At 48.7% G+C, this 53,137-nt stretch overlaps 3 protein-coding genes across 4 annotated transcripts; 2 read left to right on the top strand and 1 right to left on the bottom strand.

The window, feature by feature from the left end:
- Positions 1-1,467: 1,467 nt before the first annotated feature.
- Positions 1,468-8,507, bottom strand: MLF2 (myeloid leukemia factor 2). The gene is made up of 9 exons (XM_082052713.1): positions 8,349-8,507; positions 8,043-8,116; positions 6,030-6,156; positions 5,584-5,619; positions 3,911-3,964; positions 3,428-3,553; positions 2,916-3,075; positions 2,587-2,827; positions 1,468-2,056 (listed from the first exon to the last, which is right to left on the bottom strand). The coding sequence occupies exons 2-8, from the start codon at positions 8,090-8,092 to the stop codon at positions 2,649-2,651; spliced, it is 732 nt and encodes a 243-aa protein (XP_081908839.1). The 5' UTR covers positions 8,093-8,116; positions 8,349-8,507; the 3' UTR covers positions 1,468-2,056; positions 2,587-2,648.
- Positions 8,508-16,784: 8,277 nt separating this feature from the next.
- Positions 16,785-19,868, top strand: PTMS (parathymosin). 2 transcript variants are annotated; one of them, XM_082052727.1, is made up of 5 exons: positions 16,785-17,235; positions 17,899-17,970; positions 18,709-18,793; positions 18,953-19,017; positions 19,630-19,868. In XM_082052727.1, the coding sequence occupies exons 1-5, from the start codon at positions 17,188-17,190 to the stop codon at positions 19,678-19,680; spliced, it is 321 nt and encodes a 106-aa protein (XP_081908853.1). In that variant the 5' UTR covers positions 16,785-17,187; the 3' UTR covers positions 19,681-19,868. The 2 variants fall into 2 exon arrangements, with proteins under 2 accessions (XP_081908853.1, XP_081908854.1); XM_082052728.1 differs by lacking the exon at positions 16,785-17,235 and adding an exon at positions 17,536-17,661.
- Positions 19,869-39,371: 19,503 nt separating this feature from the next.
- LAG3 (lymphocyte activating 3) lies at positions 39,372-44,709 on the top strand (the record flags this gene model as incomplete). Its single annotated transcript, XM_082066582.1, has 8 exons — positions 39,372-39,426; positions 39,602-39,773; positions 39,935-40,161; positions 40,412-40,669; positions 40,850-41,143; positions 41,477-41,767; positions 42,038-42,153; positions 44,602-44,709. 8 exons carry the CDS (start codon positions 39,372-39,374, stop codon positions 44,707-44,709), a joined length of 1,521 nt encoding a protein of 506 aa, XP_081922708.1.
- Between the last annotated feature and the right edge of the window lie 8,428 nt (positions 44,710-53,137).

Below are 53,137 nucleotides of genomic sequence, written 5' to 3'. Positions count from 1 at the left end.
CAGAAATGTAAGAGACTCATCCCAGACCTTCCCTTTGCCCTGATACAGCAGGTGGACTGCTTCCCATAGGAAACAATTTTCACTTGAAACAGTAACTAATGGAAAAAAAACTATCCCCATGTATGTGTGGTCTAAATGCTGAAGTTGGGGTTGTATAACAGAGATGGGCTTTCTGATGGCGTGGGTGCTCCTGTTTTCAGGCAGTTCCAGGCACCTGCTTACAACAATGTGGAGCCTCTCACAGCTTGTCTAAAGAAGGTGGAAAAGGAGAACATCATAGGTTGCACACACACACACACCTTCTCGTTGCCTCTGTGCAATTCTCCACGTGCTCTTCCTTTGGATTAATAACCTACATCAGTGATCAGTAAGGGAATTTTCATCAACCAGGGTATCGGCAAAAGGGAGAGCCCCCAAAAGCCCCCACTGGGGTGCAGATCTGCCTTTTTTTCTCCTTGCCTTCACATTCCTTCAAGCCGCTGCCCAAAAGGCACTGCTGGGTCCAAATTGATGCCAGCCTGGAGCAGCTGAGGCGGCTTCTCCAGCAGAACCCTGAGCAGCAGGTGAACCAGAGGAGTCAAGGAAGGTTTACCATCCCCCATCTTTGGAGAAAAAAACCAACCTTCCTGCTCTCTGAAGTCAGAGATTAACATACAATGTCAGCCTCGGGACTAGCAAAGGGGAGACCCTCCCAATACACTTCCTGTACTTACGTTTTGGTTTGGGATCTCTGCTCCCCTTGAAGGGTGGAACATGCACAGTCTCTGCCCTAAGCTTTCAGGGGTTCCATCCTGCATCTTCTTTTCTGGGCAAGATATCAGTTCCCAGTGAGTTGTCTGTCCCTCTGTTAGTGCCCAGATGTGCAACATGGGGATACACGGTGAGATCCCAGCACACGACTTCCAAGGGCAAGTCACACATCAACTTCCCGCCTTCTGTTCCAAATGAGTTGATGAGGTTTACTAAGGGTGCTGGAGCAGAAAAATGGCCCAAGAGCCCAGGAGATCTTCCCTAGTCCCGTATTCCCAATACCTCTCAAGTTTCGCCTGATACTGAAGAAGTTAAGAAAAGGTCATCCATAGCAGCGCCAGCCTCAATTGTAGAGAAATAATAAGAAAATAATGGAAATATTCCCTGGCCATGCAGGCATCCCACAGGCCCAATTCTGGTCTGCACAGATGACCGGGCAGCAAGAAAGACCAACCAACCTCGAGTGCACAGCACAACTGCAGCTATTAAAGGGTATTTTTGCCAGTGGTGGGTTCTTGGGTCATCTTTCATAATTTCCACGTGGAGCATCATCTCACTTCGTAACTATATGAGAAGGCTATCAGGCTATTTTCTATCAGAAAATAAAGCCTGAAACACCAAGTTTCTCCTCAGCAATTTCCGAACGACATGAAAGAGGTTATTTAACTCCACAACAGGCACAATTAGGTCAGATGAAGGTAAAGACTGGTCCAACAATTCTTTACAGTTTTTTTTTCTTTATTCAGTAAACATCTAGTTACAAGTTTCACAAATTAAAAAAGTGGGGGAGCTGACTGAAGAGGGGTCGGGGGGCCCACAGGCTGATCCAGCTTTTGTTCTGCTCCTCCCTTCTCTCACACGCACATCCTTCTGCTTCTCCACGGCTGCACCGAGGAGCAGGAGGGGAATCAAAGCCTCTGTCCCAGTGAGGGGACTGACACGGGGTTCTAGCAGAATTCCCTCATATTTCTTTCACAGGGGACTAAACACAAATTTCAGAACCAGCGCAACCCAGCACAGAGAGAGTGGAAATGATGGAAAAGGCGAGGTGGCAGCTCCTCATGCCCACCACTACTGGCAGAAAGAACAGAACCAAGGGAGAGCAGAAAGGGAATGGGTAATTAATGCATTTCTTGCACATCAGTGAGATTCCCCATGCCCCACTGCACCACCCAAATGGGGCAAAAAAGAGCAATGCAGAAGATTAGTTGCTTTGTTTTAATTCTTAAGTGGGAGGGAGGTTAATACTAAATTTGAGGAGGGTCCAAGTGGTGCTTTGACGGGGCTTCAGAGTTTCAGTATGTACCTGGGAGGAGGGAAACAGAGAGCATAAAAAAAGTGTGACTAGAAAACAGCACAGAATACAGCTAAAGACATGTTTAAACCTGATGTCTGGACATTTAAAAAAAAGGAAAAAAGTCCCTTCTCAAGCACTACATCACACCCTAGTGAACTCTATTCAAAACACAGGAGAGCAGACACCACCACACACTTGTATTTCAAACTGGATTGACAGCAAATGGTCACTAAGTTCTATGCAATGACAGTATAAGCACTCTACAGATTTTGATCCTACATCATTTTATACCATTTCAACCACCAGTTAAGGCTGACACGACACTTATTTGCTGATGACAAAGCTAACTTAAACAGTTTCCACCTTCCCATTCAGAACAGTTTTTCTCAAAATTCACATTTTCCCCTGCTCTCAAGTGGGAAAACCCATTTCCAACCAACGCTTCAAAATAATATAAGACTGAGGCAATGAAAAAAAAAATCATATGGCTAAGAGGCAACTGCAGAGTGGAAGACGAGAAAAAACTTGTTAAGACTTACAAGAGCGTGTAGGTAGATTTGGGGGTGACCACGCTGCACCCCCCACAATGTCTGCTCCGGGTTCACCAGTCGTATCGACGGGACTGTCTGGAGGGAGAATCCTCAGGGCCCTGGATTGCAAGACGAGTCCCTTCAGCCCGGCGGCCACTGCTGCCTTCGTGACGTCGGTAATCCAGCCCCCGCTGCGGTCGAAAACGCGATGTCTCTCGCCTCCACTCATCATCAAAGGCGGCTGCATCACCTGCGTGAGGGAAGTACGAGGTCAGACAGGGTGGAGGTGGGAAAGCAGCACCTGGGCTTGCTGTGGGGAGGACAAGGGCAGTACTCACTTTCATCCATGTTGATGTAGTCCTGCCTCTCCTCCTGGTCACCTGTGCGATGGTTCCGGGACCGCTGCATGATGTGGGCCCGCTCCCTAATGTGGTGTCCGATTGACATCTGTTCCAAGCCACTGTCTGAGTCCCTTACGGTCCGCCTAGTCTCACGGATCTGAGGGCAGATTCTCATGTAGGATCAACATTGTAATGGATTCCCTCAGCCCTATAAGGCACTCTGATTCTTGCCTGCAGTATTTCAGTCACGTTGCACTGCCACCACTCCCAGGATGTCAGACACAACATAATGAAGAGGGGAAAACGGATTCCCCCTGCCAGCACTTCCCATGCCCTCCCAGTGGCCCTCAGCATGGTTCAGTGAGTCACAACGGGCTCCTCAAACTGTAGCTGACTGACAAGCAGAAGTGCTGTGGGTGGCCAGCGCTGAGCCACCAAATGAAGTCTATCCGCCCACAGTAAAACCAACAGCCTCGTGCTGGGAAGGTGCACTGCAGCCTCCTCCTTACCCCACCAGGTGCTGAACGCATTTCTGAGGTCTCCTGATAGACTTTGGGCCCATCACCCAGGTTGGAATAGGAGATGACAGTTGAGGAGGTAAACGTCTGGCAGTTAGCACCACTTGTCATATGCTCCTGCAAGAGGAAATGGGGAATGGTATAAAGAAGGAATGGGAGGGAAAAGAGACAGCAGTTAATTATCTCTCTATACAACTAAGTAGGAAGAGATTACAACGAAAAGAATATAACCCCCATGGGCCCATCTTTCTGGAGAACACATCTTCCTGTTAAATTAATTCTTGTGTCTTATCAAACAAGTCTACCCCCAGACTTCTTCCTCACCCATCTCTCCTCCCTGCACTCAAGAACAGCTCTCTGTCACTGAATCCTGGTCATGAAGCAAGGCTCACAGCCTGTACTAAAGCAGCACAATAAGATGGGAGGCACTAGTACTTCCCCCTCCCTACAGACTGGCTTATGGAGGGCTCTTACCATGTTTCCAATCATGTCGTTCATCATCCCAAACATATCTATAAAGCCACCTGCCTGATAAAAAAGGAAAAGAGAACACAAGAATAGTCAGTTTTGAAAGATACAGGAGGAGAGAACAACAAACTATCTGCGAGGGACAAAAGACAGCTGCCAAGAAGAAAAACCTTGTTCTTTTCCCTTTCTTTCAGTAGTGCAGGGGAAAACAAAAACAGAACAAGCCCCAAACAACAACAACAACAAAACAAACAAACAAAAACAAAACCAAACCACAAAAAACCCACCAACCCTCCCCACCCCTCAAAACAAAAAATACAGACAACAGGATTTGGGGTTGTTGTTATCTCCATTCTCTCAGGTTGCATTGCCCAAGTGTTCTGACTCTCAAGAACTCTAGATACAGTAAAGTTTGTTCTTTTACTTTGGGTGTGACCCCCAATCCACTGGGGTTTGTGAGTCCGGACACTCAGCAAAGCCAGGAGAAGAAATCTCAGGATGTGCACCAACAGTGATCTTAACCATAAGTCATCCTCAATGATGTTTTCATCACATCACTGTCAACTCTGAATTTAAGCCACAAGGAAGTTTCCATTGATCATATTCTTTCTAACATAATAACATGTTTTCTTATTTTCCCTACAAACACTTGACTTTTTAATCTTGTAAACCTAAGGGCTACAGTAATATACTGGGCCAGCAGGTCTCACAGCTTAATTGTGCAATATGTACACAAAATTACTATGTCAGTTTAAACTTGCTGATTTTTTTGTTTCCTCGAGTAGCCTCTTGTTCTCATTTCCAGCAGAGCAGTATTCGCATGCAATGTTATTATCCTTTGAAGTCTATCTGTTTGTATTCTGATTAAACCTTTTCTAAGCTACAACAATTCCAGGACGCTTAGTCTCTTTCACTGAGGCAATCCTGCAGAGCAAGGCAGCTAAAGTTGCTGGATCTGGAATAACCTATTTCTACTGTATTTTAGTAGAGGGAGATCAGTATGCTCCCACCAGTGTTCTCACATACACACAGCCATTCTCATGCCAGTCCTGTTCACCTGAACTATTCTGTTGGCTTTTCCATCTGCTACCACTGGCAAAGGAGGTTCAATAATCACCTCTGCCTACTGTTGGGCCAGTCTTTTCCTCACCTCATCACAGTTCCTCCATTACCTCCAAACAGATCCGCAGTTTCTTTTCAGACTTATGAGGTTATTAAGAGACTATCTGCTCTTCCTGGATATTAACTGTCCCAATTCCTATGAAATATTGTGCTATAACAGCTTTAGGGCTCTTTTCTGGTCAAGGTGCAAATACAACCTCCTCATATAAACTGAGTTAGAATCTCGCCTCTAAAACAGCTCACAGACTAGATTAAAACATTAGAGGGGAAATAAGGGGAAGGCCTGAAGCCATATAGTAACTCAATGAGACAGGTCCAAGAGAAAGCAGCTGCCTCCACTTTCAGTTCAATATCCTTTTCCATATTCCAGTTACTATAAATCTAGAGCTCATTCTGGTCTCTTCACACCTTCCTACCCTCACTACTCTTTAGGATAGATGATCTTGCTCACAGATGGTGACATTTTAGCACCGGTTGCACTCAGCACTGATGAATCTCAGTAGGGAGCCACTACTTGGAAAGCCTGTCAATTTGACCCAGAAAAACAGAGAACTTACCATGCCGAGCATCCCAAAGGGTGAAACAGCTCCTGCCTGCCAGGACAACAGAAAAACAGAACAGAGAATGACCTTGCAACAGCTGAACACTAGATCCTCATCAGAACACCTTCATCCTTCTCAGAAACAGAACTGGGAACACTCAGGCCTAACAAACAGGTTCAAACCATATCACCCCTAACAAACCACACAGAAGGTGATGCTCCTAAATTTCACCCAGTTACATTGACTTACGCCCTTGAGAAGTAACACTTATTTCTTCCTTTTCTCCCATTCAACCTCAAATGCAGTTGCATTCAATGCACGTGGAGTGACCACCACTAAGATTAATCCTGCGCCCAACATCCATGTGAAGGCAAGGGGCATGGCCAAACCAATAATAGCAGAAGACAGGAGGTAACAAGGCAGTTTAAGAAATCCTATCTAGTACTCAGCCCCTCTTTTACCTGCATCCTACGGCCAGCCTGGCGAGCCCCAGCTGTGGTCCCATCAGTGATGCCAAGGAGTGGGCCAAATCCAAAACTTCCAGAAAGCATACGGTTCATGTGCTGCCGGTGGATGGCAAAAGGGTCCCTTTCAGAAAGGTTGAGAGAACAGTGGTGAGGAAGGGATGACAGAATAATCCACCCATTCTGACTTTGAGTTTCTCTTATGTAACTGTACATTCCTTTCCAAGCTGAAAATCCAGAACCCAAATAACTCAGTGTTGCTTATGGTGATCCTTGGGGCTGGAAGGGACCTCTGGATCCCATCTTATTTCTTGCAATAGAAGGTATAACACCACAGAATCCCTCTCAGGCCCTGATGCCTGTTCACAAGTAGTTTGATGTTCTGCTCCCAATAATGCTTTAGGGTCAGGCACAGCCAAGGCCATTCCAGAACCTCACTGCTCTAACAGATGAAAGCCACTTCTCAGATCTGCAGTCCATGTACCACCATCATTTCATGTTCATTTCAAAACCCTGTATGTTAACAGCTCTGTAAAACAATCAAACCCTTCTAGAAGGGCAGTTCTTCATTTTGCAGCGAGGTGCACAAAGATTCTCCTGGCTGCAAAGAGAGGAGTATACTTAATGGGACCAGAGAGCATATGATCCTAGATATCGTCCTCTGATCCCTGCACACACACACGCACACTCAAACATGAAACTGGACCCTCCAGAATGGACTGTATGGCCTGATACCCTATGACAGCCTTCTGCCCCACATGATCTTCATCCGCTTCTTCCTTACAATGTTATCTGTACACCTGTCAAGAGGTTGAGACCACATACAGCTTTTGCAGATTTGAGAGGGAAAAATAACAGGGTTCCTAACTGGTTTTCCTTCTTTTCCTTCTTTTGCAGCCTCCACTTTGACAGCTGTATGCATTCACACATGCTGGAGGAACCAGGAGAGAAAAAGAAGGACAAACGGCCACAGTAAAATAAGTCTGGGAAATATCATAGCACTTCTCTGCACATCTTAAGCATGAATAACCCCAACAGCATAGAACATTCCTGAGATGACAAAAGCACCTACTACAAACCAATACTTTCCTGTCTCTACTGGAACTGCTTCCCATAATAAAAGCTAGACTCATACCTGCCACATCAATGAGAAGACAGTCATTCTGTGACTAACTAGGACATCAAGGTCTCCTCTCCTGCTACTTTGTTTACAGTTGATAAAATTGTTGCTTATTACCAATTTTAAAAACAAAGCCCAGAATTTACTCTTCTGTATAAATTAATGCCACCCAACTTCTAGTAGTGCTATGCTTAACACAATCAAATTCTCACTGTAGTACAGTCTATTCCTTATCCACTTTGGCAAGGACTACCCACTTAGTTTCACTGCCAAAATTTATCAATAGCATCCACTTTCTGGACTATGGACAGAAACAAAAACATTCAGCAAAAGGAATCCTAGGAAGAGTTCTTCAGATCTTTGTTAGATTTCAAGACTGATGTTTGAAAAGTACTTGTTATCGTCTCTTTACTTAGTTCCTTACAACTTGACAACTGCATTATTAGTCTTCTCCAGTTCCATTAATGATTTCCTGTGCAACAAACACTGGACAAACAGTAGAACTTATCCATCTGAACCGAAATCCTACTTTTCATACGAAAAAAGAAAAAATCCTTATGCAAAGAAAAACATAAGGTATTCCAGTTCTCTCTTCCTCAGACATCTGCAAAGCTTTTTGGCCTACTTTACTTAATTATGCTTTCCTCCAAGACCGTGCTCTGCTATTACAGAAACCAGACCAATGCGAACCAGGTTATTCCCTGCGCTGCCCCTTCACAGCACGTCTGTACTTTTCCCCCGGCAGCTGCTGCGCTGCAGTGCTGCCCGCGGCCCAGGAGGCCCCTCTGCCCGCCTGTTCGGAACGAGGGCAGGACACACCTGGCCCCCCAGGCCCCGGGTATGACCTGTGCCGCCCCAGCCTCCTCGAAGGGGATGCCGGTGTGACTCACATGGCAAAGATGGGGTCCTCCGGCTCGCCATCCCTCATCAGCCGGAACATGCTCTCCTCGGTCGGGGGCGGCCTCTGCGAAGGGGAGACGGAGGTTGAGCGCAGCCGAGGGTGCGAAGGGGACGAGCAGCGGCACCGGCCGCAGCGGCGCCGGTCTCCTCGCCCCCTCGCCTCCCGCCTCGCCGCCACCCGGGCAGCTGCTGGCAGCGCTCCCCCGCGGCGCCCTAGGCCGCGACCCCCCGCCGCGGTCCTCCCCGCACCGGGCCCGGGCGCAGGCCCGAGCCCAGGCCCCTTTCCCTTCCCCTGCCTGCCGGCGCGCCGGTGGGTGCCGAGCGGCGGGCGCAGTCCTTCCCCCTCCGCGACAGCCGGACGCCTTCGGGGCCGCTCACGCCTCCGCTCCCATCGCGGCCTGGGACCGCGCTCCCCCCGCCGCCCCGCCCGCGCCAGCCGGCTCCACACGCGCATGCGCGCCCGCCCCGACCCGGGCGGTGCCGCTATCACCGGGGGAACGCGAGGGCGGAAAGGAGACCCCGCCCCTCGCCTCGCGCGCGCCCCGGAGCTCGGGCAGGCCAGCAGGGCTGCTCGGCAGAGCGCCCCCTGGCGCCCCCGGCGGTCAGGCCGGGTTTGGGGGTCGCCAGCTCGGAGCACGCACCCCCAGGGCGGCCTGTGCGCTGCGGGGTCAGCCCCGCAACCTCGCACAACTGCCAGACGGGCGCCCCGGGTGCGGGTCTGCAGGCCCAGCCAGACGAGGATGCCCCAGGCCTGAGGCGTCGTAGGCCCAACGCCAGTGTGATGGCTCTATCAGCCTGCCTTACCATCCGTAGGGCCTGAGTGCGGCAGCGGCGGGCACCGGGTGCTGCTAACGCCACCCAGCTTAGCGCACGGCAGTGCCTGGTGGGTCCGGGAGCCAGCTGCAGCTGGCAGCAAGTAAAAACATGCCCAGGCACAAGGGGCTATTGTTCTTGGGCAGAGGTGGTGGTGGGCAGGCACTGGGGTGTTGCCAACGTCCTGCCTCGGCAGAGGGGCAGCTGACGGGCAAGGCGAGCGCTCGAAGGGTCAGAACGAGAGGGAGCACGGTCACAGGTGCCTCTGCCATGCTCACTGGCTGGGGATACCACAGAGGAGATGGAGATTGCCACCTGGCAGTTCACAATAACGCCAGTGGCTAGTTACCAGTTGTTTCATTGCCAGAGTCTGCAGCCACATCCAGGCAGATGCAGGGTCAGCACCTGGCCCAGGTGTTCTGCACAGCGTGGGCACGCAAGGGCAACTGAAACATCTGCCTGCCTGCGCTGAGAGCATGAGCACCACATACCCCCCGCCCAGTGCTCTGCCAGGTGGAAACAGGAAGGATATTTCTGACCCAGCAGGTCGAGGGAGGTGATTCTGCCCTGGTGATGCTCTGCTCTGGTGAGACCCAACCTGGAGTCCTGTGTCCAGCTCGGGAGCCCTCAGTACAGGAAAGACATGGACCTGTTAGAGAGGGGCCAAAGGAGGCCACCAAGATGATCAGAGGGCTGGAACAGCTCTGCTGTGAGGACAGGCTGACAGAGCTGGGGTTGATCAGCCTGGAGAAGGCTCCAGGGAGACCTTATTGCGGCCTTTCAGTACCTAAGGGGCCTATAAGAAAGATGGGGACAGGCTTTTTATCAGGGCCTGTTGTGACAGGACAAGGGGTAATGATTTTAAACTAAAGGAGGGAAGATTCAGACCAGACATGAGAGAGAAATTTTTTACAGTGAGGGTGGTGAAACACTGGCACAGGTTGCCCAGAGAGGTGGTAGATGCCCCATCCCTGGAGACGTCCAAGGCCAGGTTGGACAAGGCTCTGAGCAACCTGATCTAGTTGAAGATGTCCCTGCTCATTGCAGGGGGTTGGACTAGATGAGCTTTGAAGGTCCCTTCCAACCCAAACTATTCTATGATTGTGTGATTCTAAGACAGTTGTGGGTCATCACAGCCCTTGGGCTGCCACCAGGAACCACAGACAAAACAGAGGTACTTGGTTTGCACACCTACAGACAGCAGTGATGGGGAACCTTCACAAATGGGTGGGGTGACAGTCACTGTCACCATCCCTGGGGAATGCTGGTTGCCTTCAGCTACCACCAGTTCCACAGGATTAGAAGGAAGAGAGCAGACTGACTCATTCCAGCTCAATACTGGGGCGCGCTTCCTTAGTGGTGTTTTTATTGATTGTTGCTTCCTGCCTACTATGTGCAGGAGCCAGACTAAATCTGTGCCAGAAGACTGGAAATAGCAGGTTGCAAATTGTGGTTCAGAAGTTGAACTCTTTGTGTTGTGGCAGGAGCCAAGTCCTTTGATTTCGGAGTCTGACAGTGGAAAATGACCCAGTAGCATGCTTTATGTGGTGGGATGCATAGGGGACTTGGCAATATGTCTTGCAACAGCAGATCTCAAAACTGCTTGGTATCCAGAAAGAAGACCTCTCACTGGAGGCCTGCGCATATGTAGAAGACTCTTCAGATGTTCCCCATTGTATCTAGTAAGTGCGATCTTCAGAGGCTGCAACTAGTGTCCGCAACATTCAAGCTGTGGACAGCACAGTGGTGCAGGATGGTGAGATGGAGAAAGATCCTATGGGCAGGGCATGGGCTAAGCAGCAATGAACTTCTGGCGCAGTGGTCCTTGGGGAGGCTGCTCATAGCTGAGCTGCTGAAACACTCTCTTGTCGTCAGCCCAGAGCTGAACTGAGAGCACCGGAGTTCATATAGTGCCTCTGCTAATGCTGCCTCAGCCTCTGCTGCTTCTTTTGCAACCCTGAATCGTCCTTCAGAGACCTACAGCCTGGAAAGCCTTTCCTGTTTAGTGTGTTTTCATTTTGCTCTGAGGGTCTCCTGGTGCTTGCCTAGAATGTGTGGAGTTGACCTTGAGTGACAGGATCCAAAGGCAGGTAAAGAGCATCTTGGGCAAGAATGGAAGTATTTCTTTTTTTTTTTTTTTTTCTCCTCAGATGTGGGATAAAATGGCTTGCTGTCCCCCAGATACCAGTGAGTCTCCCACTCCCGCAAAGTCCTGAAGATGTTTTTTTCCAAATTCTAAGTCAGGTATTGCTACCTTCCAAATGCAGAGGAACAGAACAGAGTTTGGAAGAAATATTGCTTTGCAGATCCTTTTTCTTTTCCTGATGATGCTCCTCTGCAAGTGGCCTGCAACCCAAAGGGCTGAGTTTACAAGACTGGGGGCTGAGGCTGTGAGTATTACTGGATGTTTCTGTAGCCTTACAGGCAGCCCCTACACTTGATGAACCTCTTTTACCAAGGACTCTACGTTACCAGTGGTATTACCAGTTCAGCAAATCTTGGGGCAATCTAGCTTGCAAAGAGTCATGCTGGTGGCAAACGCTGGGTGAAACCCTGGAAGGAAGAATTGGAAGTGCAACCTTGTTCTGGAACATGGGCAAGCCCACAGTTCTGAGGAATGCAGAAGCTGTGTTATGGCACTCTTAGTAGGAGAGATTTCTGTGTAGTAGTCACCACATTATGCCTAACTTGCACCAAGGGAATGGCCATTCGCAGGATTAGAATAACAAAGCACGTGGGGCTGTGAATGAGAAGCAAGACTCCCATCTTGTTTCTGCCACATTCGCTATTTATGCTCCTTCTGTTTTCCTCATGAATCAGAGCCATTAACTACGTCTCTCCATTTCCTTTTTTAATTTTTTTTAAGCTACCCAGGTTTTGCTGTAGGTGGTGGAGGATGGGGAAAAGAGGAGGAAGAATGAGCTCAGCTGGCAGCCAGGAGGAGCTGAGTGAAGGGCAAAATGGAAGAGGGGTGAATGGCGACGCTGCTCTCAGCTCCACCTTCTCCCGCCTACTGGCAGCTGCTGCCCCGCAGCCTCCCCTGCCAGCCCCATCACCCTCAGCGGCAGGTCAGCCAAGGGGGCAGCCACTGTGGAAGCATTTAAAAAGCAAACTGAGTATCACGTGGTGAAGGTAAATAAACAGGACACTGAAAAATCATACCTTGTTACCTGCTGCTTCCAGGGACCAATCATTTTGGCCAGGAACACACAAACAGCTTCTTAATATGTCCAAATGTTCCAGGGCCCCTGTGGACGCCTGTAACGCAAAGAAATCGTTGTTATCAGAAGCCAGACACACAGCCATTTTCTCATTGGTTCCCTTCATCTGTGCCTCTTACGTAATCCTCACCCAACAACTAAATGACCTCAGATGAAGGACGCCCTGAGTGAAGGACAGCTCTGATTTGATCCTCAAACGTGACAATTCATATTTGGGATGCTACAGCCAGCTTGTGGTGGCTGCAGCTTGTGTTGCATGGCTGCGATTACTTTCAGAATATTTTTCTCGTGTTAAGAATGTGTCTGTCACACTGTGGGTGAGAACCACGACCTCCATCTGTGCTGTGTTAGCAAAGAGAGGTTCACAAAAATCACAACTGAAAACCTCCCTCCCCTTTCCAATCTTCTGACAGGCTGTGTCACCCCTCGTCACTCCCTTCTATTCCTCTTGCTTCCTCTCGTCAGGCTAACTACCCTGCTTACCAGCCCTCCGCAGTGCTTATTTAAATGTGTTACCATGTGCCAATGCAAAGTTGGCTGGTGGCTGAATTCTTTGGTATTTCCTCTTGACTTCAGGAAATCATGAAAGAAAAAAGTGATTATTTGCCTGGATTTTTAATGGACACAGAACAGAAAGATGAATGGTGTGGCTTAAATATGTAAATTTATTCAAACACATTCCCTCTGCTAGTTTCACTTTTAAGTGAAACGACAGCTACTCTGTATCTGAATTTATGTAAATCTAAGATAAGCTAATGCAAATACACAACCTTCTGCTCTTTTGTTGTTCAGCAAACAGTTTGGAAGAGTTTTGGAACCACTTATGAGTTAGCTTGAAAAATAAAATTATTGAAATGCCCAGTATTTTGTTTTGCTCTTGCTCAGAAAATGGCTCAGAGTTAGTTCAGCTTTCAACACAAACAACAAAGTCCATGCCCTCCCAACAATACAGTGACAAGACTAGCAAGGTATCAAAACAAAAGGCATAAATACTTCCTGCTAGGTGCATGCACCCTGCATATGCTACAAGCAGAAAAATACATACCATGCATGAAAGCCCAGACACATATGCAAGCACGTGCTGATGTATGAAGACACACACGTAGGCTTAACACATGCCTCAGTACAAAAGTACCATACTTTCTATACTCACAATAGTAAATGCATGTAACACAGAGAAAATATCACCCCTATACACAAATGGGTATGTACCACATCTAAGCACATGCACACACCTGCATAAACACAAAACACAAAGAGTGTACAGCACAAAACTTGTAACTTATCGTCCAGAGAAAATTACATTCATATTGTTCTCTGGGCTGCAAATGGAAATGCATATTACCAATGTTCCCAAACAATGATATATCATGTAACTTCTGCACCTCTCTCATTTTGTCTAAGAACATAAGGCTCCAAAAAGGATGGAATATATTCTGCTGAGATGGTAAAGAAACTTGAGGCCAGGATTACAGCACATGCTGTAAAGGGACTCACATCTGCAGACCACACAATGAGCATACTCGCTTTTGCAATTAAGGGGAAAACACAGATGAGAGAGGGGAGCAGAGAAAATCTGCAAATCAATCCAGCAGATGAAACACAGATGGACAAATCTGGTGGAGAAGCAGAAGACACAGGGAAGAGTTAGGTGAGACGGTTAAGGCGTTCCCTCAGGGCTTGAGCGAAGGCAGCTGCACGCGAGAAGCCAAGGGAATGTCACTGTCAGGATCTGAAGGGCAAGAAGAGTTGGGATGCAGAAGCGGGCATGTCACAACACACGAAGAGTCCTACATCGGATTTAAGGGAAAAAACATACTTGATGCAGGGCAAAATGGGACATGGGGAAAACGAAGGGGAGGACGCAACGTTAATTTTGTACATGAGATAAAGAATGTGGCAAAGGGAAGCCAGGGAGAGGGCCACGGGAGGAATGCTGCCAAGAATACAGGTACAAGGCAAAAGTTGAGAAGCAACAGATGAGGTTAAAATTGCAAAGAGGATATATATATATGGTGGGGAGCGTGTAAGGGAAAACATGAGGCTGCGTGCTCTAAGTGCTGGAGGGAGAGGTCACAGGTGGTACACCAGGTTATAGAGCTGACCAAGCAGCCCCATCCTACAGGCAGTTGGAAATGGGCTTCCCATACACAAACAGGTGTTTGTCTGTTTGCATCTGCACTGTTTGTGTCTACAGCATGCTTTGGGCACAGCAACATCACTGAATATAATCCTTGTTTTCTCTCCTCTAGGATGTTGTGTCAAGGCCTGTTTGTGCATTAATATGAAAATGTCTCTGCCAAGGGATGAGTGTTGATGCAGTTTTGCATTTTCAGTAACTGATTGTGTAAAGGAAATGATGAAAACCCGGACTGGTGAAGAGAACAGCAGAGCCATGTGCCACATTTCTCCTGACAAGCAGCAGAGATGAACATCATCTGTCTGATTTATAGATTTTTTTCAGCTCCTGTTTTTTGTGTGTAGCTCCAGAAATTAAGGTTTTCCTCTTGCAGAAGAGAGGGATGAAAGAAGGGTAGTTGAACCAAAGCAGGGCTTGAATGCTGATAGCAGGTAGACCTGACAAGTTGGCCAGAAGGGCTGTATGGAACAGAAGGAAAAAAAAATTAATGCATTTATTTTAATGATCTGTTATTTTGGTGCTAGTCTAGATCTGTGTGTCTAGGTTACATGACAATTTATTTGGGGCAGACACTATGCAGTGTGTGTAGCTAGAAAGAACACAGATTAGTCAGATCATCCGAGAGGAGCAGCTGTAGCTGCAGAGGAGACAAGATGGCAAGGTGGGGACCTGCTACCTCCCTGTCACACAGATGATGCTTTATCCAATCTCTTTCATACTTTCCTTCAGGAGACAGGAACTCATTACCCTTCCTGTCCCGCAAGCATAGCTTTTTCTATTAAATTTTCAAAGTGATGCACATTTTATTAAACTTGGAGTACCAGTTCTAAATCCCGACTTTGCACTGGAGCTTACTGAGCTTGTATCAGAAGGCCAAGAAGGATTTGTGTGCCTAAATGCATTTTCCAAACAGATGGATTAATAACCTTCCAGTGTACCTGTCAGAATGGCTGTGTACATGTGTACACCCATATGTACGCATGCTCAGTTTTGTACGTAGGCTTGCAAGTGCATACAGATTTTTTTCGTATGTGCTTGTGACTAAGAGTGGGACAATATAAATCTTCTGGGAACCGAAAGCAGAATTTAGTCAGCCCAGTCTGCTCAAACTGACAAACAATAGTGCAGCCATAGGAACATCTGTTTAGTTAGCAACAAATCTCCGCAGCTGCAAGACACAACCTGCCACCCTGCAGGAAAGCGTTTTGCTTACAACGACACTGAGCTGGGCGGTGACCCTTCCCAGCGGGCCGTCCCCTGCCCGGCGGCACCGCCACTCGCTCGGGGCCGGCGGGGGCTGCAGGCGGGAGGAGCGCGGTTTCCCCGGCCGGCGGGCAGGGCGCTGCGGCAGCCAGCAGGGTGCAGCGTTGCACGCCGTATGCTGCCCGGCCGCTGCTCCGCCCGGCCCGCCCCGCCGCCGGAGCGGGAGGCCGGGCTGGCAGCGGGCGGCCGCAGCTGCCTCAGCCGAGAGACTCACCCTGGCACCGCCGCCCTCTCGGGCTGCCGGGCGCCCCCCGCGGAGCTAAGGGCTGGGGTGGGGGAAGCCCATCCCCAACACCTGCTGTGCTACAGTGGCGATGCACACGGGGCTGACGACACCGACTCCTCCCCGGCTTTAAGCGCCGGATGTGCACAACGCCCGCGCCCCACGCTGTCCGGCTGCTGCCAGACGTGCCCCTCTCCTCACAAGCCGCCCCAAACGCCCGCCAAGACAGGCCCCCACACCCAAAGGCGGCAGCTGCACCGTGCGAGAGCCCAGCCCCGGGCAGGAGCCGAACCCGGCGCTACCCCATAGCGTGTCTGGCCGGCCGCCTCTGCCCCACACCCTCAATCCTTCGCGCACCTTCCCCACCGCCCCACGTGCCAGCGGCACCTCCCTCCTCACTGCAGCAACCGCCCCCCCACCTCGCCAGCAAGCCGACCCCCGACAGCCAATAGGAAGACTGTTGCCAGGCAGACAGCTCATTTGAATAGCCCAATCAGGCGCCCCTCCTTTCGTCCCTCCTTATATGGGGAATCGGGACGCGCTCGCTAGCTCTCCCCCCACCGCCAACTACCTCGCCGACTTGCGCGAGCGCCGAGCCCCGCCCCCTCCTGCTGCCGCGGACAGAGCGCGGGAAAAGCAGCCTCGCTCCCGCCCTGCCCCCACCCAGTGGGTTCTCGCGCGGGGCCCCAGGGCCGGGTGGGGGGAGGGGAAGGGAGGGCCGGGCCGCGGGGTGGGCGGGGGAGCCCCGCCGCCGGGAGCGCTTCCAGCGGGCGGGAAAGCGGGCAGCTGGAGTGGAAAATTCCAGGCAGGAGGCCGCGTGAGTCTCGCTGTTGCGAGCGCTGCCCTCCCACACGGCCCCGCAGTACCGCTCCTCACCCGCCCCGGGGTCCCCTGAGCGGGGCGGCTGGGCTGCACAGGTGGCCTCCCCCGGCCGTGCCGCAGGTAGAGGGCTCGGGCGCTCCCGCACAGTGCCTGGTGCAGCAGCCCCACGGCTCGGCGGGAAGAGCGCAACGGAGCTTTCGCGCTTCGCGCCCCCACCTGGCCTTGACGGGCCGGGCGGCGCCGGAGGGGGAGGCGGCGCTTTGGCGGGGGCTGCGCCGCGCCCCCGCTGCCAGGCGGCCGTCGGCTCCCTTGTAGCGCTCAGCGCACATTGTTCTGCCGGCCGCGCTCCCCGTAGCGCGGCGCGGCCCGTCCCTCTCTCCTCCCTCCTCCGCCTCCCGTCCCTCTCCCCTCCCTCCGCAGGTCCCTCCTTCCCTCGTCACCGGGCGGTGTATAAATCCCCTTCCCCGGCGTATCCCCCCACCGCGGGAGACCCTGATACTTTGGCCCCCGGGGCGGGAGCCCGCCGCCTCCGAATCGCCGGGACTTTGCGCTCCCGCCGCTGACCACCCCCCACATCCGACCCTCGCTCTCTTCCCCGCGGGGCTCCCTCGGACGGTTCCCACCGGCCTCTTCCCTTCGCTACCCGGCCCAGAATGTCGGAAAAACGCGTCGAGGAGGCGCCGGCGGAGCTGAGCGCTAAGGTGAGACCCACCCTCCCGCTTCGCCAGCCGACCCGCTCCCACCGGGCCGGCGGAAGCTGCTCAACCCCGCTCGCCCCACCGCGGGGCCGGACGGCGGCGTCTGAGCTGCCCGGACGGCGGGGGGCGCGCGCGGGCCCGCTCGCGGCCCGGCCAATGGGGGGCGGGGGCGGGGCGGGGGGCGCGGGAGGACTCCCGCGCCCCCCGCCCCGCCCCCGCCCCCCATTGGCCGGGCGGCGCGCGCGCCGGGTCCGGCTCGGGGCGGGGGTGTGCGCGGGGGGATCGCGCCTGCGCGTCCCTCGGCGCGGCGGGAGGCGGCGGGGCCGTTAGGGAGCGGTTTAACGACGGCGGGGCCCCCGGGCGGGTAGAAAGTTGTGTGGACACAAAGCGCGGGTGGCGGGCCGGAAACGCCTCGGTCCTTCGGACAAGGTTCTTTTAAATCAAAACTCTTCCGTACTTCTGGTTTCCACATGTGTGTTGTCTGAAAGTAGCTCTGACGCGTTTTCGCTGCTCTTTCTTTGTGAGGGAGGGCAGATGTAACACCTAATATGTTTTCTCTCCTCACCGTTATTCTGCATCTCCTTTAAACCCTCTTTGTTTAAGCATCCCAGTCTTTTATTTTCTTGCCACTGACCACGAAAATGTTTTTTCTCATCTCACATATAGGAGATGAAAGAAAAGAAGGAAAAAGTTGAGGAGAAAACAGCCCACAAAGAAAAGAAGAAGGAGATTGTAGAGGTGTGATTCTTCTGAGGGATATATTTAGATATTGGGGGGGGGGCAGTTTATAAGGGGTGGTTAGCTGGCCTCGCTGCAGGTAATGAATATAAAAAGACTATGGGAGATTAAGAAAAAGGCTAAGAGAGCTCATAAGGGAGAGAGGCAAATGGATAATTGTGGAGAATGAGCCTTGAAAGACTTAGCATAGTCAGCATGGTCTAGTGAGGAGAGGAAAAAAGGTCAAAGAAGGGAATGGAGACAAGGGCAAGTAGGAGTTAGGTGGCACAGAGATGTGGTCCTGCACCTATTGAAGTATCCTGACGTGCATAAGGAGCGTAAGATGAAGAAGGTTGGGGAAGGAACAGTGAGGAAATGCACAGATTGCCGAAGGTGAGGAGAGATCTGGGAGCAGATATACCATCACCGTAGGTTGAGTAATTAGCCTATAACCAGAGAGATGTTCTAATTGGATGGCAGCAGCTGTTTGGGATGTAAGCTTGTGGAAGCCAAGGCAGCTCATATTGCTGAGGAGGGACTGGAAAGATTTGTTTTTGAAAAAAGGCTGGTTGGGAGGAAGGTTTCAGCTGGAATGGTGGGAATGCTGAGTAGCAGTGCAGACATCACTCAGGTGATGCACATCAGACTGGAGTCTGAAGTGGGTGGAGCTATGGAGGTGGTTCTTGCACTTGCAGCACAGAGCACATGGGAATGCCATCCTGATGCCAATTTCTGCTCTGACCAATTTGTTTCACTTAGGATGAGGAAAATGGAGCTGAAGAGGATGAAGAAGAGAATCCTGATGATGTGGATGAAGAAGAAGAAGGTGGTGATGAGGATGAAGGTAGGAATAGTTGCTCTAAGGAGAATGGGAATTATCAAGTTGTGGAAGAATAGAAGATCATGGAGGGAAATTCCTCCTCTGAATCCCTCTGACTGAGATTACATTCCCTTAAATGCTACTTCAATTAATCTGTTATTTCCTTTCTTGCTTGTGCTTTAGAAGGAGATGAGAATGGTCAAGAGCAGGATGGTCATGCAGAAAAAAGATCTGCAGAGGAAGAAGAGGTGAGTGATAGTGTGAGAGTGATGGCAGTGAGAAGGAACTAGGTTACCTGCTATGTGCTGATCAAATCCCTGTGGATGCCCTTGCTGAGCATGTCAAATTGGCCTTAGGTCTCATTGCTGCTTCAGCAGCAGATGGGTAAACAAATCCAATGTGGCAAGGGGATAATAAGCCCCTGTAGACTATTTGGAGGATGCAGGTCCTTCCACCAGGAGACACAGTGCTGAGAGTTTGAGAATCAAGGTGCTTGAGATGGCGCTGGGCAATGACCCCTCAAACACATATGACTTTCGGACTTCAGGCCAGAAGGTGGACCTGTCAGGTGTCAGGGTGGGTCTTGGTGTCTGAAGTGCTGTGAGCCTGGGCTTATTACCTCTCAAAAGTAACAGCACAGATATGCCTCCAAATAGAGCTGTCCACACCTTAGTTGTGAGCATCAACAGAACAGTTGTGTTGGGTACTCAAAAATCCTTTAAAGAGGAGGGGATTTAGGGTGGGCCCAACATATTTCCATATGGAGGAAAGACCAGCAGTAACAATTTCATGGAGAAATGATGTGCTTTGGTGTGGTGACTGATGGTAACTCCTTTTTTCCCTCCATGCATCCTATGTAGGATGAAGTGGATCCAAAGAGACAGAAGACAGAAAATGGGTCTTCAGCTTGAGTTCTCCCCTCCCATCTCCTCTGTTCCGTCCATCTCTCCTCCTCCATTCCTGTGCTTGCACTGTCCATTAGCCTCTGGCTTCACACAATCTCAGATGAGGGAAGATTAGAAATGCTCTCAAACAGGGAAGACAGCTGTTTCCTTCTGACCCAAAGATCTAGCCCATCTGTGACATTCCCCAGCTCTGAAATTATTCCAGACCCCACATCCCTTCAGCTGTGCCCCATTTACAAATGATCCTCTTCTCTCGTCGTTTCCTGGGGCCCAGTAGCTGAACTTGCCAGGCTCTTCACCTGGTGAGCATCTCTCCTTCCATTGTCACTTGCCCTCCTTTTTTTTGTCACTAGTATGACTGAGATTCTTGACAGCTTCTGCCTCCCAGACTTGCTGTTGGGTATCGTCCCTGAGGCCAGGAGGCTGCAGGCACAGATATCATGGTGCATTTTCCTGTCCTAGGTCTCATCTGCTTTCATGTTGAACCCTGAGAGACAAAGAGAAAGAATATTACAAGCAAATAATGGTTCTGTTAAACTACACACAGAGACAGAATTTATTTTAAGCTTTTTTTTTTTCCAAGTTTACATGACAGCAAGCTAGCCCTCGTGAATTTTTCAGAAGATAAGGGTTGTTTTTATATATAAATTCCATCTGAACTGTGTAATTTTTTTTTTTTTTTTAATTAGGAGGCTTTTATAAGACAAACCAAGAAAGAAATAATTGGGGACCAAACTTTGATTTCCATTTTTTTTCCCTTTCAGATTTTCTTGTGACCATTTTTTGTAAATTAAAGGCAATATAGCCACAGCATTTTCTATGGCACAGACATCACGAGGATGATAGATATAAATATATATATTGTTTTCAACTAGCACTGTAAATAAAAGTGTTTAAAAAGTTTCAAACAGCTTGTGTGGACAGTTGTGTCTGTACATCTTGGGTTATGTTCTGATCAGATTGCCAGGCAAGTTGGTTTGCAGAAAGGTAGGATGGCTTGACCAGCAGCAGGTAGTGAGGGGAACCCTGAATTTGTTGTTAGAAGGCCCGTGTTAATTTTTCAGATGGCTCCTGCACTGCAGACCAGCGTGCCTGGGTCCTGCTCCCCACCTTCTGCCAGGTGGTTACAGTGAGGGCAACACAAACATCAGATGAAACTCCGGGGCCATTATGAAGCTCTGGAAACCGCCATTGGGTCCTGACACCAGCTAACAGAGGTTCTGAAAGGGAACCTGAGCGGCAGCTTTGGGGCATGGGCCTGCGCTGTGCTCACCCTCTGCTGCTCCATGGCCTCCCTGCCTGGCTCCAGGCCTGACCCATGCAGCATCAGTCACAGCCACAGAAATGTGTTTCAAGAGGCAAGAGCTTCAGTTCTTTGTCCCACTAGCCACCTGGGAGAGATGTGTCAAGCATTGGTCTTTTTATCTTTGTAGACCTTGAAAGTTGCTGTTAGCTTTCTTTTAATTTTTAAACTCATATTTTGGCAATCATGCAATGAGCCACTGAGACTGGGAGCTGTAAATAATACTGGCATTTGTCTGAGCATCAATGGCTTTGTGCTTGTCCAACTGCAGCAATAGATCAGATACTGGAAGCGCAAACAGTTGCTTTTCTCCAGAGCAGCAAAGCGTCAAACATAATTTTCTCCAAATGTCCATGTTTGGCTGCAGGACTGGCCCCAGGGTGCAGAGGGACACAAGTGTGGTGCAGAGGGCACAGCTGCTGCTAAGACCCTTCCCACCTGCAAAGGCCTCGGGACAGGGGGAGGGTGTGCCTGCCTGGTGGATCTCACTGCACTGTGCAGTGTCAGTGCAAGTGATGGACACCAGAAGCAGGCTGGGAGATGGGACAACGCCGGCCTATCCTCCTACTGCAGGGCTCTTGGCCTTGCAGAAAATCCAAATGTGACCGAGGTTGTCCCTGTGCAGATCCTCTAGCTCCTCACGCTTGTCCCAAGCTTCACAGTCTCTTTGGACCACACCAGAGAGTCCAGGGGGCACTGCTGAGCTGCTAAGTAGAGATGCGGGAGGCCGTCTTCACTGCAGCTCTGTTCTGCTTCCACACAACTCACTTGGCAGCTGGAGCTACAGATCCAAATTATAGAAAGTTGAGAGCTGTGAGATGCTTTGGGCGCTGGGAAACACTCTGGATCATCCCGCTGCTCCTGGTACCCATTTCTGGTGAAGCCTCTGCTGCGTCTGGACCCATCTCAGCCCAATGGCCACCACATCCATGGTGCTCCTGCCCCAGCCCCTACTCTCCTTCCCAGCTCGGTGTCAGGAAGAGAAATTGTGCCCTTCTGCTCCATCAGGGATGAGCCTACAGTTCTGGGATATCCACATCTCCAGCTAGAGCCATGTACTGGGCTCTACCTTCAGGGGTCTTCGCAGCACAGTTGTTGCAGCCATGTTCTTTCTCTGCTGCTCTGGGTTGGTTTCAGTCATGTTACTTGCAACCCTGTCCTGCTCCACAGAGGTCCCTGGGCAGCTGGAGCCAGCTAGGGTGCCTTCCCCCCGTGAATAGTATTGCAAAAGCAGGGAGCTGATGCCTCAGATTGAGGGCTCCAACTCTGGAGCCCTCAGTACCAGAAAGGCATGGACCTGCTGGAGATGGTCCAGAGGAGGACACAAATATGATAAAAGGGGATGGCATACCTCTGCTGTGAGGACAGCCTGAGAGAGTTGACGTTCAGCCTGGAGAAAAGAAGGCTCCAGGGAAACCTTTTTGCAGCCTTTCAGTACTTAAAAAGGGCCGATAAGAAAGATGGGGACAGACTTTTTATCAGGGCCTGTTGTGATAGGACAAGGGGTAATGGTTTTAAACCACAGGAGGGAAGATTCAGGGTAGACACAAGGAAGAATTTTTTTACAATGAGGGTGGTGAAACAGTGGCACAGGTTGCCCAGAGAGGTGGTAGATGCCCCATCCCTGGAGACATTCCAGGCCAGGCCAGATGGGGCTCTGAGCAACCTGATCTAGTTGAAGTTGTCCCTTCTCATTGCAGGGGGCTGGACTAGATGAACTTTGAAGGTCCCTTCCAACCCAAACTATTCTAGGATTCTACGACTTGCAACTCCCCTCCCTACTCCTGCCAGCCTTGGGCACTCTGATGAATGCTTACATTTATCTTTTAACTGCACTTTTGCAATTTTGTTTTCCAACTCTTTCTCCTTTATAAAAAATGATGGCCTCTAGTCTCTGTTTAAGATACTTTCACATTGGAGCAAGTCGTCAGGACTCCCTCAAACTTTCTGCTGACCCGTCACGTTTTACTGTTTGGTACTGAGGATAAATTATTAGTGGATGATACAATTTTTGCAGGGGCTGATTAGAGTTTTCACACTTCGTCCCCATCATTGCAGCAGTGCCTGACTATAAGCAGTGAAGAATGTACTTGCCACTGAGAAGGTATGGAGAGAGAACTCCATCTCTGCTTTCTATGTGTATGCAACACCAGTACCTCTGACTCTAGTGAGCTGGTCATCCAGAAGGAAGCGAGCCAGCACCTGGTTGTTAGCCCAGCACTAACAATGTGAACAGCCATCCCTCATTTCCTCTGAGGGAAACACTGAAGGACAAAAGGAAGTGTGAAAGGGCTGCCAGCCAGGTTTCCCACGTCTCTATGGACCCCTTGGCTCCACAGCTTCTACTAGTTCTTCCATCTTATTCAGTTTTGTTGAATACCTTTGCCATCATCTATGGATAGTTACAGCTATAGTTCTACAAATAGAAGAATATCTACTTTGGTAATTTTTCATCTTGGTGACCTGTGGGACATCATTGCTGACTTGAAGTGAGGGCTACAGATAGCATGATGGAAAAACTGCGGTTTCTTCCCTTTCCTTAGACCTGCAAAGATCCATGTTGTATCTGGTGGTAATTTAGCTGATAAAGGCAACCACAGCAAGAAGTCACAGAGATTTCCAGAAAAAGTTGAGAATACAGGCTTCTGCACTGCATTTCCTCTCAAGCCTACCTGTGTGCTTGATTTACATCCAAACTTGAAGATGCTTTTTATCATTCAGTCTTCTTCTTCCACAGTGAGTGTCATGCTTGTGCCATCAAGGTAAGAACAAAGCCCATCTTCATCAGTGATTCTTCAGAAATAATGATACTGTTCAGGGGCCTCATTCACCTTTCTGGGCCCTGTGTTAATTCTCCGCTCATCTAATTTAATTCCTGTGATCACCTGTTAACCTCATCAGCTGAGGGTAGAACCCCCTCAATGCTATCAGTTTTACCAAAAGTTACACTCTACAAGTCAGTGCATGCTGAGATCTAAACTGAAAGAGACTGCACAGAAGCATGTACCATCTGAACCTAGTTGTCTTTTGATCAGGTCTTTCGGCTGGGTCAAGTATGATTGTAGGCCAGACCTTAGTTTTCAATAAGCCCACAACAAAGTCCTTAGTGGTTTCACCTGAGAGAGGTTTTGGTGTCAGGAGGCCTTTGCTAAGCAACTTACTTTCTCCAATCACAGCATTGTTAGAGCTGCCAAGGACATGTCTGGTGCTCATGGTCCCTTCCTTGCTATGGGTGGCAGCTGCTCCAAGCTACTAGCAGCTCTGGTCCTGCCAAAAGCATCACCAGAGATTTCGTTCTTTCTCATCCTCTTCCAAGGATGAGAGAGCTTGCTTTGAGAGAGGTGTGGAGGTGGTGCAGTCATGCTCATGTAGGCTCTACTAGACTTTCCTCTATACTGACAATTTCTGCTTCCAACAGCCCTTTTGTGTGGTTTAGAAAAGCAAATGCAGATGTTGGTGCAGAGAGCACGTAGAGTTGCCTACCAGGACTTAAATGGGTCTCTGTCTGACCTCGGACAAGTGAGTGAGCCCTTGCTCCCTGGCAGGAATCACTGGACAATTGGGACCTCGACCCACCAAGGAGGCAAGCTCACCTCCCAAAGGCTGTGACAGAGGGTGCCAAGCCTGCCAGGATAGTACTGGTGAGATGTGAGCTGCTCCTTGTTGGGTGACCATGCAGGCACAGCTTCCTGAATGGGACAGCTCTGGCTGTGGTGGTGAGCAGCAGACAGCAAGCATGAGAGGAGTCAGCTGTGCTCCATGTTGATTGAATAAAAACAGTTAATGCTTCTGGTTAAGCAGAGCAACCTGACCTAGCTTTGGAGTCAGCTCTGCTGTAGCCAAGGGGGTTGGGCTATAGATCTCTAGAGGTCCTTCCCACCTACATTTTTTCTGTGATATGTGGAGAAATAGAGACCTGCCATGGAAAATCTGAGCAATGTCTGAAAATGTTTTGAAGTGCTGTGCCCAGAGACAAATGCTGTTTTCATCTTACAGCTGTCACCTCCTCATTTCCCCCTTAGGCAAATGATCCACCAGCCTCTTTGATCTTTCACACCAGTTTTAAGCCAATAAATGAATCAAGACCAGCATAATCAAAACCATTGAAGGGGCAGAATTGTGGAACCTCCTTCAGTGCTGGAAGAAGTGAGCCCTCCAGCTGCTGCTGGTTTGGGAGGAAAACCTTTCTTGCTTCAGGAAAGTCCATAATAACCCAGTTGTACTAGCTTAAAACAATAGTGAAGATGGATTACTTCTCCATCCCTTCAACTGGGATCAGGGGTTTCTTTAGGCCCTCTAGTTAGGAGATGCATTGCTCAGCTGCTTCCCATACACCATATGGGAAACTGAAGCAACTTGGCTTCTCAGATCCTTAAGAAGCCCATGTACTTTTCCCTCCCACCTCTCTCCTTTATTTCAAGAGCAGAGTCAAAGACAGACATGCTCATAGCTGATCCAGCCTGTGTGTTTTCTCAGAGAAGAAGTCTGTGTTTACATGTGTGGGCTCAGACTGGGGACATACTGCAGATGGACAAGACTGGAGCACTGGTATTACCAGTGGCTGAGTTTGGGGTTTTGAGGTGAGCTCTTACAATTTTAGCAAAACATGGACAGCCACAGGTGAGAGGAGAGACCTAAGGTGTTAGTATTCAAGGGTCTCAGCCACACAAAATGGCTTATGGACCAAGCATGGTACCATCAGATAGAGCTTCACTCTTGTGGGAGGCATTTTCTATCAGACACAGAAGACTAAGCTTTCCCATCTCAGGCTGTTCAGGAAGCCTGAGTCCCAGCTGGAAGAATCTGTGCACAACAGTAGTTCCTTAGCTAAGCCTGAGAGAACTGGGATATCAGAGCAGACATGCTTCACCTTGTCAGGTGTGTCTTTGTAGGCAGACCATGGCAGGTGACTTGCTGCAAATCACCCAGTAAGGAGGACAGAAGAGCATGTGACCCATGTATATGCTGTGGGTGATATTGAGCTGATGCTACTTGTCATTGGTGGGCTATAGGAGCTGCACATTCTACAGATCTCCAGTGACTTTTATGATGATATCTGTTGTCCTCATTTTCTACCAGGTATCTCACTTTGTCTCAAAAAGTCCAGTTGAACATCTCCAGTGTCTTATTGGAGTTCAACATGCTTTATTTTTAATGTAGTTGCTTAATCCATGAATTGGTGTCATGTCAGCAAAGTGCTTGGCCATATGTCCTGCAATTAAGAATCTTGTCGCTAAGTCTGAAACGTTCCTGGACCTTCGTACATCCAAGACGGAAGATCCTAAAATGAGTAAATGCCATAAGTTATAGCAAAAATAGTCATCTTCCAGAGGTCTGTGATTATGTATGTCTGCCAATATCTCTCTGGCAGCTCAGGTAGTGTAATGTCTTAGACTTTCCCACATCTTACAGCAATTCATCCATCATTTTAGGATGCATTTATTAGGCTGCATATTTTGTAGTGAAGATTTTCAACAACCCTTACCTGAAGCATCCTTCACCAGTTTTTTGGTTGTTGCATATCCAAATGACTTCATAAAAACATATTCACTGGACAGCACTCCACATCATGGACTCAGGTAGCACTCTGTTAGACTTGTCCATAAACACAACAGAAATCCCATCTGAAACTTACAGCTAGTTGCTGTTTTCTTATGTGAAGGACAGTTTCTTAAATGGTACTTCTGATTTTTTTGCTATGTCAGATCCAGTCTTGAAAACAGCTGAGGCTGTCGGATATGGCTCCAACAAACTCCCTGAGCTTCCAGGATGGCAGCATGGTAGACAGAAATTTGTCTGCTCTCCACAAGGTAAATTTCACAGAAGGTTCAGTAGAGAAGTTTGGGAAAGCCAGCCTGGTAGTTCAAATTAGTCATGAGGTTTTGCTTATAACTAAAGAAAATATAGACTGCTTCAGGGTCATTGAATCCATTTTCATAGCTATAGAAATAAGCCTTCTTGTAGAGCACTGCTAACAGTGTACTGTGTTGGATGTAGTTTCTCGTTGGGAGATGATCCTGTTCAACCTCAGTCTTTCCATGCTTTACAGGGTTTTCAGATCAAATCTTGATTTAAGGTCTCCCATCTTTGGCACGATTCCTATAGGCGTTCCCAGCATTCACCACTGCTACTTTTGCTTTTATTTCCAAAGGTGAAAACCCTACAGATAGCTGATGGGATCCCAGACTGCAGACAAGAAGGAAAAATGCTGTCATGGTATTGATGTACAGTGGTGACACCTGCAGTATGCCAATCACTATGCAGTAGAACATCTCAGCACTGTACATGCTCTCATCACTGAAGACTCCAAGGGGTCCTCCAGCAGGAGCCAGTCCTTCTCTGGGACACAAAGGCAAAGGCCCAATCTCTTCTTTCAAGACCTTTGCTTGTGCTGAAAAAGAGCACCACCCTGGGAGAACAGGCAGCAGAAACAAATGTAGCTCAAATTGACACCTCTTTCAGCTCAGAGGGTGCACTTTATCTTGTTTTTCTTGTTCCTCTTGAATGGATTTACTAGTGAAAGAAGAATCCCTGGTCCTTTAAACATAGATCTACAGCTTTCCTGCCTAAAGGGCCCCCTGGTGGCACCAAACTTGATATGTCTGTAAATACATAACTGAAACATTGTGATCAGTCCTCATCCGAGTTACTCTATACCCAAAATGCCTGTCTGAGAGCTTGCTGTGAGCTGTCTCTTGGAGTGGAGGAATCAAGAATGGCTCTGGTCACACCACCAGTCTTATGAGAGGCCTAATTCAAACATGCAGAAACAAGAAGTACCTGTGTGATCAATCAGCATCAGATTTGTCTTGTCTGGGTGTCCACAGGGTGATTTCAACACACAGAGATTGCTCTCTGGCTTCCAGGACAAATGGTCCTTTGCCTCAAGAGTGCAAGGCAGAACCTGGAAGGAGATTCCTCCTCCCTTGAATCCACTTCCATTAAATGGGACGCTGTATTACTTTCATAATATCTGCTCCACAAATCTTCTCTCCTGGCCCGGTACAGCTCTTACTGTGCTTTTTGTCTGGAACAAGAACAATTCTGGATCAGAAAAGGGATATTTCCTCCAATGTGTCCTTCCTCAAAAACCAGCCTTTCTGGGGTTGTACCATACTATCAGGTGCACCAGGCAGTGTAACCATGCCCACCTCTCGTCTGCTTTTCTCACACGCTGTCAGAGGAAGGTTACCTGGAAGCTAAGGTTAAACTGAACAGCTCCTGTGAGCCTCTTGCACAACTTCAGGAGCCTTAAAGGACTTGTGGAAAGGCTGTAGTAATCCCAGAACTCACAACTCTTCTTCTGTGGCCAGGACTGGCTCCGCCCATGCAGATCCCAAAACTCCTCCACTAGAAAGGCACATATACATTCATGCCACTCACAGTCTTCTCAGCTGTAGCTGATTTTGGACCCTTTCCCACTACTGTTCCCTCCCTTATTGGATCCCCTAGCTAGAGCCTTAGAGTTCGACTGTCCCCCGCTTAGGAAGTTAGTGGCCTGTTTTTCTCATTGTCTACAACTCCAGCTGATTATCAAGAACTTATATTGGATGCCCAACAGCAGAGATAGAACCTGGTATCACTGCAACTTTCTGAAGAACCTGTTTTAGGGTTGTCAGTTGCAGAATTTTCTTGGGGAAACAAACTTCTGGGTTTAGCTGGCAGGCCCACAAGTCCCCAAGCAGCCACAGCAACTGCCCCAAGTATCTTCCAATCTGTCAGTGCTGCACTGTCTGCTGGGTTTAGGACACTGCTTGGATAGCCTACTTGTCCCAGAGCCCTTTACAGATATCAGGCAGCCATTCGGAGTGTGCTTTTATGTGACAGCAATGGCATTTTAAAAGTTTTCTGGCCTTTGCACTCCACAGCACAGTTTCTCAACCACTCAGGTGTGCTAGGAACCTTCTGTGGAAGTAATTTTAGTTATTCCGTACTCTAATTACACACTCACCTTTTCTTCTCCTCCTCCTTTTAAACCCAGTGTTTACACTGGTCTGTCTTACAGCCCCATGAAGGCCCATATTATCATAAATTGTGCACAGCGGGGGCTGACTACATAGCCAGAGGCAGCATTCCCGGTGGCCCTGACATAGGAAGGCGAATTTGCAAGAGTCTCTTGGATCAGTTTCCTCATGACAGAATCTGTAAGGTGGAATCTCACCCTCAGGCACCTACCTGGGAAGGTTTTCAGGTCATCTTCTGACCCTTCCATAAGCATGTCCCTTAACTTTGAGGAGTTGTCATTTTTTATGTCCAGCTCAAATGTTTGTTTTTCACAGACCAGGGCAGAAAATGCTGTTAAACTTCCCTTCCCCTTCCCCTTCCCTTTCCCCTTCCCCTTCCCCTTCCCCCCCCCCTCCTCTTTCATTTCCTTTCTCCTTCCCTCCTCTTTTTTTTTTTTTTTTTTTTTTTTTGTCTTTTGAATAACTAGTCTTGGGCCAGTATTTTGACTGTAGCCTTCTTTTCCATTATTAAGGCTTCTGAACTTTACCTTGGCTTGTGACTGAACCATTTCATCCTTATTTCCTCCTCTGCACAAGCTGATGTGCTCTTACAGTTCAGGTGGGAGCACATAGAACCCTTGAAGTTACCAGTCTTTCATAGTGACTTTTATTTTGACTAAATAAGCAACACACAGAATAAAATCATAGTTTTTTGCTTTTTTTAAGAAAAGAAAAGAAAGGAAAAGAAAGGAAAAGAAAAGAAGAGAAAAGAAAGGAAAAGAAAGGAAAAGAAAGGAAAAGAAAAGAAAGGAAAAGAAAAAAAAGGAAAAAAAAGGAAAAGAAAAAAAGAAAAGAAAAGAAAAGAAAAGAAAAGAAAAGAAAAGAAAAGAAAAGAAAAGAAAAGAAAAGAAAAGAAAAGAAAAGAAAAGAAAAGAAAAGAAAAGAAAAGAAAAGAAAAGAAAAAAAAGAAAGAAAAGAAACCCCTGTATCTCTTTCAAGTCTGGAACAAGTGAGCCCTCTGACCACCTGTAGCTAGGGAAAAAACAGCAGGTCTGTGATAAACTGAGGGGAAAGTCCCCACACCCACATGCCACCACCACCTCAGTTCGTTTGAGTCCAGGAGCCTTTTCCTTCTTTTTCTCTGTGGTTTGTGTGCCTCAGCTCAGCAGTCACACTCTTCTGCTGTTTCCTAGCCCTGTGCTGGAATTTTCTTGCAGAGCAAGACCAGCTGGCTTTTTTACCTGAGTCTTAAAAATGCCCCACATGTACTCTTAGGGAAGCCCTGCAGCCAGGTCTGCGAGTAAGGGAAGAGCCTAGGGAAAAATGGATAGATAGTGTTTTAGTCTCATGATGGTGATCAGCTGGCATGGCTCCGTCATTCCTGCAGAGAGCCCTGTACCCTAGGGCAGAGCAAGAGGATGCCATTGAGCATTTTTCACATCAACAGCCTGCAGGTGGTGAAGAGGCCACCACAAGAGTTCTTCCCACATCAGAGCCTTGTTCTGAAAAACATGTACCTCATTTCCAGTCAGATTTTGGTTTTCATTTCAAGCCATGGGTCATCATTATGCTCCTCTGCTGGAGCAGAGAACCTGCCTCTGTTTCACATCTTCTCCTCATGGGGAGAAAATATCAAAGATCAATTGCAAATGTAGGAGCATAAAAGTGATTGTGCCAGTGGTTTCTCTAACCTAGTGCTCTGACACAAGATCCCTAAGGAAAGGTGCTGAAGGACAGGGCATCATATAGAATCTTCCTGTAAACAAGAACCAAGGACATCCTGAGCTGACCAACATAGTCAGGTCATCATATTCAAAAGCCAGTGAGGAACTGATCATCCACAAATTACCTACTTTATAATCCTGGTCTCAACAACATCCTCTAATGATAATTCTACCATTTTTGTGATGGGTAAAATTAATTTCCTTTTGTTTGTAGTAAAATTACTGCCTGAGCTCACCACTGTTTCCTTCAGATTAGGTAAAACAGATCAAATACCTCAAGTTCTGTATGCTCAAAAGCAAGATCTCCAGGGCTCAATCAGTTGTTCTGTACCACTCTTCCATTTTGCCACATCCTTTTTTGAATCATGGACACATTCCAGTAACTTGTGCTGTAAACAGAGGTAACACAATCTGTTCACTCCTTGAGATCCCATTTTATACAGCATGATGTCATGTATCTCCCTCCCTGGAGTCTTTTCTTCCCAGGATACTGTATTCTGTTCTGGAAGAGTGATCCACACGCTCTGTTCCTCAGCCTTATGTTTTACTTTTAAGTGTGATTTTACCAGGGGTCTTAGGAGGCAGTTGTTTCCCATCAACCTCGCCAAATATGAAGTGTGCACCATGCCAGGAGAGACAGTCACACCTGCAGAGCTGTGAAGCCCTCCTGACCACATTTGGCAGCATAAGACAGCCATGGACATCAGAAGGCAGTTGAATGTTGAACAAATCATGTGGCAGCGTAGCACTGGAAGCTCACAGAGCCTGAATTTCTAGGACACTTTCATCTCATCAGCAAAGGGTCTGAAGCATTTACACAGGACACAAAAGCATTAGCTGCTTTATCTTCTGCTCTCATGTGTGCTGTACAGATACAGAGGCTCCTTTGGTTTTTTGTGGCTTTCTGAGAAAAAACCTGACAGAGAGGCCTGTTGTAGTAGAGAGAATGCTGCTCAGCATGGCCTGTTCACCTCCTGGCGAGTGGAGCCTAACATCTGCAAACTGGAATGTCTTAGAACCAGGAAAAATTATAAATGTCACCAAACAAAATAAAATGAGCTTAAACTCATGTTTTCCCCACATGGCCTTAACTGTACCCCAGTGACTGACTCCTGACAGAACTTCCTAATATTTAGTTTGTTGGGAGCCCAGATCTCTCCCAGCTCTCATCATGACATGGGAGGTGCCACCTTTTCTTGGGAATTGTAAAGCCCCTTTACACAGAAGTATAGTTCCATCTCTTTGGTCCCATCCTCCTTTGAGAGTAAAGAAGGGTCAGTCCTTACACCAAAAAAGCCTGTTGTATGTACCACAGTGGTAGCCAGTCACCTTCCAGTGTGGTGAGAATGAGGATACCTCTAGAGCCAGCAGGGTGTCTCTGCAGCGCTGAAGGCTAGCTGAATGCTCAGCTTCATTAGCAAGAACATAGCAAGCAGTGATTAAAGGAGGGGAGATTCAGGCTAGACATGAGGAAGAAACTTTTTACAATAAGGGTGGTGAAACAGTGTCACAGGTTGCCCAGAGAGGTCATAAATGCCCCATCCCTGGAGACATTCCAGGCCAGGCTGAACGGGGCTCTGAGCAACCTGATCTAGTTGAAGGTGTCCCCGCTCATGGCAGGGAGGTTGGACTAGATGACCTTTGAAGGTCCCTTCCAACCCAAACTATTCTATGATGCTACAATTTATGGCACATCTGCAACAGTGTGGGACATTGTAACACTGGAGCACATGTCGCGGTTGAGACATCCAAACGACATAGACAAAGTTCTTCCAGGATGAAAGTAGTAGATGCCATTTATTGCCACAAGTGCATTTTTATACAGTTTTACCAATTCGCGTGTCTCTTCACTATTGGTTACAAGTTACAGCAGTAACATCTCATTGGTTATTTTTGCTATCATCAATGTTACTCTTCTACTCCCTTCTCTCTCATGGGTACATCCTTAACATCTCCGGATACTCCTTTACTCCCATCTTTCTCACGGGTAGGCCTTAATATCTTCAAGGCTAATTTCTGTTGCCATGCCCTCCGTCAGGGAATCCAAGGACCCACCATAGTGCCCCACAAGCAAGCCCGGCAAAAGACCATAAGATGGCTGTGGGGTGGAGGATGTGAAGCATGACAAGGGGCGTTTGTTCAGCCTGAAGAAGAGGAGGGAGCTAACTGCTAAGGGGGTTAGAGAGAAGATACAGCCAGATCCTCTCACAGAAGCACAGAGAAAAGGCACAAGACAAGGAGCACAGGTTGCAACATATGAACTTCCTATGGGACAGAAAGAAAAGCCCCTCCTGTGAGGGTGTAGAACAGGTTTTCAGAGAGGCTGGAGCACGTCCATGATTGGAGTTGTTCAGGATTTGCCTGGGCCAGACCCTGAGAAACCCAGTCTAGTCTGAGAGTCATGCTGCTGGGAGCAGAGGGATGGAGTAAAGATGCTAGAGGTCTCTCCTACATGAATCTTCCTGTGATGCTGCCACTAACAAGGGGGTTTATTTGATTCTGTGTTTTTATTTAGCGAGGCAGTAGAAGCTATATTACAAAATGATGCAGGCTGCCACCTGCCATGAGGTGCCAAATGGAGAAGAAATTGAAAGAAATGGCTTAGTTGCCACCACACTCTGAATTTCAGTCTGTCATACAATCATGTTAACCCAGCATAAATGCATGGTGTTGCAGAAAAGGGCAATCCCATATTCCCTTTCATCTCTTGCTGCCTCTCTTTTGCCAACACTGATGAGCATCAGAGAATTGATCCAGCTGAAAACTAAACAATAAATAAATAAATAAGTCCCTTTTGATTTCTAATTAGCCCTTTCACTTAAAAAAATGCACCATCTCCCTCCCCTGCATTTTTTGTTTGAAGCAAAGTCATTGGGAATCACCAAATCAGACTTTATTCTCTTCAGGTGTATTCTGGAGCATTGCTGTCCCCCACCTTGCTGTGCCATCATCCACTTGATCCTTCCCATGGATTTTATTCTTCTGTATATGATTTTTCGTAGCATCACGTGCTCCTTTAGTTACACTTAATTTTTTAATATCTAGGTTTCACACTAAGAAGGGAATAACATATTCTTTATTAATAAGTATTAGCCTGTAGACTCCAGAGCTCTAGTATACCATAAACTACGAGCTCATGTTCCCCTGCCATGAAGCACAGTGAAGACACAGCTCATGGATCAGATCTACTTTTTCACAGTTCCTCGGATACATGCAACTAAACTGAGAAACAGACTCCTCTGTGCCCTGTGCAATGATCATCCCCTAGCATCTGAAACATGTCCAAGGTGTCGCTTTTGTGTCAGCGAGACCCATGCTGGTGCCAAAAGTAAGACATCGAGAGAATTCAAGCTCTGCAAACAGAAGGCACAGCCTTCTGTGGCAGTCTTTCTTTGAGGGGATACTTGCTGTATTGTCAGTGGAGTTTAACAGCAGCAATGGGGACCTGAGCCTGACGTATCTGGATCAGACTGTCTCTCGTGGCACCCAGGAGAGCATCGATATTCCCCCAGATCAGCTGCTGGAGGGTCTCATACCTGCAGACACAACTCACATCTGTTCTGGAGAACCCCCAGGCCAAAACAGCTCTCAGGAAAGGCAGTCATACAGTCTCCCTGCAAAACTGGCAAGAGACTGACAAACCAAAGAAGACACACCTAAGTAGAGGCTTGTGTGTAATCCATTGGGGGAATCTGGGTGTCCTGGTTTCACTAAGTGTCCTGCATCATCCTCATAGCCAGTCCTGACACCACTCTTGCCACCAGTCTTGGTATTGATGGCTCTTTCAGAGATCATTTGCTGGCCATTTATGCCAGTGCTCACCCACTTTCTGGACTACCCCTGATGTCCAGCAGTTTTCTGTCACCTGGCTCCATTCTTGGCATTGAATCTTCCAACTCTCTGGGGCCCAGGGACCCTGCAGACAGTTGAACCCTCTCTCTCCAGCTGCCCATGGGAGAACAGATCATATCTGGAGAATCCTACTCTCAGACTATCAGCTCCTATTAATCAGAGCACTCCTCAGTTCCTTTCAGCCCATACCTGTGTCAAGGGAATCTTTTAGAACTGTGCTGCTGCTGCTCCAGTCCCTCAGCGACACATGGCATTTTGGGTCAGCGCCTGACTCCATCTCAATGTTGGGTCACTGTGAGAACTTTCTCCTCACAGCCAGCATGCTTCTCCCACCCCTTGCATGCACTGGGCTCCTTCAGAAAACTCACTGCAGCCCTGTGATGTTTGGGAGGCTATCACATATTTTTCAATTGAATTAAAAGCATGACATGAATGCTGCCATAAGAAGTGAGTCAAAATGTAACCTGGCTTGCTGCATAGATTTTTGTAGTTGATCCACCTCACCTTCTCTGTTGTAAAACACAGAGGCTGTGGCATCAAAGGCATTGTGCATCATCAAAGACATTGTGCATCATCAAAGACGTCGCTTAACTAGATATTGGCCAAGGTACCGATATCCATCACCATCTCCACAGGTAGTTGTGGATACCCAAAGAGGATCCTTCAGCATCCCATCTTTTTCCCAGGAAGGATCTGGAGGTCTTGTGAAACAGAACAGTTACATGCTTGTCTGCAGGTAATGCTGGACAGATACAAGATGCTAGATGACAAATATGCCCATGAATGCTGCAGATTCTCTTCAGTGATTAAATCACTGTTTGTTTGAGGGGTTTTTAGCAGAAATGCAGCTCACAGCTCCAGTCAGAACCCCTAGAAGTTGTTCCTGACTTTCTAATTCAGGTTTCTCTGGGATATTCAGCTATCTGCTGAGGATTGTCATATAAAGGTCACTTGTCTTTTAGCATTATAAAGAAAGGGGTTGCAGATTTGTCCAAAGAATCCATAAAGCTATGCCTTCCTAAAGGTTCCCATGGGATTCTGGGAAGCAGATCACCACTAGACTCTCCTCATCTTCACATCAGAGACCTATGGGGATTCAGGTGGTGTCCATTCAGAAATCTTTTAAAAAGGACCTTTTCAAAAGCAAAGAGCAACCAGCCACTCTTCCTCCTCCTAGCACTTCTGCAGAGGCACATTTTGTTTTCTCCCAGATCTACTGCAAGATGTGATTTTTCTTTATTCCAATTCTCTTCACCTCAGCCCTTTTTGGGATCTTTCACCTTGGATAAATGGGTCCCTCCTCCAAGACCACTCACTGATGTGTGGAGTAGCCTGGCCCTAGGAAGATAACATGCTGCTTCCAGGTGTCATGGAGGGCCAGAAATCCAGAGCAACTGCTTCCTCCCACGAGAAAGGAAGCATGTTTAGTACCCAAGCTGGACTTGAAGAAGCTGAACAATTTAACATGGATCTCAGGGATGGTGCCTTGGTAGAAATCATCATGGCCCTTTGTGGGTGAAGACTGGTTTGCATTCCTCTACCTCATGGGTGCCTATTTCAATCCATTTCCACATTGTGCATCACATGCAAAGCCTGCTAAGCCATGGGCACCGGCTCTTTCTGGTTCAGGGTTCTGCTGCTTCACCCTTCCACAGGCACCAGATGTTGACTCAGGAACCACTGCTCCTGTCCTGAGCATCCAGGGGAGGGCAGCTCCATTACTTCCCCCCTGGAGCTGAGCTTAGATCTCTTTTAGCTCCCTGAGCTTCCTGGTCAGTGCCACAGTTAATCCCACTCTGACCTCTAGAAACCCCACTGCCTGTCCAAGTGCCTGTCAAGTACCAACCTGCCCGGCAGCCTTTGCTCACACTACATCCCCTGCCAGACCTTCCCTTCCGTCTCCCCAGGTGTGGCTTCTTTCTGTTTACAGTCTCTCACTACAAAGTTATTAGTTATCTCTTATTAGTAAGTAACTTCTTTTTGCTTGTTATGTTTACTTTAGCTCTGGGCAAATGGCAATCAGGACATTTTAAATGAGGTCCTTTAGGTGAGTGCCCTATCTCAGGAACACCCAGACCAGCTGATCTCAAGTTGCACAGCTGATAACCCAGTCTTCCAGTCACAGCACAATTTCTTGAGTCAGTTGGAGTCTGCAAATAAATTATAGAGCACCTCAAAAAGTCAACACAAAGCAGAAGATTAAGACTAGCTTCAGAATTAATGCTGCAAGGACCAAAACATGAAAGTGGAATCACTCAGATAAAAACATGGTATCACAGAAATCTGGAAATGCAATGGAAAATTCCTTCAGCGAGACTAACTCGATACTGCAGAATAGTGTTTTCTATTAATATTTTTCTTGGTATGTGTAGTTTGCACCCGTAAGACATGCCAAGAGAGGCAAAAAAGCAATGTGTTAAGGTTGTGCACAAGGTGATTGCTGCGGGTAAGTCTGGAACCTGGCTGAAGCTAGTTAATCCCTGACATGGACAAGGGAGTGTTTAGTGAGCTGGGCTTCCATACCCCATCCTGGGCTTCTCCTGTCACATCCTGCCCCTCATTCCCCATGGCTCTGCCAGAGTCCCGCACGTCCCTGTCAGCCCCTCTGCCCAGACGACCCACACAGGGTGTTTTGAGAAGACGTCCCCGTGCTGATCTTGCTCCGGTCACTGTTATTTCTGCGGTGGGGTCCTGTTCTGGGAGATGACGAAAATGCCATTCAAGGGAGTCAGCATTTAAAATGGGTTGTAGGAGAGAAACGTCACAAGTGTCTTTGCTAAAGATAGCCTGGTGCTGAGTAAAACAGTGCCTCGAAAACCTTCATTTCACAACATGCTCATTCAGCATAATGGCCCCTTGGCCCCAGACACCCCCCTGTGCCAGACAACTCCTGTCACTCTCCCGGGCTCTCCATCAGTCCCCCTTGACCACTGCTCAGGAAGTGGGAGCAGGACAAAAATACGCCAGTTCTGACAAGGAAGAAGCATTACGTAGAGCATGGAGTCAGTGAAGGGTGGTTTTGGGGGCTAGATGGGAATGGTACCAGGGCACTGAGGCTAAGAATGAGGTCGAGATGGAGGTGGAGAGCAGCAAGTTCGGTGTGTCCTCTGGGCAAAGCCAGGGGAGGGGGAGCAGATGGCACCCGGCTGTGGAACTGTGTCTTCCCACCACGGTTCCATCTCCCCTCTCTCTTTCTCTCATCTTCACCCACACACTCACACCATTATCACACTGCTGATTCAGGGGAAAGAGAGGTTGATGCTTTCTGCTGGGACTGGGCACCACAAACTGTTTTTCTTGAACAGGACAAAAAAACACTTCCCGCCAACGGTTGCAAGTTCTCCCCTATCTTCTCTCCTCTCTTCCTCTCTCATGCAATCCCATGGGCTGTGTAACTACAAAGCAGTCCTCCAGGGACATCGAGGCATGCAAGGCTGCAACAGATTCCTGTACATCTATCCCACTACTCAGGAGGCTGAAGAGCCACATGTGGTAAAAGAGACGAGAGCCATCACCACAACAGGGCACTGCTGAAGCGAAGTGCACCGCTTGCTCTCTTTTATCTTCCACCTTTACCACCCAGCTGAGGGCAACTAGAGAGCGAGCAAGGATCCTTCCACAGCAAAGAAGCAGCCACTCTGAGTCACCTCCCGTCCCTCACCCCCAGGAAAAGCCCCAGCCCAGCCCGTGGGGGCAGCCCAGCCCTTCGGGGGACAAGCCACTGAGGGGCTCAGGTGTCTGACACCCATCATGAAGGGCTGATTAAGTCCGAAAGAGTCAGAGCCAGTGGGTTGCTGGAAAGTGTGAGCCACAACAGTGGGGGTTCTCTGAGGCAAAAAGGGCCCCAGGGTGAGGCACAGAGATGGAAATGTGTTAACCTATGCAAAGGTCAGCAGCTACATGGGAGGTAGGACAAGCCCCCTTAGTGCACGGGCTCAGGTGGGTTTCCCCAGCGCAGCTGGAGGAGGAAGGTCCCTTCCTCACACCGCTTGCAGTGCCAGAGCATGCAGTCCCTCTTCTCAGTGCTGCTTGCTCCTCCTGGATGCTCCTCTCTGTCTCCCCAAACCACCTCAGCTTTGTTCTAGATTGCCCCTTGGGCTCTAAATTGATAGGTTGCATGTGCCCTGGTTGGAGCTCACCATAAACCCTTTCCTGCCTGTGAACTGACCAATGAGAAAAAGCCAAAAAATCAGCACATTTGAAGGATTAAAGAATAAAAGAAGAAAAAAAAAAAAAAGACAAAAACAACATCACACAAAAAACCAAACAACAAAAAGAACCAAACAACCAAACAACAAAAGAAAAGAACAGCAGAAAAAAGACCAACATGTTCTGAAAAGCCCTGAACCAATTAGAGAGAAGCTGTAAGAGGCGGAAAGATCAAACCAAAAAAGGTAAGAGATGAAAGAAAAACATGAAGGGCACTTGCTGGGAAGTGTCTTCTACACTTTTTCCACTGTCTATGTAGAAGCGAAACTTGTAAGAAAAACAACAGCGACCCAAAGAATTTCCACTAAAAGATGCTTAGAGCAGTGTCTCTGGTCCCTCCCTTCTCTCTCTCACTGGCTTCAGCTTGGTCTTCACGTGCCTCAGACTTACACTGGTTTCTTGGTTGTGACGCATCTTCTTAGTGATACAAGGAAATTAGCTACCCACCTGCAATATAAGGGCATCTAGTGAAATACTTTGATCAGAGAGAGAGAGAGACAGCACGAGAAGCAAGCATATCCAGCTGACACCCCCCTTGGTTCATCCACTCACCCTAACATCTTCTTTGCCCATGCCTCATTTTTGCTGAGCTCTCAAAGCTTCTGACCTGATCAAGCACAGACTTGAGTGGGAAGACGAAGCCCTTCACCTCTCCTGGCTGCCACCATGAGGCCAGTATCACCGGTGCTGTTCCTCACCTTCACTCTGCTGGCTTTCAATGGTAAGAGGGGCTGAACATATCCAAGGAGGGCAGAGTAGTTTGATAAGCTGAGTATGGGTGTTACTTGGAACCTGATAGGTCTGGAAGGGAGAATTTGTGCCCTTCTGAAGATGGCCAGATATTGCCCTCTGTTCCGTGAATCCCACCCTTTGCTCATCTCTCCATGTTGTTACAGCTGGCCACATCCCACCAGGAGTAGCAGAGCGGGAAAGCAGGGAGCAGAAAGTATGGGCCAGAGCAGGGAGTTCAGCTGTGCTGCCTTGCCACCTGAGCCCCAGAAGGATGTCAAAGAGCTTGAAGCATCTGCCCGACATGACATCCGTGCTGTGGAAGCGGCATGGGGGAAGGTATGCCAGGGCCAAGACAGACCTGTGTCCTTGTGGGGACTGGGGAGGGTGGGAGACACTTCAAGCCACCTTTCTCCTTCCCTGCATTCCCTCCTTCCTGCCTCGCACTCTTGATCTTGCCTTTGCCTCTGGCATGAGCCGCTCACTTGTCCCCCTCCCAGTGCCCACCAGGAGACACACATGGTGCTGGAAGTGGAGCCCTCAGGTCTCCGGAAGACGGCACTGCACTTGAGGTCCCGGGTGTCAGTCCAGGACTCTGCCTTACGCAATGGCAACTTCTCCCTGAGAATTGACCCCGTCCGGAGCGAGGACGCCGGGCTGTATGAGGCACGGGTGACATACAATACAGAGGTCCAGAGCTGCCAGGTGGAACTGGGGGTAATTACAGGTAGGTGAAGATTGAAACCCTGGATAACCTTGATTTTAGGTCCGTGGAGGCTGTATGAGTGGGATGGGGTGGGGATGGCATGTTTGCCAGGACAGGTTAGAGTACAGGCAGCAGATTCCTGCTGTCTGCTCTCAGCTCTGGAGAGCTGCCCAGGGGACAAAGCTAGGACAGGAAGGGCACAAAGAAATGGTTTGGTAGTCCCCCTGCGATCTTAGCTTCCCCCACCTACCCCCCTTTCTTTTTCTTGCAGTAACCCTCAGTCCACCCAGCCCTGTGATAGAAAATGAGCCGCTCTTGTTGAGCTGCAACTCTAGCCACCGGGCGAGCCTTGTGGAGACATGCTGGTTCCACAATGGATGCCTGGTCCCCACCTCCAGGACCTTCTGCTCCTCGCCTGGGGCTCTCTCCATCTTCCGGCCAGCCATGAGTGATGCAGGCCCCTGGCGCTGCCAGCTCAGATACTCCGATAACGAGATCATTTCTGCCACATACGACCTGCAAATTCTAGGTGAGCTCAGCCTCTGTGTTGATACTCCAGCAGCCCCAAGTTTCTCCCTTTGATGTGACTGACCAACCCTAGTGGCTCAAACTTCCCAGTTTCCACCTTGCCCTTACTTTCCAGGACAGTCACCTCTCTGTGGAGCTCTTTGCAGCCACCATCCCACATTGTCCTATTTCTCTGGCTCAGGTTTTGATGGCCCAACCAATCCTGTGGTCTATGCTGCAACTGGCTCTGCAGCTGATCTACCATGCACCCTGAGCTACCTTCCCAGTGCCTTTGGGATCAACATGGTGACAGCCCACTGGAGCCGCCTTGCAGGAGGACACTTGCAAGACTGGGGCATCTCCCAGAATGTGAGCAGCAGAAGCTTCCCCCTTCATCTCCCTGTGGTGTGGCCAGGTGATGCAGGGCAGTACCACTGTGCTGTCTCTATTGGCAGCAAGAAAATCACCAGGGACGTGACCTTGGCAGTGATTACAGGTGAGGGGAGAAACGGGGAGGTGCACCACCTCTCTGGGGTCCCCCATCACTTGCAGATAAACCTTGCTACATGTCAGTGGTTGCTCCCACTCATAGGTTCTCACCCCAGGGTGGGAAACAAGGTCTCTCTTCAGGGCCTTGCACTTCACTGGACTCTGCTGAAAGCAGGGGTTTTCCTGGTTAACTTGATTTTTCTTCTTGAGACTGAAGAAGACAAAGAAAATGAATTAGAGGAAGTAATAAAGACGGGGTGTATTAGAAGAAGGAGGGATGGGAAAGAGATGTGGACTTGCCTGTAGTCTTTCCTGAGGATGTTTTTTTCCTTTGCTGCAGTCACCCCAAGCATCCAAGGACTGATTTCTGAGGGGTCTCGCTTGCTGCTCAACTGCAGCCTCACACACCCCCAGGGACACGAACGTTTCCAGTGGAAGCACCTCAACTCAGCCCCCACTAACAGCAAGGTGGCTGCGGCCACCTCCCGTAACCTGGAGGGCCACAGGTCCCAGACGGGCCCTACCTTGGAAATACTCCAAGTGTCACAAAAGGATACAGGCACTTGGGAATGCAGCGTATATGGCCCAGAAGGCAGACTGGGAGCAGTGCAGTATGGGCTGCAGATCACAGGTACTGTCCCCCATGTATGTGTGACTGATCCCTTCTTGCCCTGTTCAGTTTTCTGGTGCCCTTTCCTCTCTCAGCCTCATGCTGTCCTTCTCCTGTTTGACCGCTTGGGTTCCCCTCTTGTTGTCATCCTGTCTTAGCTCTCACCAGTTCCTCCTGTTGCTTCCAGTTCCATGCACCCTTTTCCAGTTTGCCTCTCTTTGTGCAGTCCCTGCCTTGCCTCCGCGCAAAATCAGCCTTCCTCTCCTTCCTAACTGTGGTTCCTCCTCACAGGTGCGCAGGTCTCCAGCCCTCCCACCATCTTCAGTGGGCAGGTTACTTTTGGGCTCACACTCACCCTCTTCCTCCTGCTTACAGTGTGTGTTCTGGCTCTGGCCATGCAAAAAAAGGTAAGTGTCCACTACTCCATTTCTATCAGTTTTCCTGTACCTTAGCCCTTATTTGACCTTCCTCTGGGGGTACCCTAGAGGCAGCAGTGAAATATTGCAAGGATACAGAAGCCAGAAGAAGAGTGAGGCTTGGGCAGCCTGCTGTGAGTGCCATGGATGTGTGGTGAAAGCTGTACCCTGGGCATCAGCAGGTCTAGCTAATCATGGCATTCATCTGGTGCCTGTGGGCAGGACAGTCTCTTCAGAGGAGGGGTAAACCTCCCAACAGGCAATCACAGCCCAGCCTTGAAAAGCTTCTTGTTTATTCTCCCAGAGATCAAGACACACTGTAACAGAGGAGGGTTAATTTTCAGGCTTTTGTAGGTGTCCTCTCATTCTTTATCTGGATGCTTTGATGCAACAGAGTCTCTTCTTCCATATAAATGGCTGCCAGTCCCCAGACACTGATCTCAATGCAGGTCTGTTGTTGCCGGCTCAGCCCTCATACCTCAGCTGTCTGCATCCAGCAACTTACTGCCCTTTGTTTGCTCAGCTTGTTCCAGTATCTCACCTTCTCAAAACTCTGCCTTGCCTGTATAATCCCAAAGACCAGGCCAGGACTGATCCCTCCCCAGCATGCTACTGGAAAAAAATGTGCAAACAAGTCACACTGTTTCTCTGCAGCTTTCATGCTGTTTCTCTGCAAATGTATTACATGACAAATTCTTCCCTCATAGACGAGGGACACCTTTCATGAGTAGCTGTGATGTAGTTGCCTTCAACTTAGCTTCTTGGAAAGGGGCCACAGTGAAAATCCCCTTCTAGTACAGAAGGTTCCTGGGCCTCAGGGTGATTCCAGGTTGGGAGAACTTGCCCTGGTGAAAGAGCTGGATGCCTTGAGCCTGCCTTGAGCTGTAGACGAGGAATGTGACAACACTGATGCAAATTCTTAGCAAGTCTCAGTGGCTGGAGGCTGAAGACAGGCAGCATCCGAACAGAAGCAAAACAGGCATTTAGAAAAAAAACCAAAAACCAAAAAACCACAAAAACACTGCAAGTAGTGCTAGAGATACTCATGACCAGTTCTTTGTCATCCGTCCTTAATCAGCACTGGTGGTAAAGGATAATCTGAGGCAGAAATCTATAGTTTCCAGATGACTCTCTAGACTGTGCACGTCCTGTCCAAGATGATCAGAACCACCCTTCCTGACCTAAAACCTTGGATGAATAACCCTTTACAGTGTAGCTGTAAACCCTCAGCTAGCAGTAAATAGGATATCTGGGTGTCCAGCTCTGTTAGCTTACACAGCTCTAATCCTGCCAGGATATTTACTGCCTTAAAGCATTTGTATATGCCCTCGCAGCCTTGCTTTGCCAAGTAGCAAATCTCCTCTGTTGCAGCACAGGTCCAGCATCCACAGATGGTCCTCCTGCCCACCTTCCCTGGTGGGCTCAACCCTTGCGAGAGTGCAGTTGAGGTGCCTTGAGCAAAGATATAAGTGCTTCTCTTGTTCTCTCCCTCTCTCTGCTGGCATTTTCTGATATTACATTTGCTCTTCTTGCATTGGTTGAACACTGGCTGCTCACTGGTATCCCTTGATGGGCTATTGCCCACACATTAGAAATTCCTGTTCCAGTCTCCTGAGCCTATCAAAGTGCTGTTGGTACTGTTGCATTTCACCTTATCATTCAGTTTAATGCTCTATTCTCCTAAAATATCTGGATCTCCAATGACATTTTCATCCCCTTTCTTCCAAATGAGGCTCCTCAGCTTTATCAGCTACATAACTCTTTAGCACTTTCACACACTCTGTGCCATTAATGATTGGTCCCACAAATGATCTTTGAATACTTATGCTTATCATTTCTCTACAGCCTGGCAGAAACCTGTCAGCAAAATCCCAGTACCTTTCTTAGCTGAGGTCACACCTCCCATGCTATTCTTTTACTAATCTCATCTTTCCAGTTGTATTGATTACCCATGTGTCACCATATACTTTACCATTATCAGTAGCCCTGAGATCTATCCCTTTTCCATTGTCTAGAAAGTCACTTGTTAAAGCAAGATCTGGAAGTGGTTCTGTCTTTAATTTGTTCTTATCGCATTTTGCATGAACCTTTATGCCTTTAATCATTCACTCTGAAAAGGCGGTGTATAATCTGCCATACCATTGAACCTGATAATGGCCTGACCGTTGCCCAGATCATTCTTTGCTCTCTCTTTGCATGTCCTGTCTTTGTTATTCCTTATGCCCAGGACATCACAGGTAATACTGTGGAGCCAGCCTTCCCCAGAAGAAACTATGTGTCTCAGAGAGTGGGACTGCAGCTCTTCCCTGGCTCTGGGAGGGAATGGGAGCCTCATGATTGCAAGCAGTAGGACCACGTGTTCCATGTCTGGAAGAAGCCCAGACTTGTGCTATTCAGTCTCCCTCCCATGCCTAATATTGCCCTTTTCTTCCCCTTCAGGCACGGTCTCCTGCCTTCCCAGCATTGGAAGGGATGTTTGCAGTCACTGTGCCATGGAAGAAGATGGAGGAGAAGCAGAAAGAGAACATGCAGCAAACTGAGTGCTGATGGGAGCAGGGACACCGGGCACAGTCTGCATGGGAGGATGAAACTCTGCATGCCATGCTGCAGAGAGATGGGCACCATGCAGACCTCTCAGGAGGGTCTAGGGATGGCATGAACACATCAGGAGAACATGGAAGCTCTGTACCTGCAGAGAGGCCGGAAGCTGCATACCAGGGCAAGACGAGACTCACTGCTACAGTAAGATGGCAGGCAGCACAGACGCTTTGGAGCTATTGGAAGTATTTGAGCCAGTAGCTATTGCCACACCACTTCTCTCTTCCACTCTTTGGCCCCCTTCACAGCCTGTCTCACAGCCTTTCACTGGTGGGACACGTGAATGTGGGAGATGGCTGGAACCCAGATTCCCTGCACCCCCATGGTGTTTTCTCCTCTCTGCCCACTTTCTTCTCCCTCTCCCCGCACTGCCCTGCTCTTGCCCTCATTCAATGGCAGAGGGGACCCCCCGGAGGACTGCACATATTGCACATTTTGAGCGTTTTATTTTATTATAAATGCATTTTATAACCTAAAATAAAACTGTCTGACAAAACAAACAAAAAAACACACCAAAAAAATCCACCACCAAACCCTGGCTCCTGTGTATGCTTGAGGAGGATCACACCTATTGGCAGGGTCGGCTGTAACTCTGCCTTTGCGAAGCAGCTTCTAAGAACTTTGCTGCATTCTCTTTCTCTTTCAGTTCTCTTTTACTGTAGTCGCCTGTTAATTTCTGACATTTTGGTGGTGGGGAAGGGGACATAATATGACATTAGAGAAGAAAGGATCACAGGTTCAGTCTCCCCTTTTTGCTGCGCTTCAGAGTCTGTTTTGTTTTGTTTTGCTTTGTTTTGTTTCCTCCTGTCTGGCTTTTGCATTCATTAATTCATTTATTCCTTTAGTCCTCACATTTTCCTGATAGATTGATGGTAGGGCTCTCTGTCACTCTCTTCCAGCTAAGGATGTACTTATGTGAGTCCACAGGTCCCATCTCCCACAACCCTCAATGGATTTAGATTTAACTTTGAGAATTCTCTTCCCCACCTCTCTGAACAGCCATGGAAGATCAGGGTACCACTCTTGAACAGCCCTTGCATGCCACCCCAGAAGAAAGCCTCGCTAATAAAGAGAGTCACACATGTAGCTCCTTCCATACAGGTCACTGGACTGTGGCTGCTCAAGGAGGTGGTGGTACAAAAATGAAGCTCTCAGTGTTTAGGAAGGGAGATCATTTTCACTTGAGAGCTTCACTACCAGGCCAGCTTTTCATTATTTCAGCAGGCACGCAAAGAGGTGTTCTTGCTAGTGTGGCCCTCACCTTCCCCCCAAGAACTTCAGGCACACCAGTAATGAATGGCTTCTGGCAGACTTCAAGTAGTGGAGCAGCACCCAAGAAGTCCCAACTAATCCATGCTGGGGAGCACAGCTTGACTCCACAGCTCTTTAACTGCTCAACTAGCCATGCATTTTACTGGAAATGATACCCTTTTATCCACCAAGTCATAGAGAAACTCAAGCAGAGGTGCAAGGTAGACTTGTGTGCTTCAGCTGTCTCATGCAGACACTGAAAGAGAAACCCTATAAGGAAGGACGGTCCAGCCTAGTACCTGACATCTTCCTCGCAACTGATGCTGCTGCATTTTTTTCAAGTTGGAATCATCTGTCTAGCTCAGTCTCTTCTCTCTGCCAGATGCTTTGGAGATAGAAAAAAGGTGGGGAAGACCCAGTGGGGTTAAGGGACAGTCCAATATTTAGCAGGACCACATCACATTCCCTCAGTGCTTGACAGTGCTTTGCTCTCTCTTCTCATGCACAATGGGGTGTTCTCTCCTCCTGTAGGTAACATTTCTAGGATTGTCTGTTACCAGCCAGGATGTTCTCATTGCTCAGATGTGTGTCCGATCTGTTTTTAAACCTCACTGTTTTCTTGTACTCTCTGACTTCCTCTGGCAATCAGTCCTCGGTTCTGCTTATTCACTGTGTGAAAATGGTTCCTTTTTGTCAGTTTTGAACTCAAAGCTTTCTGCTTTCATCATCTGCTTTCTTTTTTCCTGTCAGAAAGGCTAGAAGAAGAGGGACTCCTATCACCTCTTGGCTGGTCATTATTCCGCAGTCTTTTATCACATCTCTTTTTTCTTATTTCCCCATCCCCTCCTGACTCATTTCCCTCTAGGTACAAATCCCAGATTTTGGGGACTTTCTTTCTGACAGTTTGCTCAGGACCATCTCTATGCATAGTGAACTCTCCTTTGATCCTTCGTGCTGCAAGAGAAGGTGACAGCCTAGTGGGGGAGCAGTGCTGGCTTACAAGGAGTCAGGGTGCCTTTCTCCACATTACTTCCGTCCTACCCTTCATGGCTCCCAACGTCTTGCCTGCTCTCTTGACTGTAGTTCCCCACTGAGCAACACTGAGCTTGTCCCAAGCTGTCCACTGTGTCCTCGGTGAAATGCCTGCCATGATGCCAGGGGCTCTCACTTGGCCTGGTACAGGTAGAAGGCCAAAGACTAGAAGGATTTATGCAGTTTACATTTTCCCTGCAGCTACATGGCTTTGAGAACAGTGATGCTGAATTTCATTTCCCGATGAGCACAGCTTTCTTACGTGTCCCCAAAGTTCTTGTCATTCTCTCGTCTCCTGACAAATTTAAACAGCTTCATGTCATCTACATACTTGGCCTTCTTGCTGCTTACCTTCTTGAGCACTAGTAACCATTGTCTTAATTCAGATACTTTTGGGCCTCACTGCTGTCTCTGATGACAACTTGCAGTTTAATACTCCTCCTCCTGTCCCACCCTGGGGGTCAGTCTCAGGTGCCCAGCAGAGCTGTCCCACTCACCCCCAAGAAGGATCAATCCATTGCCCTGCTTAGCCCTGCAGCTCCAAGGAGGCAAGGAGAAGGTGCGAGCTGTTTGGAGATGCAAAACACAAGCTGAGGACTGGATTACTTACTGTGACACAGGTACTCTTGCTTCATGACTCTTGGCCAAGAACTGATGGTACCCAGAGGCGCTCATGCAAATGTATATAGTTACACTGCAAGACCTGAGTATGCAGTGGGCACCTCCGCAATCATTGTAATATCTCTACCAGGTTCTGAAACTACTTCCTATGTAACATAGAGGACGATGGTGGCTGAGGTGCATAATCTGCATAGGTTAGGGTGACACCAACTGCAAAGGTTACAAGGCCTCACACGGGGTATATAAATACGAATTCCACCTGCTCTGGGGCACTGAGAATGGTGCCTGAAGCTTCACAGAGGTTGCAATATTGCTTTTGTAACCAGCAGAACACTTCACACATGATGATGATGAGCATTACGGACAAAATACAGGCATCAACAAAAATGACAAGCGTGGCCATGGAGCTGTTATGTTTGACAAACCTCAAGGAAAAATGCTCAAAAGCCAGCTGCCACCTATGCAGAAATAACTGTCTATGGCCACAGAAAGCTTTACAGCCCAAATGCTGCAGGATAAAGAATGTATCACTGGAATACTAGGAAGTAGGAAAATTTCTGAACACTGAGGGAATTGAGATGGCTCCAGGCAAATCAGTACAAGTGAAGTGAAAGGACCAAGAGTCTGTACAATAAAACAAACAAATCTGGATATCTGTCCCAGGTGGAGTCAATAAGAAGGAGGAGCGAATATAGCAAATGTTATACCAAGGAGAGAGACCTGATGTTTTGCCACAAAGATACAGCTACAGGTGCAAAAATCAGATAAATATTTCCAATGTACCAGTAGCAAAAAGCCTGAGAAAAACACAGGAAATCCAGTAGATTCCCTTTTGACAGAGGGGAGTGGTAAAGGAAGGCAAAGAAAGTACTATGCATACAAATTCCTTTGCATCTGACTCCTCCAAAAGAATGGGAAGAGGATTTTAATCCCAAATTAATATCTTTTTTTTTGGTAAGAAAGACAAGCACTATCAGAAGACAACAAAATTGTTTCTAGGTCCAGATGTTCTGCATCCATGACTTCTGAGGGATTTCAAGTGAGAGGCTGAAGAAGTGTTAACAAATAGTGTAATCTGACAAAGAAACAACTAGAAACAGCACAACTATTGGGGTCCTGGTACATTCTGCACAGCCTTTTAAAAACAACAGAAAATTAGAACAAGATCTCGAATGATCTAGGACCCTAAGGCACACTGAGTTTTATAGCTGCCTGGCAAATCAGTGGGAAAAATATCAGTATCAATTGGGGGCAGGGGGAAGGGGAATGAAAGAAAAAGGAAAAAAACCAAACATGATTCACTACTCTGCTTGGATTTCTTCAACACTTTGATGCTGCAGTGAATAAAACAAAAACAATCTGGAGTCCTTCATTTTGTCTTCCAAAGGTTCTCTCAAACCAAGCCACTTACCGGAATGCTGTTGTGAGGACTTGCATCTTGTGCCACCCACTGAGACCCGAGGCATCTGGGACAGCTGTTACATCGTCCTTGACTCTGTCATACTCAAGAGTTTCTGCTCCTTGGTTTCCATCCTGCTGGCCTGCCAGTTTAATGCAACTCGCTCCAGCTCTCAGAAGCTGCACTACGGTGCACCTCTGAACTGGCTGTCGCTCCCACCTGATGGGAGGGGTTTCAGAGGTTCTCACAGGTGAGAGGACACAGGATGCGCTCTGTGCATAGGGAAAACGGCAGGAGGTGATGCACAAGGGCAGCTTTTGGAAGGGCTTGTTAATTTTCATGTGTCTTCCCCTCCTGTCAGCAGACCAACATCACCCGTTTTTTCATGGAAAACGGCACAGGTTTTTGGACAGAGGAGGAGGCATCAGCAGAATCCCCACCAAGCTTTGGGGGCTGGCAGGGGCTCAGCTGGGACCCTTGGCTCAGGCACCCCCCAGCCCTTTGAAACCTCACTCCCGGGTGAGCACAGGTGCCCAGGGTCCCCTCGAAGGGTCTCCCCGCCTGCCCCACGGTGCAGCCCCACGGCTCAACCCCACGCATCCCCAGGCCCAAAGCCCGGGCTACCCGCTGGAGGAGCCTTGTGCCTCCATCACCAACCAAGGGCGGTCCCGGGGAGCGGCGGCGCTGTGCGGGGACACTTTGGGCTGAGGGGTGGGGGGGACACAGGTGGATCAGCCGCCCCCGCTCCCTCCCCCGGGCAAGGCGGCTCCGCTCCTCGGCCCGGGTTTGTGCCGCCATCTAGTGTCCACGCAGGACCGAGATTTCCCGCCCACCCTCGCCTGCATCATCAGGTACATCCGTCGTTGGTTCCTTTCGTGCTGTGAACACCCGTGACCGGCCCTCCAGTGATTGGGTAACATGCCCAGGTCTTTCTCTCCCTTTGCTTTCAGCTAAGAAAGTTAAAGCAAAAATTTTGTAATTACTACTGAGAAGGAAAACCTTACAGCGTGTGCTGTTGGATTGCATTTCACTTTAATGATCCAAACTTCAGGTGCTTCCAGTGTGAAATTCCAGACCCTCTCTGTACTCATGTACTCATGAAACCCCTCCGGTTGTGCATCATAACAAATATTGTCACCAACTTCTCTCCCTTCCTTTTGCCAAGGTCATTACTAGTAAGATAGTAAGCAGCACCTGTCCCACACAGGTCCTTAAAAACTCCTCCAGCTACCTCTCTCCTGCCTGTTGCATTTCTGACACATCTTTAACATCTGCCTCATTTTGTTTAGGCTCACTTTAGCCCCTGTCACTTTTCATGACACAATTTTGCAGTTGGTGATTCTTGGACCATCCCTCTCTACAGAGCTCCCAAGCAGTCCCTGACTTCCCAGCACATCTGGCTAGTCTTCCTACATCAGACTTCACACCTCCTCCTAAAATACAGGGGATCCGTTGTTCATTAAGTACATCTCTGGAGATTTTCCTAATTTTCCACTGTGATCAGCAAACGAACCTTCATGATTTCTGCTTAGAGAGTCGTATCTTCCTAGTCTAAGCTTCTGCAGAGAGACTCCAAGCACTTGCAGACAGGTATTTCCGCTCAGCATAACCCAAGACCCTTCCTCCTTTCCGAGGTACATAGCTGTGGCAAATCACTGGGCCTCCTCACCAGGCGGATGGTTATTTCTAGCTCTCCACGTCTAGCATCAGAAATGCCCCTCAATGAGCTCAACAGGTGTCCTCAGCTATTCTGTTGCAAAGAGAAACCTCCTGGCCTTTGAAGCTGCTGACATTCAGATGCCTGAAGATACGGTTTTCATGCTGTGTTCAATATTTTTCCTTCCTTCTCTCTTACACTACTGAGCATTCACTAATTTTCCAGCACATCTGAGTATCCTTTACCCATCAGAGTTCATTGGTACAGTCCTAGCCCCCACTGACATGCAGGGAACTCTGTTTTAAGGAGACCATCTGTGGAGGTTTCTTGGCTTTCTGTTGGAGTCAGTAAAAGGTCCTTCTCAAAATCTGGTTTCCGAGACCCTTTCCTCCCTTTTACTCACTTCCTCGAAGAGACTTTGTGTCTCTGCAGACTGTGACTTCCACCCAGCATAGCCTGGGAACCTTCTCTCTCCACAAGAATCTGTTACTCGCCAATAGCAGTTTGAAAAATATTTCGGTGATGGGATTAGAGCAAAGACAGCCACCACGGGATGCGTTGGGAGTGTCTCTGCAGGGGAGAAAATAGAAAGAGGGCAGCCTCAAATTTGGCTGAGGGGGAGTGATGCGTAGTGCTCTCTGCCACAGGGTCAGTGTATGATGCTGGATAAGCCAAACTTTCCCCATGGGTGCAGTACAGCAAATGTCCCAGCGAGGTGAGAGCCATAGTCACATGGAATTTAAAAATCAATTAAATATTTATGAGAAATATTACATTCAGAAGAGAGACTGACTGGCTAATATTATTCATCCCTCCTGAATTCTGATGTTTAATTAATGCTTGCAAAAAGTGCTTTGAGATGCTTGGATGAAAGTGATGCAAACACGTCACCACACATTGTGACTCTTGGTCCCAGAGGCAGCTGTTCACCACACAGCTGTAGCAGCTCTATGAGATGAGGGTCCCCCCTGAATCCCTCCTCTGGGGGTGAGAATGGGTCCATGTAAAGGGCAAGCCTGCAGCTTTGTCACCTCAGATGCACAGCCCTTGTTCTCCTTGTAACTCTGCAGCAAGTTTCAGTGTGTTTTGGAAGCTTTACCCCTTCGGGGAATGCTCTTTCTGGTAGATATTTGCAGTGACATTAACCAACTGTTTAAAAACAAGCCCGGATTTCTGCATTACAGCATGCTGGGGAGCAAAAATGCAAGCCTGAATCTGTGTGAACTGAAGCATCAGCTTAATGTCCCAGAGCCTGAAGCCCTGAGGTGCCAGGGTCTTACTATCCCAGCCTGACTTTTTGCAGCTCTGTTTTTCCCAGGACAGCCTCTCTCTGGCAGCTAGTGTCCAGAAGGGACATGTTTATTTACAGGCATGTAAGAGATTTCTGGGGATACTAATGTGATGCTCCAGGCTCTTGTAGGAAACCTTTTCTCAGAATGGGGCTTTCTCAGGTTCAGGACACTGGCAAAGTGGGCGTGCATCCCATCCCATCCTGATCCATCTTGTCCCATCCCATCCCATTGCCTGCATCCCACACTAGGAAGTTCTTGTCTGACACAGGTGGCTCGTTCCCCGTGATGAGATGGCTTCATCTTTCTCCAAAGACACAGCCAATGAGGCCTGGTCGATGCTGTTCCTTTCACATCTGGTGGCACATTATGAACCTTGGTGCTGTGTCTGTCTGTCTGTCTGTCCCTGCTCCTCCAAAGCCTGGTTGTGCCTTGCACCCCCATCTTCCAGGCAAAGGGGCAAGTGACTACCAGGAGAGAAGAGTGGGCGGCACAGAGATGAAATCTCAGCCATGTCTGGGGCTCAGTGGGTTTCCGCCGTCTTGGCTGAGGCTGGGATTCAGAGAGACATCGAATGTGGGTGGGAAACCACAAAAGCCCCCTCCTCCACCCCACAGAGAAGGGAAACAGCTGAGATTCACTAGAGGTACAGGTTACCTCAAAGTAACCTTGTGTTGTGTTTGCATGGCAAGATTTTGGTAGCAGAAGAGCTGCATAGGTGGCCTCTGTGAGGTGTGAGCAGGAGGTGGCCCCTTGTCTGTCAGAGCTGTGCCCAGCCAGCGCTAAAATGGACCCACCATAAGCCAAAGCTGAGGCAATCAGCAATGCTGATGGTGTCTCTTTGATCACATATTTAAGAAAGGGTAAAAATGCTGCACAGTAGCTGTGAGATGGAGAGGAGTGAGAAAATGTGAGAGAAACAGCCCTGCAGACACCAAGGCCAGTGAAGAAGGAGGGGAGAAGGTGCTCTGGGCACCAGAGCAGAGATTCCCCTGCAGCCCCTGGAAAAGACCATGGTGAGACAGGCTGTCTCCTTGCAGCCCATGGAGGTCCACATTGCAGCCTGTAGAGACTGTGCTGGAGCAGACTCCTGGCAAGACCTGGGGCTCATGGAGAGTAACCCACACT

This window comes from Streptopelia decaocto (genome assembly GCF_964273445.1).
Source record: "Streptopelia decaocto genome assembly, chromosome: 1".
Taxonomy (NCBI): domain Eukaryota; kingdom Metazoa; phylum Chordata; class Aves; order Columbiformes; family Columbidae; genus Streptopelia; species Streptopelia decaocto.
The sequence above is the reverse complement of the archived record's forward strand: the minus strand, read 5'-3'. Positions and strand labels throughout refer to the sequence as shown.

Excerpts from the sequence above, each read along its gene's own strand:
- MLF2 (XM_082052713.1), bottom strand. The coding sequence starts at position 8,092 with ATGTTCCGGCTGATGAGGGATGGCGAGCCGGAGGACCCCATCTTTGCC. Across the intron at positions 5,620-6,029 it reads AGGCTGGCCGTAGGATGCAG|GCAGGAGCTGTTTCACCCTT; the intron begins GTAAAAGAGGGG and ends TTGTCCTGGCAG. Across the intron at positions 2,828-2,915 it reads CTACATCAACATGGATGAAA|GTGATGCAGCCGCCTTTGAT; the intron begins GTGAGTACTGCC and ends TCCCTCACGCAG.
- PTMS (XM_082052727.1), top strand. The coding sequence starts at position 17,188 with ATGTCGGAAAAACGCGTCGAGGAGGCGCCGGCGGAGCTGAGCGCTAAG. Across the intron at positions 17,971-18,708 it reads AGAAGAAGGAGATTGTAGAG|GATGAGGAAAATGGAGCTGA; the intron begins GTGTGATTCTTC and ends TGTTTCACTTAG. Across the intron at positions 19,018-19,629 it reads GATCTGCAGAGGAAGAAGAG|GATGAAGTGGATCCAAAGAG; the intron begins GTGAGTGATAGT and ends CATCCTATGTAG.